The 72,089-nt window shown below is 37.5% G+C and overlaps 4 protein-coding genes and 1 pseudogene across 5 annotated transcripts; 4 read left to right on the plus strand and 1 right to left on the minus strand.

Annotated features, from left to right (window-relative positions):
- Positions 1 to 16,727: 16,727 nt before the first annotated feature.
- Positions 16,728 to 20,084, plus strand: LOC142170461 (uncharacterized). Its single transcript, XM_075232378.1, has 2 exons — positions 16,728 to 16,911; positions 19,567 to 20,084. Exons 1-2 carry the CDS (start codon positions 16,728 to 16,730, stop codon positions 20,082 to 20,084), a joined length of 702 nt encoding a protein of 233 aa, XP_075088479.1.
- A 2,795-nt stretch (positions 20,085 to 22,879) lies between these two features.
- LOC142170589 (transcription factor SRM1-like) lies at positions 22,880 to 27,848 on the plus strand (annotated as a pseudogene).
- A 3,998-nt stretch (positions 27,849 to 31,846) lies between these two features.
- On the plus strand, positions 31,847 to 36,853 carry LOC107769379 (uncharacterized). 2 transcript variants are annotated; one of them, XM_016588588.2, is made up of 3 exons: positions 31,847 to 32,959; positions 33,910 to 34,013; positions 35,013 to 36,853. In XM_016588588.2, the coding sequence occupies exons 1-3, from the start codon at positions 32,111 to 32,113 to the stop codon at positions 35,620 to 35,622; spliced, it is 1,563 nt and encodes a 520-aa protein (XP_016444074.1). In that variant the 5' UTR covers positions 31,847 to 32,110; the 3' UTR covers positions 35,623 to 36,853. The 2 variants fall into 2 exon arrangements, with proteins under 2 accessions (XP_016444074.1, XP_016444075.1); XM_016588589.2 differs by having other exon boundaries at positions 31,963 to 32,959; positions 35,148 to 36,853.
- Positions 36,854 to 37,576: 723 nt separating this feature from the next.
- On the plus strand, positions 37,577 to 41,420 carry LOC107769380 (uncharacterized protein At4g14342). The gene is made up of 4 exons (XM_016588590.2): positions 37,577 to 37,735; positions 37,962 to 38,047; positions 38,227 to 38,350; positions 41,156 to 41,420. The coding sequence occupies exons 1-4, from the start codon at positions 37,730 to 37,732 to the stop codon at positions 41,201 to 41,203; spliced, it is 264 nt and encodes an 87-aa protein (XP_016444076.1). The 5' UTR covers positions 37,577 to 37,729; the 3' UTR covers positions 41,204 to 41,420.
- A 5,231-nt stretch (positions 41,421 to 46,651) lies between these two features.
- Positions 46,652 to 51,101, minus strand: LOC107769381 (UPF0481 protein At3g47200-like). Its single transcript, XM_016588591.2, has 2 exons — positions 51,015 to 51,101; positions 46,652 to 48,275 (listed from the first exon to the last, which is right to left on the minus strand). Exons 1-2 carry the CDS (start codon positions 51,099 to 51,101, stop codon positions 47,010 to 47,012), a joined length of 1,353 nt encoding a protein of 450 aa, XP_016444077.2. The 3' UTR covers positions 46,652 to 47,009.
- Positions 51,102 to 72,089: the final 20,988 nt, after the last annotated feature.

The following is a 72,089-nucleotide window of genomic DNA, read 5'->3' on the forward strand; positions in this document are numbered from 1 at the left end:
ACCTGATTCATTACATGGCACCATTTAATGACTCTTTCTTGGTTGATAACCGTGTTTCCATTATGTGATAAAGTAATTGATTTGTAAAGCATGCTAAATATCATGTTAGGGCTTCACGCCGATACTGTTGGGACCCTCGTAGTCGTTTCTTGCTGTCATTCACTGATTTCATTGTTATTTTGTACTCAATCATTGTCACACCTCCTTTTTGTGCGCCTACCCCGAAGGATAAATGCGCGAGGGAGTTTTTCCAATTTAAGTGACAATATTCGAAATGGGATTATTTATTTAATTCAGAGTCGCCACTTGGGAAAGGTTTGGCTTTTGGTGTCCCAAGTCACTGGTTTATCTTGAATCCCAAATCGAGGAAATTTTCGACTTTCCAAATGAAGTCTGCGAACCAGAAATTCTAAGTAAGGAATTCTGTTGACCCGAGGGAAGGTGTTAGGCACCCTCGAATCCCGTGGTTCTAGCACGGTCGCTTAAATTGTTATAATGGCTAAATATCTGATTTAAATACATGTTGTGACTTATGTGCTTTTATTAAGTTTAAACCGCTTTTATTATTATCATTTATTTTTATAGAATTACAACGTCGTGAAAATGCATCTCGAACCACGTCACAATCAATGCACCCGTAGTTGTTAACACATTTCGACTCCGTTGAGATTTGAATTTGGGTCACATAAATGCGCACCCGAATTTAAGAATGTAATTTAATTAAGTCGCACCTAAAGAGTCTAACGCGTTATTATCTTTGGGGAAGGCAGTGAAATTCACTAAACAGTCCATCCCAAATTCTAAGTATTTATTATGATCAATTATTGAGGGCCCCGCAATTTGCATTTTTATTTGGCAAGGCTCGTCTCATTATTTTTTTTTAAAAGGATAATCTTAGCACGACTACATTTTCTATTTTTTTTGTTTTCTAAAATAAATGAAGATAAGGTCCTACTTTATTTACATACTTTCGAGTTATTATGATTAAGTTTCAAAAGTGAGTTGTTTAAGGAGTTTGCATGGCAACGCATAGAACATTCTGCATACAGATAGTAAAAGAAGAAAAGGACTACATTAAATTACAACTTCAAATCTTTCTCATTTGTTTGCATTCATGCCTCGAGTGCCTTACAAGATGAACCAGTGTATCAGTTTGTGTACCTGGTATTTGGGAAAGCAAGGAAAGAAGATGAAGATCAGTAGAAGCAGCAGTAGGTAGTGTAAATACACAGCAACAACAGCAACCCAACAACAACAAATTTGAATCAGATTCAAGGCCCAGAAAACTTTGAGGAAAAACCGAACAACTCAATAGAATAAACCCAAAAGTTTGTAAGCAAACTAAACAGCAACAAACCACGCTTGTATTAAACCCGAGACTAAACTCGCTTCTCCCTTTGTTTTTTTTTTAACTCTCTAACACTCTTGGGATTTTCGAAATGTCTTCCTCTCTCAAATTAATACTCAAAAATCTTTCAAGTTCAGTCTAAGTTTTTTCTCTGAAGTCTTAGTCTTTTTGAATGTTCAAGTCCTTTCAAGAATGTGTCAAAATGACTCTATTTATAACAAGACTCTAGTCTTGAATCCTCAACCCTAAATATTCCCCAATGGTATGCTTTGTCCCCACTAATTAATGTTTTCTTTATTTTAAACCTTGTCCCCCATGCCTATATGCTTTTATCCCCCACTACATTAAATAAATATATCAACCCCAACCCATTACATCTTGTCCCTCATGCCTAACATAAACAATTACAATATTCCCCCCCACTACATTATGTCTTGTCCCCCATTATATTAAACAATTATATCAACCCCACCCCATTACATCTTGTCCCCCATGCTTAACATAAAGAATTATTCAAAATGTTCAATTCCAGAACTACCCCTCTGACCTTATTGCAATTACCATTTTACCCCTGAACGTACTGCAATTTACCAAACTACCCCATCAGCTATAACCAATTCACCTAATCATTCTCAACCAAAATATAGCCAATATGACCAATTTCTAAACAGATTCAACAATAAATCATATGAACACAGATGAATCATACAACTTCAAATTAATGGAAATAAGTTAATCCTGGTTAACTTAGACAAAAAATGAATGAGCAAAGAGACAACAATACCAACAACAAAATACATGATTCAAACTAAATCAACAAATCAAAAACCAAAACCAACTCAAATTAAATTACTGGATGAACTTCAAACAAAAAGTAAACATGCATTAAATCCATATTAAATAACAAACATGACGGATTCAAATGATTAAACCAACATATTTCCCTATTACAACTAAATTCTTTTAGACAAATAAAAAAACAAAACCGAAGAAGAAACAATTATGAATTTAAACTTGAATCTAACAACATTAACAATTCCTGAAAAATACATAAAACACATGAAACAAACTGAAAAAATAATTAATTAAATTTCAATTTGAATCTAACAAACATTAAACTAACAATTTCACATGAACAAACTGAAAAATTAACAAAACAATGAACACGAACAAAACAAAAATCAAACATTTACCGATTTTAGATTTGAGAATATCAAAAACAAAATACGGACAAAAGTGAAACTCAAAATCCACTAACCGGATCGAAACGACGAACAACGACTGACCAACGACGAACTCGAACTATGTATGGAATGTTTCGACAAACCTCGACCAAAGCTTGAATAAGCAAAATGGTGAGTCTCGTTTTTGGACTGGAGGCACCAGAAAAAGTGAAGCCGCGCGATTTGGTTTTAAGTTCAACTGCTTGACAAAGCAGCAGCATCGCAGCCCAAGCAGATGCTGAACGGGCTTGGCTTTGGGAGTAGCAGTGACAGCATCGATGAAGCTGGACGATGCAGCAGCGACAACATTCATGGCGGACAGTGAAAACATAGAAGATATGGAGAAGATGAAGCAGAAGGGTCGTTCATGGCGAGGCTGTGCGACGTGGTCGTTTGGTTTAGACGAGAATGTGGTCAGTTGGTATGTTGAAGACGAAGCAAAAGATGGTGGTGCTTGGACTGGTTGTCGTTTGGACGGGGCTAAGGCAGCGACAACTTAGCAGAAGCTCGGAGATGGCAGTGGAGGGCAGTCCATGGACGAGCCTGAGCTCGCCATGGAGAAGACTAAGACGCAGCAGTGGCAGCGCTAGCCATGACAGCCATGGACGTTGGTTATTTTGGATGTGAGGTCATCGATGGGTGTTGTGGTTGGTCGCCGGAGGGGCTGTGCGTGTGTGCGAAGGTGAGGAAGAGGGGGAAAGGGTAGCTGCCATGGTTGGGGAGCTCGGGGAGTTGGAGAAGAAGAAGAGAGGGTGGGGGGCGGATAGTTTAGTTTAGGGTTTGGTTTTGTTTTTTTTTGTTTTGTTTTGTTTTGGAAAAAATGAAAAATGAAGAGGGGTTAGGTATTGGGGTTATGGGGTGGACCGGGTCGACCCGTGTGGAGATGGACCGGGTCATGGGGAAGGTTGGGTATTCTTGGGCTTGTAGCTGGAATTAGAAGAAGAGCCCAATTCCGATTTTTTGTATTTTTGCTCTCTTTTCTTCTTTTATTTTTCTAAAACTAAATTCTAAAAATCCTTAAATTATTATTAAGAACTAAATTAAGTTATAAAAGCGCAAATTAACTCCCAATAATAATTAACGCACAATTAAGTAATAATTAAGCATAAAATTGTACAATTGGACATTAAATGCTAAAAATGCAAAAGATGCCTATTTTTGTAATTTTCAATTTTTGTAAAACAAACTTAATTACTAACAATAGTAGAATTAAATCCTACATGCAAAATGCGACATATTTTTGTATTTTTTATTAATTTAACAAATAAACATGCATAGACAAATACAAATAATTATCCAAAAAATGTCACAAAATTCTCAAAATTGCACACCAAGGAAAATCATTTTATTTTGAATTTTTTGGGAGTAATTCTTTCATAGGGAAAAAATCACGTGCTTACAGATGCCCCTCTTTGCCCGAAGACACGAAGGATTTTCGTGCAAAGATAAAGTGAGCGATTTTTGCCCATCCGAGTACTCCGTATGAAGCATTTTTTGAAAAAGATTTGACCGAACCTTTGCTTCAGAGGTTTCCTACATATCCTAGGCTAAACAGGAATCAGGTCAATGTAGTTCGGGAAATTTTGGTAGCTGGGACTACCATAGGATTGCAATGCTTGATGTTACTGTTGTTGTTGTTGCCACTACCGCTTTACTGACCTCCTTATTACAACCAAAGGAAATTGAAACTGAACTAACTACTTATGTCTGTCAACCGCTAGTTACAAGATTCCTATCTATAATCCTTTTGCAACTTGATCTTGGGTCTTAGCTGATTCTGCTTGTAGACTTCGATCCGAATCTTGATGCTCGCAAGTTGTAGGCGCTTGTTTATTTCTGCAGTATTGAGTGAAACGGGATTGGCGGAGCTCGGGAATTTGATTCAATTTTTGAGCGACCTGCCCTTTGTTTGTTCCAATATATGGGAACATCTTCTTCTTTTTTTGTTCTTTTCTTCTTTTCTTTATTCTGGATTGAGACTCATCCCGTAGGTCGTCTCGATCCATGCACCTCAGGGTCAGACCTGCTGAGACAACAAAACAAACGAACGAAATTTTCTGCCCCAGTTTCACTAAGAAAATTTCGTGAGTTAATTGTCATGAAAATTTACAGCACTGATGAGGGGATTGGAAAAACCGTAGTCTACAAAGCGCAACTCAGGGATTGGAGCCCTAATATCGCAAAAGGTAAAAATGCACAACTTAGGGATTGGAGCCCTAATGTCGGCTAAAGGAAGATTTCTCAAATCAGGGATTGGAGCCCTAATGCCGGCTAACAGAAAAAAAACGCTCAGTTCAGGGATTGGAGCCCTAATGCTGGCTAAATGGAAAAGCGCTCAACTCAGGGATTGGAGCCCTAATGCTGGCTAAATGGAAAAGTGCTCAACTCAGGGATTGGAGCCCTAATGTCGGCTAACAGAAAAATGCTCAGTTCAGGGATTGGAGCCCTAATGCTGGCTAAAACAAAAAAAGCTCAGTTTAGGGACTGGAGCCCTAATGTCGGCTAAAAGGAAAAACGCTCAGTTCAGGGATTGGAGCCCTAATGCTGGCTAAATGGAAAAGTGCTCAACTCAGGGATTGGAGCCCTAATGTCGGCTAACAGAAAAAACGCTCAGTTCAGGGATTGGAGCCCTAATGCTGGCTAACAGAAAAACGCTCAGTTCAGGGATTGGAGCCCTAATGATGGCTAAATGGAAAAGTGCTCAACTCAGGGATTGGAGCCCTAATATCGGCTAACAGAAAAAATGCTCAATTCAGGGATTGGAGCCCTAATGCTGGCTAACAGAAAAAACGTTCAGTTCAGGGATTGAAGCCCTAATGCTGGCTAAATGGAAAAGTGCTCAACTCTGGGATTAGAGCCCTAATGTCGGCTAAAGGAAAAACGCTCAGTTCAGGGATTAGAGCCCTAAAGCTGGCTAACAGAAAAACGCTCAGTTCAGGGATTGGAGCCCTAATGCTGGCTAAATGGAAAAGTGCTCAACTCAGGGATTGGAGCCCTAATGTCGGCTAACAGAAAAACGCTCAGTTCAGGAATTGGAGCCCTAATGCTGGCTAAATAAAAAAGTCCTCAACTTAGGGATTGGAGCCCTAATGTCAGCTAAAGGAAAAACGCTCAGTTCAGGGATTAGAGCCCTAATGCTGGCTAAATGGAAAAGTGCTCAACTCAGGGATTGGAGCCCTAATGTCGGCTAACAGAAAAAACGCTCAGTTCAGGGATTGGAGCCCTAATGCTGGCTAAATGGAAAAGTGCTCAACTCAGGGATTGGAGCCCTAATGTCGACTAAAGGAAAAATGCTCAGTTCAGGGATTGGAGCCCTAATGCTGGCTAACAGAAAAAACACTCAGTTCAGGAATTAGAACCCTAATACTGGCTAAATGGAAAAGTGCTCAACTCAGGGATTGGAGCCCTAATGTCGGCTAAGAGAAAAAATGCTCAGTTTAGGGATTGGAGCCCTAATGCTGGCTAACAGAAAAAACGCTCAGTTCAGGGATTGGAGCCCTAATGCTGGCTAAATGGAAAAGTGCTCAACTCAGGGATTGGAGCCCTAATGTCGGCTAACAGAAAAACGCTTAGTTCAGGGATTGGAGCCCTAATGCTGGCTAAATGGAAAAGTGCTCAACTCAGGGATTAGAGCCCTAATGTCGGCTAATAGAAAAAATGCTCAGTTCAGGGATTGGAGCCCTAATGTTGGCTAACAGAAAAACGCTCAGTTCAGGGATTGGAGCCCTAATGCTGGCTAAATGAAAAAGTGCTCAACTCAGGGATTGGAGCCCTAATGTCGGCTAAAGGAAAAACACTCAGTTCAGGGATTGGATCCCTAATGCTGGCTAACAGAAAAATGCTCAGTTCAGGGAATTGGAGCCCTAATGCTGGCTAACAGAAAAAATGCTCAGTTCAGGGATTGGAGACCTAATGCTGGCTAAATGAAAAAGTGCTCAACTCAGGGATTGGAGCCCTAATGTCGGCTAAAGGAAAAACGCTCAGTTCAGGGATTGGAGCCCTAATGCTGGCTAACAGAAAAAACGCTCAGTTCAGGGATTGGAACCCTAATGCTGGCTAAATGAAAAAGTGCTCAAACTCAGGGATTGGAGCCCTAATGTCGGCTAACAGAAAAAGTGCTCAGTTCAGGGGTTGGAGCCCTAATGTTGGCTAACAGAAAAACGCTTAGTTCAGGGATTGGAGCCCTAATGTTGGCTACAAAAAATGCTCAACTCAGGGATTGGAGCCCTAATATAGGCAAACAGAAAAATTGCTCAGTTCAGGGGTTGGAGCCCTAATGCTGGCTAACAGAAAAACGCTCAGTTCAGGGATTGGAGCCCTAATGCTGGCTACAAAAAATGCTCAACACAGGAATTGGAGCCCTAATGTCGGCTAACAGAAAAATGCTCAGTTCAGGGATTGGAGCCCTAATGCTGGCTAAATGGAAAATGCCGGGGATTCTAACTGACCCTTTTTTTGAGTTTTCTTCTTACTTCTTTTTTTTATTATTATTATTATTTTTGTTTAGTAAAATGTAAGAGACAATTTTGGGAAAACTTCCCTTTTGGGTAGATTCCTTATTGCCAAGTTGTTTCTTGCACTCATGTATTTTCTTTTCTTTTTGGGCGACACCTGCTTCTTGCACGGTTGCTTTGGATCACACCTATTTCAATTTTCCAAACAAAGAACAATTGTCAGTTTGGAAATGGTGGTTGGTTCGATGGCCTTGATTGTTCCAATTGCTTTGTCCCGTCCTTATTCCTGTTGAGAAACTCTGCCATTGGTTGGATTCAACAGGCAAAACCCTTTTTAAAACTGCTCAAACTTGCATTCCCGGATTTTGTGATGATTTGCCCGTGTAAGGCTTTGGTTCTTCCATCCCATTCTGCTTGGGGATTTTTACCGAGGCAGACTCAGTGGGGATTTTTATTGGGGAGACTCTGTGGGGATTTGTACAAGGCAGACTCGTGGGGATTTGCTGGGGCAGACTCTTTGGGGAATTTTTACAAAGGGAGGCTCTGTGGGGATTTTACAAAGGGAGACCCTGTTGGGATTTGTACAAAGGGAAACCCTGTGGGGTTTTTCTTTGTGGGTGGGTGTGTGTGGCTTTACTTCGAAGGCAAACAATATCGTGATCAATCGGGACTGGACAGACGTACCACTGAAGCGGGGTATTTACTTCTTACTAAACGGAGCTCCGTGAAACCGGTCTTGCCACCTATTCTTTCCAGTATATTTGGAACTTGGGGTTAAAAATGAGAGGGATTCAAAAAGTAAAACAAAGAACGGAGAAAACAAATTTAAAAGAGAAGTGTCCCTTTCGGGACAAGAAAGACTTATCTGAGGAAAACATGCTGACTTTAAATTGACATGACATGTTTTTTGGACTGGACGCCCGACCTTCAACGAACTTGCATTTCCTTTATGAACCAAAACGGATCTATGTTTCCAAACCAGTGGAACTTTGCCAAGACTTCCTGAGGTGGAATCATCCTTTCGGCCGACAGCGCCCTTTGCGGGTTTTCGCTAGTCGACCTCTCTCGTTTCTCTTCTGGTTGTCGCTTGATAACACTCTTTGCGAGTTTTTACTAAACAAGCTCTCTCATTTTTGATTTCTCTACTCGCCTCACGGTGCCCGAAGGTTTTCACCGATAAGACTCTCTCGTTTTATTTCTCTCAATTCTGAATGTACCGGCCTCCAATCATGATATCTCTTGGCTTCCCCTGCCTTTGGCAATTGATCCGAAGGACTTGTGCTTGGTAAAATAATGGTAGATGAAACTACAACTTCTAAGCCGTTTGGTGTGCCTCGGTTTCAATTTCAGGGTAAATTGGATTTTATTTTTGGTGTGACTGAACCCCAGAGAGAGGCTGCCTATGTATCCTTTCGGAATCAAGTCAGACGTAGTTCAGGCTCAATCAATGTTGGTTTTTTCCTTTTTTTTTCTTTTTTTTTCGGAGCATCAGGGATTTTTGATCCTCAAACCTAAATGCAATGGCTAATCGCGTGGGACTTAACCTTTCCAACTTTATTTTTTTTTATTATTATTTTTTTTTCTTTGTAGGCCTTTCTTTTCTGTCTTCTTTCTTCCAACTTCAATTTTAGAGCATTTGGGTGTACCTTGGTTTCTTCGACTTTGCTGAGGTGATTAGCCATGTGAAACTCAACCCTTTCAACTTCAATTGCCTTTATAGGTGCTTTAATTTTATCTTTTCCTTCCAAGAGTGTTGATTCCTGAGCATCGGCCGCCATGGCCAGTCAAGGTCGACTTGATGCACCTGCTGAGGCTGGGTGCCTTTTGCACATTAGCGTGTATCAAATGAAAGCCCTGTAAATCAGTCTTGCCATCCTTTCTTTGTCTTGGTTTTGGAAGAGTGTTAGACTAAAAGGATCCAAAAGAGAAACAAATAATTGAATGGAGAATGAGTTTAAAACTAGAAGTATCCCTTTCGGGGAAAGTAGAGAAGGACTTATCTGGAGTACATGCGGACTTCAATGAACATGACATACCTTTTGGACTGGATGCCTGATCTGTGTAAACCGTCCGACTCTCAAAAATTCATCACCACTTTGCCTTGAATACCGAGGAACCTTGCTAGGACTTTATTGATGCTAATGGCTGTGAGGATCTTATTTTCAATCATGGGCGCCCTTTGTGGGTTTTCACGAGCGGGCATTTTTCATCTCATTTCTTACCATCTCCTTATAGTATCCGTGTGGGTTTTCACTAAAAAGACTCTCATTTGATTTCCTCTGCTTACCGTCGCCTTACGGTGCCCGTGTGGATTTTCAGCAATAAGGCTCTCTCATTTTATTCCTCTCATTTTGTTGTATCAGACCCAAATAACTCAATCCTCCCATTTTGAACCGCTTTGCCGATTGATCAGAAGGACTTGAACAAGGTTTGGGGTGAAAAGAATTTGGATTGAACTACAACTTTGGAACCTTTTGGGTGGGATCATTGCCGAACCATTATAACTTCTGCCCCAGTTTCACTTTTGGGGGACTTCTTGGATTTTTGTTTTTTTTTTTGGATTTTTTGTTTTTCTGATTTGCTTTGTTTTTCACTTCCCTTCCCTTTTTTCATTTTTATTGTCTTTTCCTTTTTTGTATATATATTTTCTCATTTTTCCAATTCTTTCTTCTTCTTTTTTCTTTCTTTTTCACTTCAATTTCTTTCTTTTTTTTTATATTTTATTTTCAATAATACTTTCAGGTTCCAAAGAGAGTAATCAAAGAAGAGTAACCAACTCAAATGGGTTTCCAAAGGGTTGATAGTGTTTGGGTAGCGAGAATGAAAGCCTTCGTCATCTCAACCGGAAAATATTAGAACTATATGTAGGATCCAACATAGTACCTTTTGACCGCATTTGCATTGACAGTTATTTCAAGGGCATTTCCTTCGATGTGTCCCAAGTACAATGCACTCTTTTGGCAGTACTCTTGTTGCAATGTATGTACCTTTCCAATCTGGACCCTATTTTCTTTCAGCTTTTCCAAATCATTGTCTTGTTTCCTTAAGTTATTCTTCATTGCGACCCAATTCTTGATTCATTATTTAGAGTTTTAAGATCCGGGCATGAAGTCCGCAAGCATGTCATATTATTGAAATCTGCATTTAATAGAACTAAAAGAGAATGAGAAAATTGACAAGATTTAAGAAAAGAGACATTCCGGGAAAAATGAAATATCAATTTCATTTGATTTTTTGATTTTTTTTGTTTTTTTTTTTAATTTTTGAAGATAGAAGGGTTTACATCGGAAAGTAAGACAATAAAGTAAAACATCTGGATCACACCCTGAGACAAATCAGATGCAGAAAAGATAGCAAGACTGGCTACTGAGACTCCCGTCTGATGGGGAACTTTCAGGCTTGGCAATCATTTTTTGGCTTTTCTTCTGTCTCGGCAATGGCTGCAATAGCCTTCAGTGCCGGATCAAATTCCTCAGCTTCACAGATCATTCCGTCTATTGGCCCGTTTGTGAGAGTTGGCAGGGGAATGTTCATCATATTAGGAACCTTTTCGTCCCGGAGAACGATTCTTTCAGCTTCAATCAAGTCTTCAACTGCCATTTTGAGGGTCCAAATGACCAACAGTCCTTTGTACCGTGTCCCACTGCTCCAGAGTGGTATTTACATCTAGTATCAGCTCTATGCGGGGGGGACTCGGTGTTTGGCCTTTTTGGGTCCACCGGCTGCAGCAAACTTCACCTGACTAACTTTTGGAACAAGCCTGAGTATGATTCACCAATAGGGGTGAACTGATTCCTTTTGAAAGACTCTCTTGGGTGAGGATTGTACTGAGGAACATTTGATTGGGGACTATATGGAGCTTGGTAAGGATGGGCATTTCTGGGAGGTGGAGCTCAGTTTTGTGTATAATGTTGTGGCCGCGTGCAGGGCTGCATGTTCATCACCGCATACCAACAAAACCAATCACCTGAACAGAACCTGGCTAATTAACTCACACACACAACCTTGTTAGTTTTGAGGCATTTAACATATGGGAAATTGCACGTTAGGATGCAATGCACCTAAACAGTTAAACGATTTTACCATGTGTTTGAACGGGTTGCATGTTTCATCCCGGCCTTACACTAGCCCTCTTCATTATGTACCTCTTTTCTTTTATTCTTGCCTCTCTTTAACCACTCTTGATCTTGTTTTTGCCGTTCTTTTATTTTTTGCACCCTCTTTTTTTGTTTTTTTGTTTTTTGTCACTCTTTTCCTTTTTTTTCACTATTTTTTCTTTTCTCTTTTTCACTCAATTTTCTTTCTCCTTTTCTTTATTTTTTCACTTAATTTATTTTATAGCTATGATCGAATCCGATGGAGATTGCCTACGTATCATGACCCCGCATGAATCAGATCTTGCGTAGTTCGGGACTAACAAGTGCAAAAATAAAGAAACAAGTGTTCATTTTGCATTGTGCTCATCCTGCACATTTATTAAGGTGATTTAAGCAAAAATGATTTGACTCAAAAATGATTTGACTATATTTTAGAAAGAAAGATCCGATTTTCGAACACGGCCTTTCAGCACTTCGGGGATGAAGATTTTAAGGCTGTGAGGGTCAACCGATCAAAACTCTAAAAGATGATCGAAAGTGGCCGTTTATGCAAAGTCAGCCTTCCGCCGTCCCTTTCTGGAACATTTGGCTGTTTTTTACAAAAACAATCACTTGATTTATTTATGACTCTTTTTTTTTAGTAATGAACCAACATGGGGAACACGGACTCATAGAGCCTCGGGGACGAGGATCCTAAGGCCATTGGGCAATTTGGTCGGAAAAATGAAAATGACCAATAATAGCCGTTTGTGCAAAGTCAACCTTCCGGCGTCCCTTTTGGGAACATTCGGCTATCCTTGACAAAACGACATCACCCGACTCATTCATGACGAAATTAAAATTCTAACATTTTGGCTATTTATGAAAAAGGGGAGGTTGGACCCGATGAGGGTTGCCTATGTATCTCACACCCTATGAGAATCAAACCGGCGTAGTTCGGGCGATCGTGAATAGAGTAGTAAACTAACTCCTTTTTTTTGGATTTTGTTTTTTAAAAAAAACATGCTTTAAAAGAATAGAAGTTTTTTTTTGTTTTTGTTTCTTTTGGATTTTACTAAAAACAATGCTTTAAAAGAAGAAAAGGATATATATTTTTTTTGGGATTTTTGAATTTGACTCTATTTTTTATTTGAAAGAAAGACTTCTAAAAAACAATTCCTTTTCTTTTGATTGGAACTTTGAGCATTTTAAAAGTAAAAAAAAGAAAATATTTTTGTTTGAATTTTCATTTGTTCTCTCTTTTTCTAAATAATAAAGAAAATATTTTCTTTGGACTTTGGTTGTTGTCTCTTAATTTTTGAAAGAGGCACTTTTAGGAAAATATTTTGGATTTTCGAGTTTTTTTTTTTTAAATTTACAAAAGTACTTCTAAAGAAAAATGAAAATATTTTTGGACTTTAATTTTTTAATTCTATGACATTTACGAAAGAAAGACTTTTAAAGAAGGAAAGTCTTTAAAAGAACGAATATATATATATATATATATATTCTTTTTTTTTGATTTTTTTTTTGATTTTTTGGAAAAATACTTCAAAATAAAGGAAACCCGTATTTTGGATTTTGATTTTTTTATTTCTTTTATTATTATTTTTTTTCTTTTATTTCTTTTTCCATATGAAATACTTCAGAAAAAAGGAAACTACCCCTTTTTTTGAGTTTTAAAAACTTTTTTTTTTTTTGAATTTTCTAAGGAAAGATTTCTAAAGAAGGAACTAATGAAAAATATTTTTTTGGATTTTTTGAAAATTGGGGTCGGAACCGATGAGGTTTGCCTACGTATCTCACATCCGGTGAGAATCAGACCCGCGTAGTTCGGTCCGATCAGGCGTAGAGGAAATAAACTAACCCTTTTTTCTGAATAAAATACTTACAAAGAAAAGGAGAAAATATTTTTGGATTTCGATTTTTTTTTATTTGTTTTTTTTTATTATTATCTTTTGAAAAGAGACGGTGACTAAAGAAACATTTTGTCTTTGAATTTTAACTTCTTTTCACACTTTTTTTTTTGAAATTTCGAAAAATCTTCTAAGGAAGTATTTGGACTATTAATCAAAATTTATGAAAGAGATACTATAAAAGAAAAAATATTTTTTTTGAATTTTTAATTTTCCTTTTTTTAAAATTTTTTTTTAAACAAATACTTTTTTTTTGAAAGTGATTAAAAAGGGAAAAAAATTGTATTATATATGTTTTTTTTTAATAAATCAAACTAAAAGATAAATTTTGTTTTCATTTTTTTTTCTCTTTTTTTTTTAGAAAATTCCGGTGAGGTTTTGACACTACTTGGACATTGGTTTTATTTTTTCCAAAAATAAGTAATTATCTCCCTACGCTGCTATTTTTCTTTCCTTTTTTTTGAATTTTTTTTTAGAAACCGGTCAGCATGCAGATCTGAAGCAAATAAATGCGCCAAACAAATGGGATGCAGCAGGATGGTCTTTTCATTTCAGGTTACCTGTCCTAGACGGACTCAACCCCTGTGTTGAGTTCCCTATGTCAAATGCAACATGATGCAAATAAGCGTTCCTATTAGGGATCCGGCATGAGGTTTTGTTATACTAGGGTTATAACCTGGGTATATGTTCTAGACTGTGTACCCGAGCGGACAACTCGAGTCGAGGAGGGGGCTACGTACCGGGGACCCGCGAGATCGTCCGGTTTTGTAACTTGTCCGGCCTCTTTCTTATTTCAGGTATTGACACTAACAGAATAGGGAGTCTCGACCAGCGAGCTTTTCCTCGTAGGTAAGAAGAGAAGGTTTTCGGCACAATTTATATACAGTTCAGATAATATCAAAGCGGTAAAAGACAACATTTAGCACGTTACGCCAAAACATGTTATAAAGATCAGATAATAAATCCAAATATAACAATTATTCTAAGCTCAAATTCTTGAACCCTGAACCAAAGGTTCTGGGTTAATTCCCCAGCAGAGTCGCCAGAGCTGTCACACCTCCTTTTTGTGCGCCTACCCCGAAGGATAAATGCGCAAGGGAGTTTTTCCAATTTAAGTGACAATATTCGAAATGGGATTATTTATTTATTTCAGAGTCTCCACTTGGGAAAGGTTTGGCTTTGGTGTCCCAAGTCACCGGTTTATCTTGAATCCCAAATCGAGGAAATTTTCGACTTTCCAAATGAAGTCTGCGAACCAGAAATTCTAAGTAAGAAATTTTGTTGACCCGAGGGAAGGTGTTAGGCACCCTCGAATCCCGTGGTTCTACCACGGTCGCTTAAATTGTTATAATGGCTAAATATCTGATTTAAATACATGTTGTGACTTATGTGCTTTTATTAAGTTTAAATCGCTTTTATTATTATCATTTATTTTTATAGAATTACAACGTCGTGAAAATGCATCTCGAACCACGTTACAATCAATGCACTCGTAGTTGTTAACACATTTCGACTCCGTTGAGATTTGAATTTGGGTCACATAAATGCGCACCCGAATTTAAGAATGTAATTTAATTAAGTCACGCCTAAAGAGTCTAACACGTTATTATCTTTGGGGAAGGCAGTGAAATTCACTAAACAGTCCATCCCAAATTCTAAGTATTTATTATGATCAATTATTGAGGGCCCCGCAATTTGCATTTTTATTTGGCGAGGCTCATCCCATTATTTTTTTTTAAAAGGATAATCTTAGCACGACTACATTTTCTATTTTTTTTGTTTTCTAAAATAAATGAAGATAAGGTCCTACTTTATTTACATACTTTCGAGTTATTATGGTTAAGTTTCAAAAGTGAGTTGTTTAAGGAGTTTGCATGGCAACGCATAGAACATTCTACATACAGACAGTAAAAGAAGGAAAGGACTACATTAAATTACAACTTCAAATCTTTCTCATTTGTTTACATTCATGCCTCGAGTGGCTTACAAGATGAACCAGTGTATCAGTTTGTGTACCTGGTATTTGGGAAAGCAAGGAAAGAAGATGAAGATCAGTAGAAGCAGCAGTAGTGTAAATACACAGCAACAACAGCAACCCAACAGCAATAAATTCGAATCAGATTCAAGGCCCAGAAAACTTTGAGGAAAAACCGAACAACTCAATAGAATAAACCCAAAAGTTTGTAAGCAAACTAAACAGCAACAAACCACGCTTGTATTAAACTCGAGACTAAACTCGCTTCTCCCTTTGTTTTTTTTAACTCTCTAACTCTCTTGGGATTTTCGGAATGTCTTCCTCTCTCAAATTAATACTCAAAAATCTTTCAAGTTCAGTCTAAGTTTTTTCTCTGAAGTCTTAGTCTTTTTGAATGTTCAAGTCCTTTCAAGAATGTGTCAAAATGACTCTATTTATAACAAGACTCCAGTCTTGAATCCCCAACCCTAAATATTCCCCAATGGTATGCTTTGTCCCCACTAATTAATGTTTTCTTTATTTTAAACCTTGTCCCCCATGCCTATATGCTTTTATCCCCCACTACATTAAATAAATATATCAACCCCAACTCATTACATCTTGTCCCTCATGCCTAACATAAACAATTACAATATTCCCCCCCCCCCCCCACTACATTATGTCTTGTCCCTCATTATATTAAATAATTATATCAACCCCACTCCATTACATCTTGTCCCCCATGCTTAACATAAAGAATTATTCAAAATGTTCAATTCCAAAACTACCCCTACGACCTTATTGCAATTACCATTTTACCCCTGAACGTACTGCAATTTACCAAACTACCCCATCAGCTATAACCAATTCACCTAATCAATCTCAACCAAAATATAGCCAATATGACCAAATTCTAAACAGATTCAACAACAAATCATATGAACACAGATGAATCATACAACTTCAAATTAATGGAAATAAGTTAACCATATTGGGAACCAATCCTGGTTAACTTAGACCAAAAATGAATGAGCAAAGAGACAACAATACCAACAACAAAATACATGATTCAAACTAAATCAACAAATCAAAACTCAAATTAAATTACTGGTTGAACTTCAAACAAAAAATAAACATGCATTAAATCCATATTAAATAACAAACATGACGGATTCAAATGATTAACCCAACATATTTCCCTATTACAACTAAATTCTTTTAGACAAATAAAAAAACAAAACCGAAGAAGAAACAATTATGAATTTAAACTTGAATCTAACAACATTAACAATTCCTGAAAAATACATAAAACACCTGAAACAAAATGAAGAAATAATTAATTAAATTTCAATTTGAATCTAACAAACATTAAACTAACAATTTCACATGAACAAACTGAAAAATTAACAAAACAATGAACACGAACAAAACAAAAATCAAACATTTACCGATTTTAGATTTGAGAATATCAAAAACAAAATACGGACAAAAGTGAAACTCAAAATCCACTAACCGGATCGAAAAGACGAACAACGACTGACCAACGATGAACTCGAACTATGTATGGACTGTTTCGACAAACCTCGACCAAAGCTTGAATAAGCGAAATGGTGAGTCTCGTTTTTGGACTGGAGGCGCCGGAAAAAGTGAAGCCGCGCGATTTAGTTTTAAGTTCAGCTGCTTGACAAAGCAGCAGCATCGCAGCCCAAGCAGATGCTGAACGGGCTTGGCTTTGGGAGTAGCAGCGACAGCATCGATGAAGCTGGACGATGCAGCAACGACAACATCCATGGCGGACAGTGAAAACGCAGCAGCTATGGAGAAGATGAAGCAGAAGGGTCGTTCATGGCGAGGCTGTGCGACGTGGTCGTTTGGTTTCGACGAGAATGTGGTCAGTTGGTATGTTGAAGACGAAGCAAAAGATGGTGGTGCTTGGACTGGTTGTCGTTTGGACGGGGCTAAGGCAGCGACAACTTAGCAGAAGCTCGGAGATGGCAGTGGAGGGCAGTCCATGGATGAGCTTGAGCTCGCCATGGAGAAGACGAAGACGCAGCAGTGGCAGCGCTAGCCATGGCAGCCATGGACGTTTGTTATTTTGGATGTGAGGTCATCGATGGGTGCTGTAGTTGGTCGCCGGAGGGGCTGTGCGTGTGTGCGAATGTGAGGCAGAGGGGGAAAGGGTAGCTACCATGGTTGGGGAGCTCGGGGAGTTGGAGAAGAAGAAGAGAGGGTGAGGGGCGGATAGTTTAGTTTAGGGTTTGTTTTTTTTTTGTTTTGTTTTGGAAAAAATGAAAAATGAAGAGGGGTTAGGTATTGGGTTTATGGGGCGGACCGGGTCGACCCGTGTGGAGATGGACCGGGTCATGGGGAAGGTTGGGTATTCTTGGGCTTGTAGCTGGAATTAGAAGAAGAGCCCAATTCCGATTTTTTGTATTTTTGCTCTCTTTTCTTCTTTTATTTTTCTAAAACTAAATTCTAAAAATCCTTAAATTATTATTAAGAACTAAATTAAGTTATAAAAGCGCAAATTAACTCCCAATAACAATTAACGCACAATTAAGTAATAATTAAGCATAAAATTGTACAATTGGACATTAAATGCTAAAAATGTAAAAGATGTCTATTTTTGTAATTTTCAATTTTTGTAAAACAAACTTAATTACTAACAATTGTAGAATTAAATCCTACATGCAAAATGCGACATATTTTTGTATTTTTTATTAATTTAACAAATAAACGTGCATAGACAAATACAAATAATTATCCAAAAAATGTCACAAAATTCTCAAAATTGCACACCAAGGAAAATCATTTTATTTTGAATTTTTTTGGAGTAATTCTTTCATAGGGAAAAAATCACTTGCTTACAATCATATTAATGCATTTCATATTGTATCTCAGTCTCTGTTGTTATTATTGACATAGCATATCATTGTTTCCGGGCTAGTTTTCATGACATTGTGAGACCGTGGATGAGATTGGAGAGTGATGATTGAGTGAGGCCGAGAGCCTAATTGTGAGTGACAGTTATGGGTCAGGCTGCACGCCGCAGCAGATTTATTAATTTATGCCCTGATTGGCTTGTTATAGCGCTTAGGAGATAGGAGCCTCTCCGGAGTCTGCACACCCACAGTAGGCGTGGATGTTATTATTGAGGGATGGATTTCCCTGGACATGGACTTGTCCGAAGTATTGATATCTGGAGATGGATTTCTCCTCAGGGTTGGATTACCCTTGTTCCTTGGTATCGGGTGACTTATAGTCAGTGATGAGTATGTTCCGGTATAGATTTCCCTGGGAGATGGCCATATACGGTACTGAGTGGTTGAGAATTTATATATATACTTGGAGATGGATTTCTCCTTAGGGTTGGATTGCCCTTTTCCCTCAGTACTGAGGACTTACAGTCAATGTTGGATATATTCCGGTATGGATTTCCCTGGGCCAGATGGCTATATTCAGTACGGAGTGGTGGAGCACTTGAGAGTGGGTGTACACTGCGCATTTCATGCAGTCAGTGCATTGGCATGTAGAGGCAGTTGAGTTATATATTTTAAACTGTTCAGAATTGCATTTGCCTTATTACTTTGAGCTATCTATTTAACTGAAAGCATGGCTATGTTTTCTGTACGTCGTTTCTATTATATCTATCAAGGTTGAGTTCGTCACTACCATTCAGTCCATAGTTTGGGATCGTTACTTACTGAGTTGGTATACTCACGTTATCCCCTGCACCTTGTGTGTAGATCCAGGTATCTCTGGGCATGGTAGCGGTTGGTGATGTTTTCTGTTGCTGATCATTGGAGTTAGTAATGTAGCTGTCTGGCGATTGCAGCCCTATTGTCTTCTTCTGTATCTTCCTCATAGTTGTTTTTTGGATTTTTCACCAACTATGTTAGTCTTGTCATTATCAGAACAGTTTGTAATAATTGCTCATGACTCAGTGACACCCCAATGTTTGGGACTTATTTTCCGCAGTTCTATTTTGAGTTCAACTCTTGTTTTCTTTTATGAAATTCTACCAAATATGATGTCTTTTGTCATAGGTTTTAATGAATTATCGTAGTATTGTGGAAGTCAGCTGGCCTAGTACTATAATTTATTTGACTTGAAAATTTATATGTTTCGGTTTGGAGAATTTAAAGTTTACTATTGGCATAGTTGTATATATTTTGAGATAAATAAAGTCGAAACTTGATGTTGCCAAAGTGACTTCTCTTCTGAAGATTTATTTATTTTGGAATATAAAAGGTTGTGTATGTGTAACCTATGTGAATATTGATCGGGACAAAGGAAAGTCATTGTTTATCAGAATTATATGTGCATATTGTGGTAATAAATGCATGATAATTATTTAGTTTTACGTGTGAATAATAAATTGGCCTAAAGGAAGATTTAATATTCGACATGTTCTTTATTATCAGTGTTTGGTTACTACACCAAGATACCACTTACAAATTAATATTTTATCCAAAGATGAAATATTAATGGAGTATCTGATACCTTAGATGAGGTCTACCTTTATTCAAATTTATATTCATTTTGGTTTCAAGTATATGTGAGCTTATTTTGTTATTTATTGTTCTCTGATTCAGCAGAAATTACTCCTTCTAATATTATTGCCAACATCAATTCAATCCCTATGTTGAATGGCACTAACTTCAAGTCATGGCAAGAGAATCTCAACATAGTTCTCGGAGTCGTGGATCTCGACCTTGCGTTAAGGGTTGATTCTCCACCACCTCTTACAGATAAGAGTACCTCTAATGAAAAGAGGGAAATGAAAAGGTGGAAGAGATCAGATTGCATGTGTATTATGATCATGAAAAAGGCCATTCCAGAAATATCTAGGGGCAATATGTCTGACAAAGATAAGACGGCTAAAGAATTTATGGCTGAAATTGACAAAGTATTTGTCAAGAGTGAAAAGGCTAAGATTGGTATACTCTTGACAAGTCTGGTTTCAATGAGGTATCAAGGCAAAGGTAACATCAGGGAGTACATCATGCAAATGTCTCATCTTGCTTCTAAGTTGAAAGAACTTAAGTTGGACATCTCTGAGGACTTTCTAGAGCATTTGGTTTTGATATCCCTTCCACCACAGTTTATCTAGTTTAAGGTGAGTTATAATTGTCAAAAAGAGACTTGGTCTCTAGATGAGCTCATCTTACATTATGTTCAGCAAGGGATACACTGAAGCATGAAAAGATAGAAAGTGCTCACTTAGCCTCTGTGCCTAAGGACAAAAGAAAGGAACACCTCTTAATTTTGTTTGTTGTAAGGTTAATTTGACTTCGGTACCATGATACGGATGGTGGATAGATTCCGGTATAACAATTCACATTACTGTGTCTATGCAGGATTGCCTAAACTATTGAAAGCCTGATGATGGTGAAAGATACATCTACGATGTTGACGGCAAGTCGGTGGAATTTGAAGCAATTGAAATTTTTAGATTATTATTAAAGACTGATTTTATTTGAATTTGAACGAGACTTATGGTGCACCATTTCTTTGATGGGATTTCATTTTTGTTTCTTTAAGTTTGGTTATTTTTATTTATTTGGAAATTAAAAAAAAATTAGTCTCTTTCATAATTCAAAGTTGGTTGGTCCCGATTCTTTATCAGGTTACAATAATCTATACTTACTTGATATGATTGTTTCGTTCAATGAACCTTGCATGTTAATATAATTGGTAATAAGAGTAAATTAACCATCCAGTAGATAGCTTCTTTATGGCACGAGAGATTAGATCATATCTCTAAAGGAGAATTAAGATACTTCTGTCCAATAATATTTTCTATCTCCTCAATTTTTCAGAATTTTTATCCCACTACTAAGGCTAATTTTTTCAACAATATGAGATTCTTTGAGGATGTTGAGTTTGCGGGGGAGGGGAGGGGGAGGGGGTTAAGGACTTTGTCTTTGAAGAGGAACATAATTATATTCCTCTAATTGCTATTGTCAATGCTGAGGAACAGGTTTCTATACCTGACATTATTCAAGAAGCAAATCATTCAACCCGTCCTTCAAGAAGTAGTTCCCAAAGAACAAACTCTACAACCTCAAGAATAAATTTATATATTAAAAAAATCATCTATGGACTTGAAAAAGTGTCTCATTAATAGTATTACTAATTTCTTCAAGTTATTATCCCATTTGATTTCGAGATAAATCTTGTTAATTATTGTGTATACTACAATTTTAGCGGGGGTAAGTATAATTTTTTAATTGTGTGATGTATGGTCAACTTTGTATACATATGAATATTTCATTTAATTTAGGGATGTTGGGAAAATATTTAAATAATTTATAAACTTATCTTTTGAAAGCAACTTAAAGATTCAAAAGATAATTACAGAGAACAAATATTTTATGCTCCCATAAAGGAAGTCGAAAAAGTTAAAGATAATTAGGTATTCAGATATCGACTTCATTAGATGTTGATATAATATGACATACTTGGTTGATGAGCTATATAAGGAAGGGTGTTAAACAAACACTCATAGCTCTTTTCTCCATGATAGTTAATTTATAACCTATTATGTAGCATCTGATTATGGAACATGACTGCAGAATTTTGTCACTGGCTGCAAGTTTATGGATAAAGTTGGAAAGCACACTTGAGTTACTTTGTGACAATAAGTTAGTAGTCTTGTATTCCAGTAACAATAGAAGTTCGGTGAAAGTCAAAGCACGTTGACATAAAGTTCCAGGTTATTAAAGAAAGAGTTCAGATTGATTAGGTGATTATAGAACATATTGTTATAGTGGATCCACTTACAAAGTGACTACCACCCAAGGTTTTTATGAGCATATTGCTCATATAGGTATCATGGCATTTAAGGATATTCAGTTTTAGTGGGAGTTTGTAACCTCTTAAATGTTCTTTATGGACACAATTTAGTTTCAGTTTAAGGTTTCAAGTAATGAATTTCAATTTAAGGATATTTGAGGTTATTTCTACAGAAATAAAGTATCAAGTTTATTTTTCACTCTGACTTATTTTTCAGTTGGACCAGTTAAAAATAGGCATGCTTAGATCACATTGCATGTAATTTTCATGCTATACATCCATACTTGATCTATGTCATTTGATTATATTGGTATTTGTGATTAAGGAAGGTTTAGTTATGATAAATATAACAAAAGCCGCCTTGGTCCAATATTGGCATGATTGATGGACGAGATTGTTTGAAGGTACTTTGGTTTATGATAGCAAATATGTTTGAGCTCATAAGGTGGCAAACAATTATAAAGTTATATGTACATACATATGTGTCGTCCAAGCGAGAGATTCTAAGAGTTTATGGACTTCCACATATATTTTGTATTAAGAATAATTACATGTTGGTTGTTATCGATAAAAGGTTGACCCAAATTAAAAGTGATCTACTAAGGTTTAAAGTTAAATGGGTCTATAAAGCACCTCCTAATGTATGGGGTCTAATGTGTAGATACCCGAATATTATTTCTAATTTAATAATGGGCTAAATTAGAATTACGTAAACTGTGTGCATCTATAAATAGGGTTATGGTTCCCAAATCAGGCGTAGAGTTCTTTTCTAATATCCCATCATTGGATGTTGTTCCAATAGATGGTTTCTAAAAGTTCTAAACATGAAGGTTTATATAATAACAAGGGCATAATAGACTTTTCAAGTAAAAATATGACTTTTGTGATAACTAGAGCAAACTAAAATGATTTTTGTGTAACAAAAGAAAGAAAAGTGACTTTTATGTAATGAACACAAAGTTGAATGATTTTTACGAAACCTAAAAAAGAAAAGTGACTTTTGGGTAACAACACAAAAGTTCAATGACCATGGATAAAATTAACTCTGTGTATATATATATGTGTGTGGGGGGTGGTCTAGATTTCTAAGGTAGTACCTCAGATGTAGTTGCTCTAGCTATCCTGCAAAATTCTAACTTCTATGTTGATGAATTTTCAAGCTTTTCCGTGGGACTGCTGAGCAATCGTTTGATTCATTTTCTGTTTCATTTTAGTGTGTAAAAGCTTTGAAAGTGAATTGAAGAAGGCATAGATGACAATATCTAAATCAAGTAGCTCAATAAGGAATAAAGAGCAAGATATAGTATTTAAGAATGCCTTGACAACTTATTCTGAGGATTTTGCAGATAGGTGGGGGAAAATTGCAGCTTATGTTCCAGGGAAAACCTTATAAGAGGTTACAAATCATTATGGCCTTTTACTCGATAATGTTAGCTGAATAGAGTCTGGTTGTGTGCCTTTTGCCTTGCTACAACTCTTTTTCTGAGCCATGGTGGTGGTGAAAGAACAAGCAAGATGGCTGATTTCAGGGAGGTTAAACGGTGAACCAAATGATGGGGGTAAATCTACAAGGTTGGAGCAGGAGCGTCGCAAAGGAAATGCTTGGACGGAGGATGAGCACACGTCAGTAAATGGTAACACTTTTTGGTTATGGAATACAAGCTACATTTATTATATTTGGTGAGAACTCATATGTGTTATGTATGGAGAAAATAATTGATGATGCATATTCTTACCGACATCTTCTGCATTTCAGATAGTTTAACATCCTTTCAATTTTGTATTGATAGAAATTATTTCTTCATTTGCTTTATCTTTGTTTTTTTTCTAAACCCCTCCCAAATTAGAAGAATCTATAGTATTCTCACTCTTCTCCTCCAGTGTGACTCGAACCTAGAACCTAATGGTTGTGGGTGAGTGTGCTTTTACCAACTGAGCAAGTCTCACTTGTCTTTGCTTTATATTTGTTGGTATACAGATTGTTCCTTCTTGGTTTGGAAAGACATGGAAAAGCTGATTGGAGAAGTATTTCTCGGAACTTTGTTATGACAAGAACTCCTACACAAGTGGCCAGCCATGCACAAAAATATTTCATACGTTTGAACTCTACGAAAAAGGATGGAAGACGATCAAGTATACATGACATGTTATAAATTCAAAAGAGCAGAAGGGTGTAACTCAAAGAAGCAGAAAATAGTACCACAACTGTTGATTGATTAAACTGAAACTCATTTACAAAGACAAAGTCGGATGAAATCTCTAAAGCAGAAATTACAATGAAATACTGGAACTAGCAGTAACTAATGATAAAAGAAGTAGAAGGAGGTGATGAATACATAAGAACTGGGAAGAGAAATAGAATCATTCATAACAACTAAATTGACTCCTCGCAATGCCGATTTCATGGTGCCTTATATTGCTGCCCAATCAATTTTACCCCTTGTCACGTGCATTTCCCCCTTTCCAGACATAGTCCTCAAGTCGTTTAGGCGGAATGATCATTTTAGAAGTCTTCCATGGCATTCCCACGTGCTCTGCTTGCGTGGCTTCCACGTCATCTCTATTTTCATTCACAACAATACTCCCCTCCTGAAAAGCAACCTTGTCCTCAAGGTTTAGATCAACTGGATCCACCATGTCAGTGGCATCTCCAAAAAGCAAAGGATTGACCTGATGATTAGGATGTTCCAACACATCGTTTCAACATAGAAACATGAAAGACCAAGTGGATCTTAGCAGACTCGGGCAGCGCTAGGCGGTAGGCAACATTGCCAACGCGTTTCAACACCTAGTAAGGACCAAACTATCGTCTGTCAATCTTGTGATCTCGCTGCAAGCGCAGAGAAGTCTGCCTAAATGGTTTAACTTGACGTACACCCAATCACCAATATCAAAGGCCGTATCAGTGCGGGACTTATCTGCCAGTAGCTTCATACGGTTCTGAGACTTTAACAAATTGTGCTTGAGAATTTGCAGAACTTCATCATGTTGCAACAGGTAGGACTAAACTAATTCGCTCGCAGTGCTGCCCAAAATACAGTGAGCGATGGTTGGAGGTTCACGACCATAGAGTGCTTGAAAAGGAGTCATGCCAGCTGCAGCTTGATAAGAGGTGTTATACCAATATTCTTCCATGGTATCATGGCAACCCAGTGGAAAGGAACCTCAGCAACGAAGCATCACAAATACTATTCCGCACACTTGTTAAGTGCCTCTGATTGCCCATCCGTCTGAGGATGATATGCAATACTCATGTCAAGAGTATACCCTTGTAAACGATGAATTTCTTGCCAAAACAAGTGTAGGAACCTGGGGTCACTATCAGTCACAATAGTTCGAGGAGGGCCATGGAGCCTGATTATACCTACCACGAAAGCCTCTACCATAGTTTGAGTAGAAAAAGTAGAAGTCAGTGGTATGAAATGCCCATATTTCGTGAGATGATCTACTACAGTCATGATTGTAGTCTTCCCTTTCGAACTTGGAAGACATGTGATAAAGTCCATCGCAATGTCCTCAAATACTTGATCAGGGATGGGCAATGGCGGCAATAAGCCCGCAAGGTGAAGGTGAGAGTCCTTCATCTGTTGGCATATATGACCGGCTGCCACAAAAATTTGTATGTCGCCATGCATATGCCTCCAAAAGAAATTTGATGCCAAACAATGGAAGGTGTGAGCAACCCCAACATGACCTCCAGTAGGAGTGGCATGGAACTCAAAAATTAGTTTCAGGTGTAAGGAAGAATCGGAAGGAATAACTATCCTTCCTTTATAAAAGAGTAACCCATCTTTGAACAGATAGTCTTCATAGCCGACATCCCCACGACTCTTTCTACCAACTCCGGATTGGAGTAGTTCAATTGCTTCAACTCAACCTCAATAGCAAAAGAATTGACTGATAGAATCATAAAGGTCGCTTCTCAAGTTCGAGAAAGAGCATCTGCGACAGAGTTTTGTTTACCAGGCCGATACAAAATGTGAAAGTCATATCCCACAAGTTTAGTGAGTCACTTCTATTACTTAGGTGTTTGTATGGTCTGCGTAGTCAAGTTCCTCAACGATTTCTGATCAATAAAGATTGTGAACTAACATCCCAAAAGGTACTGTCGTCATTTACTCACAGCCTGAGTAATGGCAAACATCTCTCTGTGATAGGTGGAGGCCTTCTCCATACGAGAGCTTAACTTCTGGCCAAAGTAAGAAATGGGGTGGCCTCATTGTGATAAAATAACCCTGATACCTTGCCCAGACGCATCAGTTTTTACCTGAAATTCCTGACTAAAATCTGGTAGAGCCAAAACAGGGGTGGATCCCAACTTGGCCTTCAAAGCGTCAAAGGCACTTTGTTCAGATATCTACCCACTTGAAAGAGTCCTTGCGCAAAAGATCAGTCAAAGGACCAGCTATAGCAGCATAATGATGGATAAACCTACAGTTATAACCTATAAGGCCAAGAAAACTACGAACGTCCTTTAAAGAATGAGGGATGGACATTATGGATAGCCATGATCTTTTCAGGGTCTACGGACAGTCCTTGGGCAGAGATGATGTGGCCTAAATAGTACACAGATGGTTGGCCAAATAAACATTTGGATCGCTTGGCGACTAACTGATGGTCGCGTAACAACTGCAGGACCACATGTAAATGTTCCATGTGTTCACTCCAAGATGAACTATAGACCAATATACCGTCAAAGAATACCAAGACGAAATGACGTAAATAGGGCCGAAAAACCTCATTCATAGTTGCCTGAAAGGTGGAAGGGGTATTCGTCAAGCTAAACGACATTACCAAGAATTTGTACTGCCCATCATGTGTACAAAAAGCAGTCTTGGCCAAATCTTCAGGCCTGACCTTGATCTGATGATATCCGGATAACAAGTCCAGCTTGGAAAATAATAAACTCCGTGCAATTTATCAAACAATTCATCGATGGTGGGAATTGGAAATCGATCACGAACTGCGATAGCATTTAGTGCCTTCTAATTAACGTAAAACCTCTATGTACCATCCGTCTTGCGCACTAACAATACCGGGGACGAAAATGGGCTTGCGTCGGGCCGTATTACTCCCTCCTTGAGCATACCTGTCACAAGTTGCTCCATAGCTTGTTTCTAGAAATAGGGGTACCTATATGGTTTTACATTTACAGGTGGTGCCCCCGGGGTGAGGTGTATCGAGTGATCCTGGGCACGAGAAGGAGGCAAACCGGCTGGCTTCTGAAATATCGTCATAAGACTCCAATAGGCTGCACAAGTCAAGGGCCATCTTGCTTGCCATTTCTCTCTCGTCAATGATCATCTCTAGGCAAAAGAAAGAGGAAATAGCATCAGTTGTTGCCCTGTGCCTCAAACTATGCAACTGAATTTGGTGAGCGTCGGTGGGAGAATCTCCATGCCATAGCACTTTGGACCCCTTCAAAGTAAATTCAAACTCCCGTATTGCATAATCAGTGACAGTGCATCCCAAAGTTTCCAACCATGCTACCCCGAGTACTACATTAGCGTAGTGAAAGGTAGGATATTCAGGTCCTCAACCAGCATAGTTCCTTGAATCAACAAGGCGACTTGGCGCACTACTCCTTCACAACGAAGTCTTGGTCACTGCTCACAATTACGGCAAAAGTGGGAATGACCTCAATTTAGAGTGTTTAGCTACTCGTGGTTGAACAAAGTTGTGAATACTTCCGCCATCTACCAATACTTAGACCGGCGATCTACTCACTTTCCCAGTGAATCACAAAGTTGATGGTGATATTCCATCAATTAAAACATGGTAAAAAATAGCTGATTGCTCCTGTAATTCCAAACGTTGCAACTTCTCAGTTATGAAATCATCAGTAACAAAGGATTCCAGCAGGCCAGGGTCTACATCGGACCCATCCGTAAGCAATAAAAGTTGAGGAGGCATCTTACATATATGACAAGCAGTATATTTCTCTTTACAATAGTAGCACAATCCACGTTCATGACGACTCTGTAATTCGGCATGAGATAGGCGTTTGAGGGGTGGACGATTTGGTGGGTAAGAGCTAGATGCGGCTGGAATGAGAGGACTCGAGGATTTTATGGTGTGGGGTGACGGTGCAAAATTAGGTGTGGGTAACAGTGGTGGAGTTTTGGTAAAGGCAGGTCGGATGGGCCCTTTTTCAGCCTGGATCTATTTTTAGTGAATATGGGCCAAATCTAACGTCTCCTCATAAGTTTTTGGCCTAGGGACAAGCACTGAATTCTTAATGGGATTTTTTCCTAACTATACCATATATGAAACCTTATTACCAATTATGTGCATACTATGTAAATTACCCGCCTAGTCCACAGTTTTCCTACAATTTTTGTACCATTTGTTTAATACACGATTAATTGGGTAGAATCTTCCATAATTAACGTGCTAAAAATCAGGAAAAAATCTTGCGATTGATTGAGTCTACATTAAATTCAAGTTTTGAAATGGAAAGGAGATTTCTGTTCTTCATCTTCATCTGTTCTTCCAGATATTTTCCACCATTGATAGTCATTAAAAAGCTTGAAAGCTTTGAATTCAAATTTGAGTTTTCAAAAATCATTATTTGTTTGGATTGGGTGTTGTTGAAAATAATCGGGAATATGGTTTGGAGTTTATATCTCAATTTTGATGGGTTTTGGTGAAGATTAGACTTGGTTTTGACTGAATTTCAGATTGAAACTCGAAGAAGAAGAAGAAGACATATTGCAGAAATTGTAGATAAATTGTAATTAAATTGTAGTTAAATTGTAGATTATTTGTATTCTGATTGTAGATGCTTTATTTTCTGTTTTCACAAATAAAAAACTGCTAAAACTTCTACAAATCTTCTAAAAAAATCCATTTATGTCAAAAATCACAATTATGCTACAATTGGATGGGAATTGGGATATAAAAATTTAATGTACCCAGTTTGTAGATATTTTGTAGATAAATTGTAGATTATTTATATTCTAATTATAGGTGCTTTGTTTTCTATTTTCACACATAAAAATGACTAAAACTTCTACAAATCTTCTGCAAAAAACATAATTATGTCGAAAATCCCAATTAAACTACAATCGAATGGGAATTGGGATATTAAAATTCAATATATCTAGTTTGTAGATATTTTGTAGATGAATTGTAGATTATTTGTATTCTGATTGTAGATGCATTATTTTCTGTAGATGAATTGTAGATTAATGTGGTCAGCAGGTATAATCACAACAGCAGCAGCAGAATCCTTGGAAACTTACAACTGTGACCAATGTAGAAGAATTGAAGCTAGTTATCAACACGATTCCCATTTGGCTAACCACTATACCATTTGGTATATGTGTAGCACAAGCTACAACATTTTTCATCAAACAAGGCGTGACACTGAACCGAAAGATTGTTCACAATTTTGAGATTCCCCCTGCCTCAATTTTGCCTTAGTAGCTGTTGGAAAGGAGATTTCTGTTCTTCATCTTCATCTTCATCTGTTCTTCCAGATAGTTTTCACCATTGATAGCCTAAAAAGCTTGAAAGCTTTGAATTCAAATTTGAGTTTTCAAAAATCATTATTTGTTTGGATTGAGTGTTGTTAAAATTCAAAAATCAATGGGTCTCATCTCTATATTTTTTTAGAAGAAGAAGGAATGGAGAAGAGAAAGAAATGGGAGGGGGAAAACGATTGCTGGTTAGATCTTAGGAATTAAGGGGAGACAGAAACGTGGGATATATGGATACCTTTAATTAAGGAGTAAAAACTGCCCATTAATTAGATCCTTAATTAAGTATGGTATATGATTGATAATTTGGTATACGGGTTTGTAATTAAATCAAACCTTAAACATTGAGGGTAATAAGGTTTCCTATGTGGTATAGGAAAGTAAAAATTCCATTCTTTCTTAATATCTTTTGTGAGACCAGAAATAAAGAGACGTACCATACGACCATCCGTCATGTCGTCTATTATGTTGGCAATATTCTCAAACTGACTCTGAAAATCTGATACGGTGATGGACTGTCTGAGTTTTGCCAAGCGTCCCTCAGCTGGTTCTAACCCTTTCTGACGGAAACGAATCTGCACCTTTGCTGCAAAATGATCCTAATCCACCAGTTGTTTATTCTGAAAAAGCCAACGATACCATTCGAGAGCTGCTCCGTCCAAGTAGAAGGAGGCAATTGAGACCCTTTGATCCTCTGCTATGTGGTAAAAATCGAAGTAGCGATCTGCTTGAAAAATCCAGGCCTCCGGATTTTCACCACAAAACTGCCCTATCTCCACCGGACCTCTATGGCGAAGAATCGATGCTGCCGGAGGTTGGTCATCGTGTGGGTCTCTCCCATGGCGATGGCGAGTGACTTCCATTGTTGGGTCTCGATGTTGATTTCCCACCACTTCCAGTAACAATGAACAAATATCAGTAAGGATTGAATCCTTCACTCCCTGAACTGATTCTTCTACGAGAGACTTGAGTTTTTGGTCATCCATTTTAGACCTCTGGATGAAAGCACCAATGCTACAAATTCAAAATAGCAGAAGGGTGCAACTCAAAGAAGCAGAAAGTAGTACCACAACTGATTAAACTGAAAGTCGTTTACAAAGACAAAGCCGGATGAAATCTCTAAAGTAGAAATTACAATGAATACTGGAACTAGCAGTAACTATGATAAAGGAAGTAGAAGGAGGTGAGGAATACAGAAGAACTGGGAAGAGAAATAGAATCATTCATAACAACTAAATTTACTCCTCGCAATGCCGATTTCCTGGTGCTTTATACGGCTGCCCAATCAATTTTACACCTTGTCACGTGCATTTCCCTCTTTCCAGACATAGTCCTCAAGTCGTTTAGGTGGAATGATCATTTTAGAAGTCTTGCGTGGCATTCCCATGTGCTCTGCTTGCGTGGCTTCCACGTCATCTCTATTTTCATTCACAACAGGAGAAGTTTCAGTACCTGAATCTCCAATCCCTGGCCAAACAATTGGTGCTGGCTTTGGAGTTGGCTTATATGGAGCGACAACCATTGAACAACCTGTAACAGGACCACTTTTTCTGCCATTGTCAGACCAGTGAATATTTCTGCACCAACGTACATGTCATAAATATCATGCAACACACATCTGCGAATAGGTGACACGTCGTTTAGAAATGTAAGGGGTCGTTTGGTATGTGTATAAGAAGGTATAGGGGTGATATAAAAATTTAATATTACCTTAATACCCTATTTGGTTAGCAAACCACTTATAGAGGATGGGTAATTAGCACCGGTATAACTTATACCTTCTTCTTAGAAATTATGCAATTGTCATTTTTAATACAATATACCAAACAATGAATAAACAATAATCCCAACATAACTTATCCCAACATAACTTATACCGGCATAAGCCGTATTCCAACCAAACGACCCCTAAGAGTACAAAGACGACTGTAGAGGATTGCGCTTATTCATGCTTAGTTGCAAACTTGCAATCTTCTCCGGGTGTGCTTGAATAATTTTTTTTAATGTCACATAAGTACTCTTTTGTGGCTTTCATTTCTGTTTATTTATAAAGTCAGAATAGATCATTGGGAGAGACTTGTCAGTACAAGAAAGCAGTTTGTAATGCAGCAGCGCTGCAACACTTAGTTTAGGATCACTTTCTTATTCCTTTTACACAGCTAGCCATTTTCTCATGAGATTACAAGTTTAACAGGCATTGAAACTATTTGAGAGCTCCTGTATGATATAAAGTTGCAAAGAGTGCCATGGGTTCGAACTTATTATATTGTTAAGGCTAAGGGTTCATATATGCTATTTGTTCTTATTTTAGATAGTTTTTACATATAAATTTATGCTCCATCGAAAGTAATGGGTTCAAATGAACCTAGCATGGTTACGCTGGATCTGCTCCTGGTGCCCAGTGGCGGATTCAGGGGGCGGAAGAGGGTTCACCCGAACCCCCTTCGCCGAAAAATTACACAGTATATATAAGGCAAGATTTGTTTTTAACTTTATATATTAAGTTTTGAATCTCCTTAACACAACTCAAAAGTGAAGTTTAAAGTCAAGGAGGTTCAAAACTTTTATAAGGTCGTCGGTTTAATTCTCACTAGGTATAAATTTTCTTTTTTTTAACCCCCTTCTAAGATCCTTCCTCCGCCACAGCTGGTGCCATCGGTTTGTTGGACCAAATGTGAAAGACCGAAGTCTGATTTTGTCCCAAAAGCCAAAAGCAAAGCATTCACTAGAATTTTTATCAGTTCAAAGTACAACAATACTAACACACGGTACAACATTCTGGAAACTTATACTTTTCTGACAAAGAAAGTCAATTTGTCAAGAAAACATTTTTCTCTACTTGCTCATTTCCATTGCTCCAATGAGTTCTCTGACCATTTTACTTCATCCTTCTCCATTCTTATTTACCAATCCATCAAACTCAAAAACCACCATTTTCACTTTACACAACAGACCAAGAATCTTGATTCCTCAAGCTTCATTTTCGACTTCACCAAATTCTCCTCTTTGGACGATTTCAGAGATAGTCAAGGCTGTTAATGGCAGAATCATTAGGTGGGGTCCACCTGGAACAATCTGTACGGACACCAGAACACTTGAACCAGGACAATGGTTCCTCCCACTTGTTGGCCAAAACTTTGATGCCCACAATTTCATTACCCCTGAATTAGCCACTAAAGGCTGTGTTGGAGTGATTGGGAACTGGGTTTGTGAGGACTGGAACAATGGGTTTGTAAAAGTGGAGGATGATACTGTAAGTTCTTTAAAAAGTTTGGGTTTTTATGCAAGAAACAGGTTTACTGGTTGTTTAATTGGGTTAACAGGAAGTGTGGGAAAGACCACTACAAAGACTATGATAGCATTGGCTCTGAAGAGTGTTGGAAATGTTTATTACAGCCCAGGGAACTGGAACAATGAGATTGGGGTCGCGTTATCGCTTATTGGGATGCCGAGGGATGTGGGGTTTGGCGTTTTGGAGATGGGGATGAGCAAGAAAGGTGAGATCTTGGAACTGTCTAGGATGTGTAGGCCAAATGTAAGGGTGATTCTGAATGTGAGTGCTGCACATTTAGAGAATTTCGCCAACTTGGAGGAGGTTTCCATGGCGAAAGGGGAGATTTTAAGAGAAGCAATGCCGGGGGATGTGTGTGTATTGAATGGTGATGATCCTCTTGTCATGAGCCTCCCAGTTTCGGCTGGAGTTAAGAAGGTGAGTGTAGTTCTTTTTATCTTTTTATTTTATATCTTGTTCTTTATATTGATTCTTCCTTAATGTATCGTATTGATACTTTAAATATGATATTTGTTTTGATTATAACTTAAATTTTACTGTATTGTATTGTTAAATATATCGTTACATAACGAGGAAAAGTGCCACTTTATGTAAAGACGGATCTGGTGTGGTCGTGTCGTAACTTTATTTTTTTCTCTCATCTAGTTCTTCCTTATTATTAATAATCCTTTTTTATTATTTATCGTACCTTTTTATGTATTAATTCTACCTCGTATTCTTCTTTTTCTATGTAATATTGTAAGTTTATTCTTCATATTGCTGGCGACAATATAATCTATCCAAATGTTGAAATAATATAGTACGATACAATACAATACGATACATTATGAAACGATATGTAACAAATATCCAAACAAGTTGTAAGGTGCTATTTGTCATATTGCTCATCTGGAAATGAAGACCTGTTGTAGTTCTTCAACTTAGCATCCCACAGGACCCTAAATAAGTGTTTTTAATTCTAAATGCATATTAACAGCTCTTATCGGAATAGTAATAAAGCACTTGAATTCGAATAGCATGTTTTTACACAATTACATTAGGACATTTGACTTGGTAGTTGTCAAATGTAAACATGAAATGCCACCATTTTCTACCTGCTTGACACCTCAAGGAGACCATTCTAATAATGTTATAAAGGGCAAATGGACCCTATTGTATCTGTCCAACTCTTCCGTCATCTCAAGCACACATATCCACCTCACTCATCACATCCCTGTTATTTGCTAGATACAGTTCTAGATTAGTAGATAAGAGCCAAAGAAACAAGGATCTGTTGCTTCTAATCTTTACGTATTGTGAAATTATTGTGGCTTGAAGTGTATTTTTTGTTATATTTCTTGATTGCTTTTTCTCTTTTCTTGCTGAAGGTGGTATTTGGTCGAAAGTTAGGTTGTGATGTTCGTTTAGTTTCTTCAGAAATCAAACATGGAGGTCGCAGTATACAAGTTGTTTTAGAGGCGTTCAACGAGATGTAAGTTCATCAGCACTTTTCTCTGAGCATTCTGTAGAGCTTGCTATTTGGCGTTGGCATGAAATTGGAATTATTACACATCTAGGTTTGACAGAGTACTAAACTTTTAAGCATTTTCCCCTTATATTTTTCTCTTTTCTAAATTGTGGTAAAATATGGTTTTCTGCTATTGATGTTGATCGAATACATTTGGTGTTCCTTATCCAGAAGGGCTTCTTTGGTGTAACTTAGATGTTGTTAGTTACATGGAAAGCATGACAGATATCATTATCCCCTCCATTCATAGCTAATAGAGAAGATACTTTTGTATTTTTCACATCTGTTGTTAATGCTGCACTCTTGACACTATTCTTGAACAAAATCAACTTGACTTTCTTTAAAAAATGTGTTCTGTAATTTAATGTGCAAGTTCAGTACTACCATAATTTAAAGAACATAGGCTGATGAAAATATGAAATATGGTGAGAAATTGTCTTATCAAGGAAATGCCTTTCTTCTTTTAGGTTATCTTAATCTGAAACATAATATAACTTGACTTTTTTATTGAAACAATTGATCCACTTGAAGGCTCTCTCTTCTCTCTCTCTCATTTCTTACAAGATAGCCTCTCTTTTCTCCTTTTGGTTTTAGTTTTTCTAGGATTTCATTTCTTTGGTGTGTGTGTGGGGGGGGGGGGGGCATAGTGTTTTTAAATGTAACTATACCGGCATGTTACATTCTGGTAATTCAAAGAGAAGATAGTAATTTATTCAGGAAAAAGTTATGAACTTTAAGTTGATATTCTGTGAATAAATGATGAGAAACCCTTCAAAAGCCAAGGCCATCATTGAAGTGCAAAACTATGTATATTTCTAAAATTTCTCTGCATTATTTTAGGTTATTTGGAGTTCATCTGTATGTTCCTTCAACTGCAACTAACTACCTTTATATTCTTGTAAAAGTGTCATTGTTATTTAGTATTTACAGTTCTATCTATTTGACACGGCGGTGAATATTCAGGGTTAAATTCGTAATCTCCTGTCCTGGCCTGCATCTGGCCATAAATGCATGTGCAGCTGCTGCTGTGGCTACTGCACTTGGTGTTCCTCTTGCTCTAGCAGGAAAATCCTTATCCAGATTTACACCTGTTCACAGGAGATCAGAACTTGAAGTAGCTGAAAATGGGATTACAATAATAAATGATGTTTACAATGCAAGTCCAGCTAGTACTCAAGCTGCCATTGACTTGTTAAGAAACATGGACTGCAAAGGTAAACGAGTTGCTATACTTGGAGACATGCTTGAACTTGGTCCAATGGAAATCAACTTCCATGAGTTGATGCTACAGAGTTGCTGTGATGCGCACTTTGATGTAATTGCACTTGTTGGAACAAGGTTTATACGTGCAGCTGAGAGTATTGACTGTGCTCGGGAGATAAAAGTGGTATGCACCACTGATGCTCGCCAGATGGCTCCTAAAATTATCAATTTTTTAAATAGTGGTGATGTCATCCTTGTCAAAGGCAGTTGTCACATAGGAATGGAAGTGATTGTAGATGCACTCAAGTCTATCCACTTTGGTGTCCCACGTGGGCCGGCTGAAGATGCTTTCTTCAGTTTAGTGTTGTGACGAATGAATCTAAAGATTGCAAAGCTTACAGGTGGTCCAGATGAACTGCCTCTTTGTGGATACTTTCTGCAACGTTAGCGCCAGAGGGTGTCAATAAAACCATACTTACTCCAGGAATGACACACCAGAAATCAGCTTATTGTTCAAGAAGTCACTTAAGGTAATGAGGCTTTTGAAAATACACTCCGTGAGTACTTTACTCACTTTGACTTCCTTAGGAGACTCGGGAAAATGTTCCAAGAGGAGACATAAGATTTATGTCTGTGAACCTGTGAAGCAAATGACAAATTTACCATTACGAGTATCAGAAGCACGTTGATTGAAATCCCAACGAAAATAAACGAGTAACTGAGTAAGAAGCGAAATAGAACGACGGAGATCAAGTTGCAGTTCAAACTATGAACTTGAAAGGCCATCCATTGCAAGATCTACCTCATTAATCTTATTCAACATCATCAACAAGGTTAAACCTCATTTTGGAAATTTGGTTTTTGGTGATTGCAAGCTTTTCGATCACACACTCTATGAGGTATCCATCATCATTGTCAAATGGATCAGACCACCAATTATTTTTGTTAAACTCAAATAGTTTAAGGAGCTAAGGATCGTGGTGATTAACCATGGCATCATCACGAGGCATGGTTTCAGAGAGGCAAACAAGGTAGCCGATAAATTGGCTACTCTGAGACATTCAACTGATGAAGTGTACATATACCACAGCTTTTGATATTCTGCGACGCCAGATTAGAGGCTCATTGAATGCCGATAGATGGCAACTTCCATCATTTCGAGTCAAAGGCTCATTGAATGCCGATAGATGGCAACTTCCATCATTTCGAGTCAAGAGGAGAAGCCATCACTTTTTTGTTTTTTGAAGGAAAGTTAGTTGAGCTAATGCCTCTAACTGGATTTATCTCGCTCACATCTTGTAAAGAAGGTTTTTGGTTATATCCCCCTTCTTCATTGTACTCATTTCAACGTGGCAATAAAATCGTGACTTGATTAAGGGGAAAAAAAGAAGAAAAAATTACAGTTAGGCTATGTATATGGCTCATGATCATATACATTACATTTTATTTTATAGGATCGTATTATCATTTCCTTGTATGGGATAACTGGGTTTGTTGTTGTTGTTGTTATTGTATTATGATTTCCTTTCTAAGAATCATATTGTACTTGAAGACTCATTAGTTTATTACTTGGGAGTATTAGTTTTAAGTCATTTTCCTTACACGCTTGCTCAAAATATAATAATATAAACTTCAATACTTTGATAAATAAAACACCAGTAATTATAAGATGTAAATTCTGAAAGTTCTCAACTCTCTTGAAGGCATTTTCTCAAATTTACACTCATGTATTGTTCTATGTTAGTTCCAACGTGAAACATACTTTTATCCACTAGTAGCATAAAATATTCTTTAAATTTGAGTAGTAATAGTATTGCTACTAATAAAAGTAAAATAAATTGACTCTAACAGCTGACGTGGTAATTTCGAGATATAACATGTGATAATTCCCCACTTGTGGGATTATACTAGATTTATTTGTGTAATAAAAGTAAACTAAATTGATTGACCGATATTTGTCACGTTCATATCTTTGTTTATTTATTTGTTTAAATCAGCTTGTGCATACCTGGACTATTCCATTGAGTACCTGTTATTACCTACCAGTATGATGCCCAATAACTCTGCCCACAAAGTCTTAAACATATCCTTGTTTATTAACTAGTGCATCGGTGACTACTATTTTATTTAACCTGTTATATCATATTGTTATTTTATCTTTCAAATCGTTTAAATTTGAATTATTATACACAATTATCTGTAATTAGTTTTTAAATGATTTGATATTAAAAAAAGTACTACCGCCTACCAAAATAATAGCTGATAAATATATATTTTTGTATAATAATGTATAAAATAATATATTTAATATATTTGGCTAGGGAATGTAATTATTTTCGACCAAGTTGCCAAATGTGTTAAAAGCCTAACAAAGAAAAGGGTTATATACCGGAGAGCGTCTCTTCCCCTTTCGGTCCCCTACACTACACATCTCTGTTTTTTAACCTCTTCTCTTTTGATCTTCGCGGTGTACAAAAATGCAGGTAAGTTTCATAAAAATGCGTAAATCCTACTCCATATATTCAATTTCGATTATCATCTTTTTTGCTTCAAATTTCATTAATTAGTACCACGATTAAGCCCCGAAATTGTCTTACAAAACCCTAGTTTAGTTTTCTGTTCAGTATACGACTTTGGAATTTTCTTCTGTTCGCGAGTTCGTTGATTTTACAGTTAATTAACGAATTAATCCCTTTTTTCATAGTACAGGCTAGTGACAGGTTCAATATCAACTCCCAGCTTGAGCATTTACAAGCTAAATACGTTGGAACTGGACATGCCGACTTGACTAGATTGTAAGTTCCCTATGCATTTTTTGAAATAGATATTTATATCTGGTTTTGTCGAATATGGTTCCCTAGGTGTATTATTTATCATCTTTGTTTGACATTAATTGACTGTGTTTAGAGTTTATTATTTTCATTCTAATAGCTGTGGAGGATCTGATGTTTTGGATATTCTTTGTTCGGTTTAGTGAATGGGCAGTAAACATTCAGCGTGACAGCTATGCCTCTTATGTTGGACACTACCCAATGTTGGCGTATTTTGCCATTGCAGAAAATGAATCAATTGGAAGAGAACGCTACAATTTTATGCAGGTTTGTGCTTGTTAAAAATTCTTATCTTGTTTTCTTCAGTTCTTAATTAGCCTGCTTGCACAATGAATTGTTTCCTTAGTTTTATTGTTGACTTGCATAATGAGTGAATTAAGTGCTTTTAGCATACTGTTGTATGTTCTTTTACCAACTAGTTAATAGGACTCGCTGCTTTGTTGTTAAGATTATAGGTTGCGCAAGAGCAATCTTTTGTTGAAAAGACGATTTAGTTGCAGAATAAGTTGTAGCACCTTCTTGGTGCCCCCCCCCCCCCCTTTTTTTTTCGAATGAGGTGTGTGGTTAGATAGCAATTTATTTACAGAATAAGTTGTAGCACTTTCTTGGTCTAATGGTAAGAGTGTAGGGCTCTTCTGCATGATAGTTGCACATCACGAGTTTGAATCCTGCCACAAAAAAAGCATGGTAGTTAAGTGGAGAAGGGTAGAGGAGCAGCCATTACCCATCGAGTTTTGAACCGTGCGCCACTGGCGCTCGGGGTATCTCGGTTATCAAAAAAAGTTGTACTATTTCCAAACTCAATTTCAATATGATGAATGCATTCTTTGGCATAAATCTGATTAGTGCTTTCCATATATAATGCTAAGATTTTTGGTAAATTACTTCGTCTGTCCTAATTTATGGGCGGGTGTTTCCTTTTTAGTCTGTGAAATAAAAAAGATACTTTTCTATATTTAGAAACAATTTAACTTTATACTTTACATTTTACCCTTAATTAGATGATTTATAGACTTGTTTCATACCACAAGTTTTGGAAGTTTTATTTTTTAACTCCATGCCCAGTTCATAAACTGGGATGCCAGGGAGTAGCTTGTAAGAAGGTGGGAGGGAGAATTGTCAATCTTTGTGTCTTTGCATGTGTAATGTGTGTGTTTTTCCTATTCATTATTCTTTTCATTGGGGTGGGGGAGGGTTAGAAACTTGGATTTCGTGCTGTTGGATCAAATTCGAACTATTATCATGTTTATTTAAAGCTCCAAAAAAAAGTATCAAGGATCTGATCTACCACAAAATTGGAGACTTGGAAGTAGATGCTAGACCCATAAAGTTGGAATCGACGTGGGTTTTGGGGGAGCTTTTGGTGGTAAATCTGGGGGGTTATGCTAATATGCTGGATTTAGATAATGTAGAGAAAATATTTCAAGATGTTTGTAATCATTAGGGAGAGTATGTCAAAATGTGTACCTATAGTTTGAGGGTATGTCGAGGAATTAATGTCGCTCATGAGGTTTGCCACCTTTTGGAAGTATTCTTTATCCTTTGCTATATGCTTGCTAGACCCGAGTGAATTGGCTCTAATTAAACTAGTTTGTCCTTTTGCTGATTAATCCTGCCACTTGAAGCCATTCAGTTTCATTCGCTAGAAGATGTGCTTGCTAGACTTGAGTAAATTGGCTCTACCTAAAGCTAGTGTCTTTTTGCTGAGTAAACGCTGCAACTTGAAAGCATTCAACTTCATCTGCTAGAAGAAGATGCATATGGCATCTTATTCCATTGCAGAATGCCCTCTGTTTTTTAGTGCTAAAGTTTTTGAGTGTATGCCATTAAATTTTGAATTGCATAGAGCTAGAGGAGCTGTTTGGGTGCTAGTTCACTGTTGAGCTCCATTTGGCCCTTTATATAAAGTTGCACCTGTATTAGAATGATTCTATCTGGATTCTGGAGAGACTAGTCTTTGAGGATTCCAACATTTTCCTATTGGAGGCTCTTGCTGGTTCAAATCATTTCAGGTCAAGCTCTACTGAAAAGATTAAAAGGGAAGATGTGTTTCTTGAACCTTCCTGTAGGGACTGCACGTAATCATAACTTCTTTCCAACATACCAAGGACATCCCAACCTTAATAGGACTTCCTTACCACAGAGGGTAAGTATACGGAAGCAAACATTTTTGAAAAGGGAGGATAACATGTAGTTCTTTTGACTGAAACATTAAACAATGGACTTTTTGTGGCTTCCTCGAATAGAAAGTTCCAAAACAATGCTCCCTCTGTCTCATATTATTTGGCGGTGTTTGATTGAGCACGGAATTTGAGAAAGAAAGACTTTCGAGACTTGTGGTTCAAAACAAGCCATAGAAATTTGTGTGGCTTTAAATCATCTCATTAATGGTAAAATTATAAGTTTAAAGTTAAACTATTTCTAAAAATGGAAGTATGACATTCTTTTTGGGACATGCTAAAAAGGAAAGTACTCCACACTAATTGATCGGAAGGAGTAACTATTTTTGTGAACTTAGAAGTCTTAAAGTCTGTGATGTAGAGCTCCGGTTAGACTAACTGTGTCTCCTGTTGTTATTCTTAGTGGTTAAACCTTGTTAAGCCCAATATCCATTGCTATGTTGCCACTTAAAATTGTTTTATTGGCTAGAGGTTAGTCAGATAACATAAAGAAAGGAGACTTATGTCCAATGTGTACGCCTTTTGGAAAGGCTATATTAGATATCAGTTAGTTGTCATCTCAACATGACCCTACTTGTGAATGTTTGTAGGAACACCTGTTCAATGCAGTAAATTTTAGGCTAATCTGGAGAGCCAACCAATTCCTGAGTGAAATCAGTGTTGATGAAAGTGTTGGCTGTTTCACGTAGAAGACAGAATGTTCAAGTTTGTTTGTCACCCGCCCACGGAATGATTACAACTTGCTAATATTCTTGCCATTTTGTAACATAGGACGAGCAAAAGTATTGCATTTCCATAGAGTTTGATGTAGATATGACAGACTAAGAATATGCATACTTGATTTTGGTCTTATACTATTACTGACAATGCATAGTTGCTTTTGCTTGTGCAGAAAATGCTTTTGCCTTGTGGTCTTCCACCTGAAAGAGAAGATGATTAAGAATGCAATAAATAGAGGCAAGCTGCAAGATGTAACGACCATATACCATAGCTTTTCTTGATTACCATCTTCCTTGCATTCGTTTGTATGTTTTGTCAAGCTTTACATTGATCTCAATTTGGAAGTGTAAATGGTCGGTTTGGTAGGCCATTTGTGGATGCTGTTCAACCCTTGGAAACAAAAAGCTTTTACATTTGATCTTTCTATATATCCACAATATCTCTTTGATGTATCAATTCCACTTCATCAGTTATTTTTCTTCTCTTGATCGTGTATCAAAATCACATATACTAATCGATCAATGGATAAGTTTAGCAGGATTTGGCATGCATTAACGGGTTAAACTGGAATAGATGGTAATGGTAATTGATTGTATTTTTTATAGAGAAGGAGAGCGGTGTGGGGGTTGATAATTCAAAATCTGCTTCTTCTATGAAGACACTACCTGAAAAGAGAGAACTTTCATTATGCATGCTTCTCTTAACCTATAATCAATTAATTCACAATCATTGGCACAATATTAAGCTCATGGTCAACACACAAATTGCATCCATGGAATAGTGAGAATACAGTAGACTGGAGACATTCAGTCAACCTTTGTATGTATTTACTACGACGACTACTTAACCTCACCTGTGAAAGCTAGAACTGTCTGTATAACTGTGAGTATGAGAAGTGTGATGGCTGCCACAGTTGAAGCTCCAGCCCAAGGACTCTGAAAATAATTGTGCCTCAAACTTGCCATCATTTGACTCCATGGCTTTTCACAATGTTGGATCAATTTGCTGCATTCTTCTATGTAATAGACTTTCACCCCACTTGAAAGTTTTTTGAATATGCTGGCCACTTCTTTGTCATCTCCTTGATGTTGAATTATGTCAAATTTCCATCCCATATCGGTGGGTTAAGGAGTTGGTGGGAAACTTTTCCCCTATAAAAGAAGGCTTAATGTTTAGGATTTAAACACACCTCTCATTTGCCTTCTCATCTGTTTAAGGCATTTGTATCTTCTCTCTTTAGTATTATTTCACTTGTATTTTTGGAGTGGAATAAAATATTGGTTGTGTCCGAGGAGTAGGCAAAATTAGCCGAACCTCGTAAATTCTGGTGTTCCCTTTATTGTTGCTTTATTGTCTTATTTATTATTTGGTGGCTGTCATAATTTTTGGTATAGTAGTTGTGACTTATTCACACTATATACATTTGGCTTCCGCAACAATTGGTATCAGAGCCAAGGTACTGTCTTAGTATACTCTGTGGTTGCAGCATAGTCTGATCTTCCACATCAGAAAAGATTTATCTTGGTAACTGTGTCAAGATTCTGTCTTAGTATGCTCTGTGGTTGCAGCTTAGTCTGATCTTCCACACCAGAAAGGAAATAATCTTGATTTGTGTCGTCAGCTATTAAATAATATTTGTGTCAAAGATGGGAGACAATAAACAAGAAGAATCTACATCAAGTGTCAACAATACGTCATCATTGGCATCTTCGCTTATGACAAGAATTGTGTCAAATGCGAAATTTGCGGTCGAAATATTTGACGGGTCCGGACATTTTGGGATGTGGCAAGGCGAGGTTCTAGATGTCCTTTTTCAACAAGGGCTAGATCTTGCTATTGAAGAAAAGAGACCAGATGCTATTGGAGAAGAAGATTGGAGAATTATCAATCGTGTTGCTTGCGGTACCATTCGATCTTACCTTGCTAGAGAGCAGAAATATCCATACACAAAGGAAACTTCTGCAAGTAGATTATGGAAAGCACTGGAGGATAAATTTTTGAAGAAAAACAGTCAAAATAAATTGTACATGAAGAAGAGACTGTTTCACTTCACCTATGTTCCTGGTACCACGATGAATGAACATATCACCAGTTTCAATAAGTTGGTCACAGATTTGCAAAATATGGATACAACTTATGATGATGGTGACTTGGCCTTGATGTTGTTGGCGTCACTTCCTGATGAGTACGAGCACCTTGAAACTACTCTACTCCATGGAAATGACAAAGTTTCTCTCAGAGAAGTTTGTTCGGCTTTGTACAGCTATGAACAAAGAAAGCGAGAAAAACATAAGGGCGGATAAGGAGTAGCACTATTTGTGAGGGGTCGTCCTCAAAATCAAACGAGGACAAAGAAGGGAAGATCCAAGTCAAAATCCAGACCCAGCAAAGATGAATGTGCCTTTTGTCGAGAAAAAGGGCACTGGAAGAAAGACTGTCCGAAGTTGAAGAATAAGGCCAAATATAATAATGGAAAGGCCATTATGGATTCAAATGTAGCTGATTGTGATGATTCAGACTTCTCATTAGTTACAACAAAGTCATCAACATCATCAGACATATGGTTGATGGACTCGGCTTGTAGCCATCATATGTGTCCCAACATGGACTGGTTTGTGGAATTTCAAGAAGGAGAATATGGAGTCATCCACACAGCGGATAACAGCCCTCTTACCTCATATGGCATTGGTTCAATACGATTAAGGAACCATGACGGAATGATCAGAACATTAATAAATGTTCGATATGTACCGGATTTGAAGAAGAATCTCATCTCTGTGGGAGCCCTAGAATCAAAAGGGTTCAAAATCATTGCAGAAAATGGAGTGATGAGAGTATGCTCCGGTGCACTAGTGGTAATGAAGGCTAATCGGAAGAATAATAATATGTACCGCTATCGTGGCAGTACAGTTATTGGGACAGCGACAGTGACATCCAATGACGACAAAGAGGCAGAAGCAACCAAGCTATGGCACATGCGCTTGGGACATGCTGGAGGAAAATCCTTGAAAACTCTATCAGATCAAGGATTGTTAAAAGGAGTAAAGGCTTGCAACTTGGAGTTTTGTGAGCATTGTGTTAAAAGGGAAACAGACAAGGGTTAAATTTGGTACAGCGATCCATAATACTAAAGGCATTTTGGATTATGTACACTCTGATGTTTGGGGTCCTTCCAAAACACCTTCATTGGGTGGGAAGCACTATTTTGTAACCTTTTTTGATGATTTTTCTCAAAGAGTGTGGGTGTATACAATGAAAAACAAAGATGAAGTGTTGGGAATTTTTCTCAAATGGAAGACGATGGTGGAGAATCAAACAGGCAAGAGGATTAAGTATATTCGCACAGACAATGGAGGTGAATACAAAAATGATCATTTCAATAAGGTCTGTGAAAATGATGGCATCGTCCGACACTTCACTGTTAGACATACACCACAACAAAATGGAGTGGCAGAACGTATGAACCGGACCTTGCTGGAGAAGGTACGGTGTATGTTGTCCAATGCTGGCTTGGGCAAAGAATTTTGGGCTGAGGCAATTACATATGCATGCCACCTCATTAATCGTCTATCATCTGCTGCTATTGATGGCAAGACACCATTTGAAAAATGGTATGGAAAACCTGCTGTAGATTATAACTCTTTGCACGTGTTTGGCTCAACAGCATATTATCATGTGACGGAGTCAAAATTGGATCCAAAGGCAAAGAAGGCTATTTTTATGGGAATTACTTCTGGAGTCAAAGGATATCGCTTATGGTGTCCTATGACAAAGAAAGTAATATTCAGCAGGGATGTTACCTTTGATGAATCTGCTATGGTAAATAAGGTAACAGAAGATACCAAACAAAATGAAGGTGCTTCTAAGCAGGTGGAGTTTGAGGGAAAATTTATTTTTCCTACACAAGAAGCAGAGGAGGAAACAAATGAAGATTATCCTCTAGAAGGAGAGCCAGTAGAGGAGATTCCAACTCAGGAACCTCAACAACAACTTGAATCAATAGCAACCAGCAGGCCAAAAAGAACAATAACGAAACCTGTTCGTCTCATAGAGACGGTTGCTTGTGCAACCTCAATTGTAGTTGATGATGTTCCTACTACTTATAAAGACGTTGTCCAAAGTTCAGAAGAAGATAAGTGGAGGATTGCCATGAATGATGAAAAACAGTCCCTTCATCAGAATCATACATGGAGATTGGCCAATCTCCCGAAGGGAAAGAAAGCAATTGGGTGCAAATGGGTATTTGCAAAGAAGGAAGGATTTCCTAACCAAGTAGATGTTCGCTACAAAGCAAGATTGGTGGCCAAAGGATATGCTCAAAAGGAGGGAATTGATTACAATGAAGTATTTTCTCCAGTTGTAAAACATTCCTCCATTAGAATTATGTTGGCTTTGGTAGCACAATTGGATTTGGAACTAGTTCAGATGGATGTAAAAACTGCGTTTTTACATGGAAACTTGGAGGAGGAAATCTACATGACTCAGCCAGAAGGATTCAAAGTTGCTGGAAAAGAAAATATGGTGTGCAAACTTGAAAAATCGTTGTACGGATTGAAACAATCTTCTAGACAATGGTACAAGCGATTTGACGAGTTTATGTTGCGGCAAGGGTACAAGAGAAGCAAATACGATCATTGTGTGTATTTGCACAAGCTTAAAGATGGTTCATTTGTATATCTTCTCCTATATGTTGATGATATGTTGATAGCTTCCAAGAATTTGGAAGAAATTGATAAGTTGAAGATTCAACTGAAGAAGGAGTTCGAGATGAAGGATTTGGGTGAGGCAAAGAAAATTCTTGGCATGGAGATAATTAGAGATAGACATTCAAAGAAACTCTGTTTATCTCAAAAGGAATATTTGAAGAGAGTACTTCAACGTTTTGGCATAGATGACAAGACTAAGCCAGTTAGTACTCCACTTGCTTCCCATTTTAAGCTAAGTACTACTATGTCGCCAATGGATGAAGTTGAACGAAAGTATATGTCAAAGGTACCATACGCAAATGTTGTTGGTAGCTTGATGTATGCAATGGTTTGCACAAGGCCTGACATTTCACAAGCTGTTGGAGTTATTAGCAGATATATGCACAATCCAGGGAAGGAGCATTGGCAAGCTGTGAAGTGGATTCTACGGTATATTCATAATACTGTAGATGTCGGGTTAGTTTTTGAGCAGGAAGACAATCAGTCTGTAGTTGGATATTGTGACTCAGATTTTGCGGGTGATCTGGACAAACGAAGATCAACTACTGGTTATGTGTTTACTTTTGCAAAGGCACCAGTTAGTTGGAAGTCTACTTTGCAGTCAACAGTTGCTTTGTCTACAACAGAGGCAGAGTACATGGCTATTACAGAGGCTGTGAAGGAGGCAATTTGGCTTCAAGGATTGCTAAAGGAGCTTGGTGTTGAACAAAAAGGTATCACAATTTTTTGTGATAGTCAAAGTGCTATTCAATTAGCGAAGAACCAAGTTTATCATGCAAGGACGAAGCACATTGATGTTCGGTATCATTTTGTACGAGAAATCATAGAAGAAGGTGGAGTCACAGTGAAGAAAATTCATACTACGGAGAATCCTGCTGATATGCTGACAAAGGTGGTGACTGCGGTTAAGTTTCAACGTTGTTTGGATTTGATCAACATTGTTAAACACTGAAGATTGAAGATGAAGACACAACCAAAATTTGTTACCGAGAGAAAATTGAAGATGTGGAATTTTGCCAAGGTGGAGATTTGTTGAATTATGTCAAATTTCCATCCCACATCGGTGGGTTAAGGAGTTGGTGGGAAACTTTTCCCCTATAAAAGAAGGCTTAATGTTTAGGATTTAAACACACCTCTCATTTGCCTTCTCATCTGTTTAAGGCATTTGTATCTTCTCTCTTTAGTATTATTTCACTTGTATTTTTGGAGTGGAATAAAATATTGGTTGTGTCCGAGGAGTAGGCAAAATTAGCCGAACCTCGTAAATTCTGGTGTTCCCTTTATTGTTGCTTTATTGTCTTATTTATTATTTGGTGGCTGTCATAATTTTTGGTATAGTAGTTGTGACTTATTCACACTATATACATTTGACTTCCGCAACACTTGATCTTTAAGGATGATTTTATTTTGGCGAAGGAGATTAACATCTCTATGTGAGCCAATAAGTTGAGTCATTATATGAGCATAATTCGAAAAATAAGGATATACATCAGAACAGTGTTGCTCATAAGCTATTAAATTTCGCATGAAGGTTTCCATAGTATCCTCGATTGTGAAACAGGGGATTTTCATTATCCCCTTTTTGAACTTGATATCGAATAAGGTTGTTTTATCCTTATAATCTTCATCCACTGTTCCTATTTTTTTGAAGCTAACTCCAGCATCATAAAGCTCTGTTACACTTGGAATATGATAGCAATCCCATAAATCAAGGACATTGGGTATTTCTTTTGACCTGGTTAATTGCAAAATGTTCCCGCAGAAACTTATCTTGCAACATTCGTTTCCCCTGCTGCTAGCATTCTTGCTTTCTCTAGTTTTCTGATCATGTGATGGGCGACAAAACATGTGTACTGCATCTAGTAAATGGTCGATTCCTTCTGCATTAAAATCGTCGATTTCTGATGTGGGTTTAAATGTCACTTTTGGGAAAATATCAAGTAATGCCCTTCTCGCCATATTCAAGAAGCTTTGTTCTGTAGGTTGCTTTGTCGTGTCATATAGCATGGTGAGAACAAAGAAAGGCAGTTGGTTTTCTAGTAACACCATGTCTCGACATACTTGATTTATCATCCATTCCAAGTTGATAATTTGGTTTGATTCTTCTCTTGGCTCAACTTCACAACGCTCTCGAATAAACTCAACCACAAAACAACCATCAAGCAACATCATTTGTGAAAATTTGACAACACTATCACTGTCAAGGTTATCATCATAACACTTTAGTGCTTCATCTTTTAGTTTCTCAATTTCACTAATGCAACTTTCCACATCAATCCCTTCTTTCCGTTGGAGAAACCGTTGTAGGTACAACAGTTTGTACTTTTCCATGGTGTCGAGTTCAGGATTCTTTTTATGGTAAGGACCAATGCAGATCAACAATGGTGTATAAGCATCTGGATTTGATTTTCGTAGCCCCATATTTACTTTGAATATTGTAGTGGATTTGATAGATGTATTGTCCAAATCCTTAAATCTTTCATCAAAGATTTGATTTGCAGATTTTTTAGTTTGTAACGCCAGTTGATCTTGACCACTTGTTTCCTTTATCTCGATTAAATGGTCCACTTTCCTTCCTTCTTGTATCTGTAATTAGTTGTAAAAAGGTCATAATAATTCTCATTTTCACATTTTCATGAGTAGAGAAAATAGTTAGTCAATTTATCAAAAGAATCGGAAAAAAGTTTGTCTAAAGAAGAGTGACACGGAGAAAGACGAACAACAAAGACTAAAGAAAAGAAGCGACTGGTATCTTTTAGTTTTGATTGATCGTCTGTTTGTTTCTTTTTCTTTTGATTAGTTTCATTTGAGAACGAACAGAAGGAACTTCCGAGGTAAATTCCACAAGTTCGAGTGTAAAAACTGCTTAGAAAAGAAGTATACGAGGGAAGTCACTGTAAGAAAAAGGTTGATTTCGAGTACTACGGTTATACATGGATCGGATTGATTCGTTTTTTATCAAAACCAAACCAAACCAATTATATCCAGGAGCGGCCCTACCCTAAAGTAGGTAAAGCAACTGCTTTAGGCCCCACATTTGTGGGGGGGCCCATTTTTTGTTACACCTAATATATTATATACTCTATATATTTCAATTTAGACGAGTTTGTTTGCCTCGCAACAGAGCTTAAGAAAAAAAAAACTTTTAAAACTTGTGGTTTTAAAAGCTTAAGGGGTAAAAAGATTTGCAACTAGTATGATTTCTACCAAGAAAATTGCATTTGAAATGAAAATCAAACTCGAACATCGTAAGAAACGTGTGATAAAGAAAAAAAATAATTTGACGAGAATATTGATATTGAAATCTCAAAATCTGTTGAAGAGTCCTTTTGAGTTAAATTATTTTTTATACATAGTAGACAAGACAATTTTTTTTCACTTCAAAATAAATTTGAACAATTCGAAGCATATGAAAATATTTTTTTTGTTTTCTATTTAGCGTAAAAAACTGAGATCAATAAATGATGGAAATTTAAAAAAATATTGCCTTAATCTTGAGTGTTCCTTGAAGCATAATAATCAATCTGATATTGATGATGGTTTAGATTTATTTTCTAAATTAAAAGTGTTATAGAAAATAGTACAACTAGAAGATAACAGTTTAATTGATACACTCAATCAAATAAAAAGATTTGATTCTTTTTCAAATGCTTATATTGCTTATAGAATAATGTTAATAACTCATGTTACCGTTAAAATTGATAAAATCTTAATTAAGCTCAATAATATTTGAAGAGAGGTTAAATGGATTAAATATAATGTCAATTGAGAAAGAATTATTAGAAAAAAATGATTATAAAAAAGTTATTAACAACTTTGCATCTAAAAAAAATTAGAAAAATGGATTTCAAATTAAAAAAGTAATAATTAAAAAAAAATTAAGACCCCTTGTAAAATTTGGCTTTAGGACACAAAATTCGTCGGGCCGCCCCTGACTATATCGGTTTGGATTGGTTCGATTTTGTTGGATTTTTCGGGTTTTTCTGCTACATAAATATTATTTCAATCTTACTTTGTTGAATATTTTACAAGTAAATACATGTTTATTAAAAATAAAGAAAATGACAAATATATGATCTATTAACATATTTTTATGGGAGAATTTTCTTAGTAATATATGATAGTTATTTTTTTAGACGTCTGACAATAATGTTTTTGTTGATGTACACTTTTAAGGTTCTGAATTGAATAATTAAAAATAAAAAATAATATGATACCTACATCATGATATGTTCAATTTAATTTTAAATTATCAAAACACCACTTCAAATTCGAAAAGAATATGAAAATTTAATAGATCTTGACATAAGAATATGGAAGAACAAAGAGAACCCATTATTTATTGATGCATAAATTAAATTGACGCATTTCACTAGCACTTGATAAGAAAGTGATCATATAACCCATTATTTAAAGTTAATAAATAAAGCATTTCATATTTAACTAAATATTACATTCCATAAGAGAACCGCAAATATTTCTAGATATTTTTTAAAGAAATTTTTTATGAAAAGTCTTAAAAGTATATATAAAAATGATATATTTATATGTCAGTTTGATTCAGATTTTTTACTCAATACCAAATTTAATCGGAGTTTTTAATTGATTTGATTTGACTTTTCGTTTTGTGCGATTTCCTGTTCGGTTTGTACACCTCTAACAAGACTATGCAATAACCATGTAAATAATTTAAATGTTGATTGCAAGTACTATGAGAACCAGTCATTACTCCCTCCGTCCAAAAAAGATGATACTTTTTTGGATTGCAACAGTCAAATGAGTTATTTTTTAATCACAATAACTCTTTCATATACCTTTTAAAATATTTTTAATTGTTAATTACTGACACTTAATAGTACTTGTTATATGTAGTTTTGAAATATATATATTTTATTTAATAAACTTAAAAACTTTATGTCCGAATTTATGGACAAAGTTAACAAGTTTTGATTATTGAAATCCGAAGTGTATATTTTTTGGGACAGAGGGAGTACATTTTTTCAAACTACTCATGATAACTATTTTGGTCCCATCAATTAATGTAATTCTTAAAGAAGTAGAAAGTTTAAAAAAAAGTAACTTTAAAATAAATAATTACTCCTAATGGATAAAGAGACACTGAAAGAAAAAGATGCCGGAACAAAAACCTGTCATACCTTTTCTTACTTTTTAAAGTTCTTTACTTCTTTATCATTTATCCCGACATAATAAAGAACAAAATAATCACAGTTATTAAAGATATATATCCACATGAAACTAATCTTTTGTCATCACTTTAAGTATTTGTTTTGTGAGTGACAAATATATGTATAGAAAGAGATATACCTCATCTTTTGTAGCTTCTCTTAGAGAATTTTGATCAGGTAGTGCAATTTGATGATCTAGTGGAACAATCTCAGTATTGTTTGCCATCCCTGATTTTGGATAACTTTCTTGACACTATAATTCTACTAAAAAGAGAGATAGAGATGGTTAGTAAACAGTATTATATTAATTTTCTTAGTGTTGGTCTGGAAGCTAACAAAAAAAGAAAAAAACCCATGCATATCTAAAAATTATAGACCGTATAAAATGGAGTATTTAAAATCGTAATGGCACAACACTTCAATGAAACACAACAATTAATATACCTATTTTTTTTTCAACAGTTAATATACATATTGAAAGACTTCTTTTTATGCAAAAATTTCATCGTAATAAGAATGATATTTTGCGTGCACACATACATATACGAACATATATATGCCCGCGGATGCACATACATACATATGCATATATATATATATATATATATATATATATATATATATATATATATATATATATATATATATATATATATGTACGTATATACATACATACGTACATATATACAGTAACTTGATGTAACAAATTAATTAAGAATATAATTAGTTTCTTGTATTAAGCATATAGAATGGGAAATGCAGAGAGTTACCACTTTAATTTGGATGATTCTCCTTTCTTTGTTCCTCTTGTTTTGAAAGATGAGAGATTGAGAGGGTGGTAGCATATATATATATAAGAAGAATGACACAACTATATTAACACAATCGAAAGTTTCTTTTTTTTTGGAAAAGACAATCAAAAGTCTTACTAGTAATTTATTATTCCTCATAAGAGTAGAATCAAAATTAATCAATGAAAAGATGGTGAAGAGCATATTAATTCTTTTTATTTTTATTCTGATACTACCAAAAACCTTCCACTTTAGCTAGCCAGCTATAATATTCATGTGTATGAGTCAGTGACTGTCACTTTTGAGTAATAGTTCATAAATTAAGGAAGAATTTTAAACTTTGAATGTATTATCATAGAGTAAAGCATAGGTACAAAGTTTATAGTATAAAATACATGGCAATTGGAAAAGGAATTGAAACGTGTGGTTTGCGAAATTTTGTGATGCTGTGCAAAACATACTCTAATATCTGATAATATTTTTCTTTTTCCAACAACGCGGGTGCGTTGGTCGTGAAGTAACTGCAAAGCACGCGACATGATTCCATATGTAGCTTTTATGTTATGGGTTGAACTGAATCTATAACTTTCGATACAAAATATAAATTTATACGTAAAAATCTACTAAATTTTAACAAATATTAGATCTGAACCTAAAAATTTTAACAGTATAATGAATTCAATGCTGAGAATCTTAAAAATTGAAACCAATTAATCTTAAATCCTGGATACCCCTCGCTCGTTCATATTTATGGCTCTCTGGTTGGAAATAATTTGAACTGGCAAAAGTGAGAAATTTGCTTACCTATTTTCTTGACAGATATGGAGAGAAGAAAAGGATTCTTCACATTCTAGCCAGCCATAGGAGTACTTGGAGCTCACATGCCTGAGGATGTAGACATGTTTGGAGCTTTCCACCTGTATTTGCTTATTTCTATTTTTTTGCCCAGAGTATTTGGAGGCTAAGGGGCTTCCTCATTGACAATGTAAGCTCTCAAAAAGGACGTTAAACAAACGATGAATCAATTCCTTTTTTCTTCCTTCTAATTCTGAAATTAGCCATCCCTCTTTTGTCATGTCTGAAAGCTAGCTCCCTTGGCAGTTGTGGCTAAGTTGCTCCGACACGGCAGTTTATGTGTCACATCCATGTTGACACGACATTAGTATGAATGTGGTATGGAATCCATACCGGATATGGTCAAATAATTTTGAATACTTTGACCATGACAGACGAAAAATTCGAGACGGGATACAATTTGATTTCTGAAATCAGAACCAAAACTAGGGAAGAAAATAACATATCTTATCTAGGAAATCTATCCTTTACTTATCTACAGGTTGAGAATAAAAAGAAATCCATACTTTACAAGCTATACATAAGTATTCCTCAAAATTCTCATAATTTAGAGATATTTTTATATTTTTGAATTAGCCGGATCCCCACCCGTATCCTTATGCCCGAATCTTAGAATTTATATCTCGAATGATCCGACCTCTAGATCCGCATCCGTGTCTGAGCAACTTAGGGTGTGGGGAGGCACTGGAAATCATAAAAAAAATCTGGTTTGGCCCTGAATGGTTCCCTGCTTTCATAGTATTGAAAATAATCAGAGGAATAACTCTAAATATAGGAGTTTGAGTTTGGCCATACCTGATAAGAGGGGTTGCTCTGATGGTAAGCAACCTCTACTTCCAACCAATAGACTGTGAGTTCGAGTCTCCCCAAGAGCAAGGTGGGAAGTTCTTGGAGGGAAGGATGTCGGAGGTCTATTTGGAAACAGCCTCTCTACCCTAGGGTAGGGGTAAGGTCTGCGTACATACTACCCTCCCCAGACCCCACTAAGTGGGATTATACTGGGTTGTTGTTGTTGTTGTTATTGTTGTTGAGTTTGGCCATACCTGATAGCACACCTTCTCTTCCATAGTTCCCAGGTAATAACATCGCATACGGTACATAGCCTGCATAGAATTGTTGTGTTGATTCCGGCCACCAGCTCCGAAAGAGAGTTTTAAGCTATCTTGATGTCCATAGTATGAGCAAAGTGTTATGAATCAACCCCAATCCAATATTGGGCTGAGAAGAGCTATTGGGCTGAGAAAAAGCCAAAGGGCCAGAAGGCCTTCAAAAAGGTTAATTTGGAATCCAAGCCCACAAAGTATAATTATGAGCTGTTAAAAAGGACTAGGTGCTAGCAAGAAAGGGTTATGGGAATTGTTATCTGGAAAACTCCACTCTCATGGTCTCTCTTCCTCCTCTATTTCTCTCTGTGGCTCTGTCTCCTCATCTCCTTTCTTTCTATTGCTATTTCCTTAGTTCTATGACTATATCCTTTGCATTTCTATTGTAATCAGTTTATTTGGAAGTTTAATAAAGGTATCGTTTTGTTGAGTTCATAACATTGGTGCTTTCATTGAGAGGACTCCAATCCTCTATGGCTCTCTACTCTTATACTATTATCAATTATCATCTCGACGCCATCCAGGGACTGATGATGGCGATGATGGATAATAACACTCGTATGCTCAACCTGCTCGACAACATAGAGAACAAGTTGTCTGCCTCTTCCAAGACGATCCCTGAAGCTCCCGAGCATATAGATATGGCTGTGTGTTTGGATGATAAGAGCGAATCAGAGGAGTTCTCAGGAGCAGAGATTGATTCTGATTTGGATAAAGGACGGTCCAGCCCTGCGGATAATTTTGAATTTCTTATTGAGATGGTGGAAACTGAAAGTGATGATGGGGAAAATTCAAAAGGCTATGACTACAAGGTATTCGCTGAAATACCCAACAAGAAAATTGACGTAAAAGTCGAAGATTCATTGAAGACTTATTCAGTAAAGCCTGAAACCCAAGTGTTCGACGAAATGTTTCAAATAACTTCCCCAGTTAAGTGTTATTTCCACGACCTTGTCATGTTTGATAATCCACTAGCACTGCCTTGTATGCTTTCAGTTTGCGGTCACAATCTACTTATCAGCAGAGGTACATTTGATTACTTAAGTGACCTTGGTCATGTTATACTTGTGAGCACGTGATTTTTGCCTTATGAAAACTACTCCAAAATAAATCAAAAAATAAAATAAATTTCTTTTACTGTGTAATTCTTGAATTTGCGTGGAGTTAAATATTTGTGTTATGTCCGTAAATGTTTACTTTGTCATAATAAATTGAAAATTAAAATAAAATACATGTTGCATGCATATAGGATTTAATTATGTATTTAAAAGATAATTTAAACAAAATCACAAAAAATATGCAATAGTTCTATTTTAAATATTCCACTATGTGATTGATGTTTTGTCTATGTGTTAAATAATTGTTATAGAATAATTAATATATTTTTGTGAAGTTAAAATTGTTTTATAATTAAAATTAGAAATTTAAATTAGAAAAAATGAAAAAAATAAAAATAAATAAATTAGAAAAAAAAATATATATATATATACAAAATTGGACCTGGATTAAAATCCAGGCCCAAATCAAATTAACTCCCCCCACAGCCCAATCCAAACAAGCCTGTCCGATCCAATTCGGCTACGTCAAACGACGACGTTTCATCATCCTTCATCAAGGGCCGTTGGATTAAGTCCATCCAACGGCCAAGATTTCATCACCCTAACCCGAGACCCTTACCCGATCTAATACCCGGTTCAACCCGTCCCCCTAACTTAAACCAAACGACATCGTTTGGTTAAGTGAATAGATCTCAGCCGTCCATCCTGCCTAATCCAACGGACAATATCAATCCACCCCACCCCTATATAAGTCCCAAGCCCCTACCCCGGCCCCAAACTAAACACCCCCCTCATCTCACTGTTCATCATCGTCCCCAAACCCCCACTCCTAACCCTAGCCGCCCTAGAATCCCACCGCCTGAAACCCGGCGGCATCAACGCCGCCGGTCACCAAAATAACACCCTAGAATCCCCTGAACATCCTCTACACCGATCTGACCTTAGTTTCCTTCAAATCAGACCCCAACTCTTCGAATATTAAATCGAAGGTGGGTCTGAAAACTTAAACCTTTCCAATGGCTCTCAAATTAACACCACAGCTTCTCCTAAATTCCCTCACCAAGGATCTGTTAGTTGCATGGTTCGAATCATACTGGAACTACTCGAATCTTCATTTGAAGATTCGAGTACAACCTGACCTTATCCCAACCTACTTCAAACTCACACCAGTTACCCCCTGACCTCCCTCGTGCCTAGAACATCTTTGGTTTCCCTTGAATCTAACCAGAAATGAGTAAATCCCAAATCGAACCTTCAGGAACCCTAGAAATATCAAACATCTGGATTTTGTCCAAATTGATTAAAAGATTGAGGTTTAATCGACCTTAGTCGAAGCATTTTCAGTGGAAAATACTTCAACTAAGGTCTGTTTGATTTCAAACAAAGTCCGAATCCAAGTTGAGTCCAAGTCGGAATAAAATTGAAGGATTCAAAGGTATTTTTTCTGTTTCTTATGAGTATTCTACATGTATTCTTGTTTGTTTAATAACCTGTTAATTTTTCATGTTTTTATTTTGATTAATTCTATCATCTTTGTCTCCTACCCGCCTACTTAATCCAAACACGAATTATTTCTGTTGGTTGTGATTGTTTACAATGTGTGTAATCGACTCGATTAAGTTCGTCAATTAGTTATATTACGAATTTTCATTTCTGAAAATGCTGACTGAAACAGTCTGCTTCTATTGTTTTAGACTGATTATGGACAAATGTTGTAAATAGTCAACTGATTAATACTTGTCAATTAAATCATGTTTGTTTGCAAATCAGTGAAGCAAAAATGAATGTTGTGTATATGTTGATTTCTGAAATCAGTGAGTTTCAGGGCATTGTCAGTATATTGACAATGCTCCTGTGTTTGTTTGATTTTGGTTCAAATTTGAAGTTCAGTTTGAATTATCATGCTGAACTCAGTGTAATATTGTTGTAATGTCAAGTTTGAATTCAAGTTTACAAAAGTTGGTCAAATACAATTGTGTTAGGAGGTTAATAGGATTGGTTATAGCTGTAAATCAGAAGGATAATTAAGTTTATACAGATTATAGAATCTGTTTTGCAGTAGGTTCTGATTTTTCAGTAATAACATTAGGATTTCAGGGGGTACTATTGGGATTGAAATAATGTGATAGTGTGCTGATAATGGAGTGTTAATGGCTATTAGTTAATGATACTAATGGGGAACAAGGGATAATGAGCTGCTGGAAATCAGGAAAAAGTTAACTTAATGGGATTTAAAGTAGTAAAAGCAGATTTTAATGGAATTTTTCTGTTTTTAAAAGATAAAAGGGGTCCAGGCAGCACTTAAAAAAAGAGGGGGCAGACCTGTATAAAAGGGGGAATGGGGACTGACTTGGGGAGACAGATTTTGAAAGAGGAAAAATCAGATTTTTAGAACAGATTTTGAAAGAGAATTTAAGAAAAATACACCTAGAGTGAGATAAAAGAGAAAATCAAGAAGAAAAATCAGATTCCTCTTGGAATCTGAAGAAGAAGAAGAAACAGAAAAGAAACCAAAAGAGAGTATTCTCACACACACAACACAATGAATCTGAAACAGATATAGAAAAAGGAAAGAAAAACCCGAAACATATTTTTTCTGGAATCTGTCCGTGTTTGTTTATTAATACTGTGTGGTTTAAATCTGAAATTTTTTCTCAAATATCTGTTACTATTGGTCTGGTTTCACGGGACTCGTTGATTGTGCTCAAAATCAGCTGCGTTATTTGGCATTTTCTGCCTATTTTTGTTGCTGCCATTACTGCTGAAATTCATTTCTTATTCCCTCGTCTCCAGGTACATATTCTTAAAACTTATGTTGTGAAGAGCCTTGAGTATAACAAAGATGAAGCTCGAATTGTAATTCTGTCTTCTACTCGCTCAAGTTCATTAATTTAAATTTCAGCTTTGTTTCGCGTTGGTTTAATAGTAGTATATTTTGACGTAACGGCTGTAAATTAAATGTCATTTCTTAAAGTTGCTTGAAATGTTGTAATAAGGTTAATTTCTAAATTTTCATTAGCGGAAGATATAATTAAATTGTCAAAGTAGGAAATATGGCATGAATGTTGGTCATTATTTAATTTTTGTTGTTAGCTAAGTAAGAAGTGATGTAGAAGTACCAAGAAAACTACAGTAGTGATATCTATTGTTAAATAAGGTAAAAATGGTGTTGGTATTATTTTCATGTATAAGATAACAGGTATATATATAACCATTAAGGGATGATGAATTGATGTATCTCATTATGATATTAAGAATATTATGAATGTTTAAGCGTACAATTATGTCGTATGTAATACAATTCGAATTGAATCAATTTGCATAATAACTCTATTCTCATCAATTTGATCATTTATCGTTATAAATAAGCGGAGTAATTATAATTCTGGATCAAAAATAAGCGTGTGAGAATGAGGTGATATGTATAAGAACAAATCACAACACTTTATATCAATGGTAAATAAAAGTAGAATTTGCATTAATTAAAATAAAAAAAAAATTGTTCAAAAATACTTCTTCCCTTCATAAATTATTTTTGTGAGTTTCATATGGCATTCATCCTTTGGTATATGTATATGTTGTATTTGTGAAGGATAATATTAATCATGTTCTTATTTTACTTTGAATTTGAATAGTCTTGGGATGAACATAATTAATACTCGGAAATTATAGTCAACGGGCAATATTTAATAAATTGTGAATTCTTTTAAAAGAATTTAAAGACATCCCTTGAACATGAATTTCTCAGTATTTTATATAAAATGTGTAGATACAACAAACAATTTGTGGAAAAATTCATAATACCATTAAGAATATTTGGTGTGATTAGAGATACGTTCGCGTAATCTGATTATACCAATAAAAGCAATTCGAATTATGCGTACGCACAATTTCGAATGAATATTTAATATAAGGGATTTCTTCGAGGACGTTAAATTAATTTCATAAAAACCCGAGATGTGCGGGTCACTATTTAAGAAAAACAAATATTCTTGATTCGACACAATTTCGAAAAAATGATTGCTTAATAAATATATTATCAAAAGTTATGGTGTACACGTACGCGTGACACAATTCCGCATTTTTTTAAATTTATAACACGAATATACGTACGCGTAATTCGATTCAAAGAAGGGTCCTTAGTAAAAGCGGTAGAAAAATCATGTAACAAAATGTATTTAATAAAATCAAGATAATTAAGCCAATAATAAAAACAGTTAAACGACCGTGCTAGAACCACGGAATTCGGAAATGCCTAACACCTTCTTCCGGATTAACAGAATTCCTTACTCAGGATTTCTGGTTCGCAGAATAATAAACAGAGTCATATTCTCCTCGATTCAGGGATTAAAATTGGTGACTTGGGACGCCTTAAAATTCCCAGGTGGCGACTCTGAAATAATTAAATAAATCCCGTTTCGATTGTCCTTCAATTGGAGAAAACTCCCCACGTGCCCCGCGAGCGCGGTAAAAAGGAGGTGTGACAGCTCTGGCGACTCTGCTGGGGACCAAAGTGTTACTGTAACCTAGAACCATTGGTTCAGGGTTTAAAGAATTCGAGCTTAAAATATCTGTGTTAATTGGCTTTATTTACTATATGATTTTCAACTGTTTATATGCTAATATGCTAAATGTTGCTTTTTATCGCTTTAATATTATTTGAATTGTGAATATATACAACTGCTACGAAACCCCCTTCTTTCTGAGTCTTCTAAATTTATGGTGTACACGTGCGCGTGACCCACCTTTCTGTTAAAGTCATACCAAATAAGACGGAGTTGGGACAAGTAACTAGGCCGGGCAGACTTTCGTGCTCCCGGTACGTTGCCCCCACTTCGGCTCAAACTGTCCGTTTGGGTAAGCCAGGTTTAGAACAATCAACCTCAGGTTTTTCACTTAGAATAACTCAGTCATGTACCGGATCCCTAATAGGAACATATATTTGCATCATGTACATTTGGCCTTGGAGACTCAACACAGGGGTTGGGTCTGTCTAGGACAGGTGAACCCGAAATAAAAAGACCATCATGATGCATCCTACTTGCTACTTGTGCATTCATTTTGCCCCGAACATGCTTGTTGACCAGCTTAAATGAAATCATGGTGAGAAGAGAGGAATAAAATGGGTTGTTTTAAAAAATTTCAAAAAAATTTCAAAAAAAGAAAAATAGTTTTAAATCTTGAAATAAAGGTATTTAATAAATAAAAAATTTTCGAAAATGATTTTTTAGTATAAATTTTCAAAATGAATTTTGACTTTATTAAAATTAAATTTCAGATACAAAATGAGCACCACACAAAGCCCCTCGTCCACGAGTACAGAAGAATTTCTATTTCAACTTCAAATGTGGTGGTATGATTTAGGCGAAGATGGTCAAAAATGGGTCGTCAAGCATTTGGGAAATCTCACGGACATTATGAAAGTTAAACCCCGTGATGATCTGATTGCAGCGTTAGTAACTTTTTGGGACCCTGCTCACAATGTCTTTCGTTTCTCTGACTTCGAGCTTACTCCTACATTAGAGGAGATAGCTGGATATGCTGGTTTTGACGGAAGTCTAAGAAATCAAAGCTTGATATTCACAAAGGCTCCTTCGGTACATCGATTCTTCGGTCTTCTGAACATCAGCAGTCAAATCAGGAAAAGCAATGTCATCAATGGATGTTGTTCCTTCAACTTTTTGTATTCAAGGTTCGGAAAGTCAGATGGGTTCGAAATTCATGAGAAAGGCCTTACCAATAAGCAAAACAAAGACACTTGGCAGATTCACCGTCGCTTTGCTTTCATGGTGGCTTTTCTAGGAGTCATGGTCTTTCCAAACAAAGAGCGAACAATTGATATTCGCACCGCAAAAATTGTGCAAATCCTCACCACCAAAGAAAATCACACCTTTGTCCCCATCATTCTATCAGACATTTATCGGGCTTTGACTTTATGTAAAGCAGGAGCAAAGGTCTTCGAAGGATGCAAAATTTTGTTGCAAATGTGGTTGATGGAGCATCTCCAACAACCGCCCAAGATCATACAGTATGGGTCAAACAATGATAATTGCATCGAGAGCTATGAGGAAAGAACAAAAAATTATCAGGCTCCAGAAGGGATAGAAGCATGGGTATCTCATCTAAAGGCTTTAACGGCAAATCAAATTGAATGGACTCTGGGATGGCTCCCGATGAGGGAAGTAATACACATGTCAACCTCAAATAGTTATCTACTACTATTGGGATTGAGAAGCATTCAGCCGTATGCACCACTGAGAGTCCTAAGGCAATTAGGGAGATATCAAATAGTTCCTGATGATGAAGATTTGAGTGTGCAAGTAATCGAATTACACCCAGAAGCCACTATTCCCGAGGCTCTACTTCAGCAGATGTGGAATGGGTGCCGATACTTGAAAAGTGATACTCAAGTCCCAGACGCTACAAAGGGTGAGATAAATCCTGGATATGCAAGGTGGTTTGAAAAACGGTCTCGCGTGGATGATGTACCAGAGCCTGAGCTAAGAAGGCCAACAAAAAGACCCCATGTTCAAAACTTCAATGATAAAATCCAAGAACAGTTGATCTGGGGAGAAAAGGAAAAAGGGTACAAAGCAACTATCCATGCCCTAAAAGAAAATCTAAGAAGCCTCAGTTTGGAGAAAGATTTGCAAGCACAAGAAGCCGAAGGCGAGAAAAAGAGTCTAGCTTGTGAGAATGAAAATCTTCATGCTCGATTCCAAAAAATGAAAAGAGTTTCTGAAACGCCAAAGAGGAGCTGGAAGGATCAAAAAACCATCGCCAATCTCTTTGAAAGAATGCAAGATTATGATTCCATTCTTGCGGAAAACGAAAGGGCATTGAGCAAAGCAAAAGAAAGGATCCAACAATTAAACGAAGAAGCCAGATCTAACAAGGAACGCCAAGATAGGCAATCCGAAAAAGACAAGGCACAATTCAAGAAGGAAAAAGACTATTGGATGCGATCAGAAGACCAGCTTCGTGCACAACTAGAAAAGCCAAGAAGATGCAACAGAGAATATCAACAACCAGACCTCGACAGGGAAAGATCACAAGCAAGATTAGAGCAGGCCAGACTCCGAGCTCTGTTAGAATCTGCTCTAGATCGTGAAAACCATGTCAAAGATATAGCCACCACTCGTCAGCAGCAATTGCAAGACCAAGACCAACGTCTCCAAGGTTTCAGGGCACAAATCCACGACCTGGCAGTCTTCACATCTCAAAGTTATGTAAACTGCCAAGGAATGGATTATGAAAGGTTTACAGAGCATGCGCCCACTTTTGCTCGTCATCTAGCAATGGAGTTGGAAAGGATGTATCGTACACTGGGAGGCCATCCAGGTCAAGCCCCACATTGAGCAGATAATCCAATATTTGACAACAAAAGTGGAAAGTGGGGCATATTGTGAGATGTTAAGAATTGTATCTTTTATTTTGATTTAAGTGTGTGTGTTTCAAGCCATTTTCTTAAAGTTTTCAAATGTAATTCCATCTTTGTGTAATGAATAAAAGTGATTGCCTTTAGTCCGAACTACGCAAGGTCTGATTCATGTAAGGCATGATACGTAGGCAATCTCTAAGATTCGACCACCACGATAAAAGATATATATAATAAATAAAAGTGAATGAGAATAAAAATTTCAAGAAAGCTGGGACGACACAAGCAGCCGAGCAAATGCATAATAGAAAGGGATTATTTGTCTAGGAGCATTGCATCTCAACGTGTGATTATATATGTGTTAAACTCTCAAAACTAACAAGTTTGTTCATTTCCAGAATTCAAGCAGTTAGTTTCTCTAAAGAGTATACTGGCATATTATCACTATCACACAAGATCAAAAGGACCAATACCCGAAAGTATGTCTATCCCAGATGTTGACACAGGTATGGAGATAGAGGAGATGGATGTCGGGAAAATGAAAGAAGAGATGTTTAAGCTCAAGCAGCAAATGGCTGAGATGTACCAAGCCTGGTCTACAGGACAGTTACCCCCATCTTACCCAAATAACCCCGCTCCATCAATGACCCAAACTCAGGATAATATTACCACTGAATTATCCCCAAACTTCCCCATTTACCAGCACTACCGAGGCACCACCTCTCAGACACCGCAGTCTCCACCTCCGAAACCCGTTCCATATTTTCCTCCACCTATGACTCCTGTTTTCGTAGCACCTCCCCTTGCCACATTCCACAAATCTCCTAGTGAGCCTACATTCCAGGCCCAGGACAACCAATATTGCCCCCCAGAGCCCACCCTCAAAGCTTCCGAAATTCATTCAACTACTCCTCGTTTTGATCTCCCAACCGAAATTGACAAGCCAATTAAAAATGTTGAACAAGAAGAGATGTTCAGGAAGGTCAAGAGTCTAGAACAATCGTTCAGAGACATGCGAGGATTAGGCGGGCAAGTCAGTGTAGCATACAAAGATTTATGCTTATTCCCCAATGTACAATTGCCAGTTGGTTTCAAGATGCCCAAATTTGACCTATACAGCGGGCACGACGACCCAGTAGCTCACTTAAGGGGTTTCTGTAGCAAGATGCGAGGAGCTGGGGGAAAGGATGAATTATTGATGGCTTACTTCAGTCAAAGTTTAAGCGGATCAGCTTTGGAGTGGTATACACGCCAGGACCATGGGAGATGGTACACCTGGGATGACCTGGCACAGGCATTCGCATACCATTTCCAATACAATCTGGAAATTATCCCAGATCGATTATCTTTGACAAAATTTGAGAAGAAACACAATGAAAGTTTCAGAGAGTATGGTTTTCGGTGGAGAGAACAGGCAGCAAGAGTGGATCCTCCTATGAAGGAGAGCGAAATGGTAGACTACTTCCTCCAAGCCTTGGAACCGACTTACTATGCCCATTTGGTTTCAGCGGTTGGGAAATCATTCAACGAAGTAGTGAAGATGGGAGGTATGGTGGAAGAAGGCCTCAAGACAAATAAAATCATGAGCTATTCAGCAATTAAGGCAACTACTCAAGCTATTCAAGGCGGGGTAGGAGGAATCGGAAGAAAGAAGAGGGAGGAAGCAGCAGTAGTTGATTCAGGAATTTGGCCGGGACCCAGAGGTTCACCGCTTTACTATAATCAACAACGACCTCGCCAATCAGCTTACCACCATGATTCATCCCAACACTACTATCACCCTTCAGAGCCTCATTTTTTCATTAACCATGCTCAAGCATACAATCAACCACCTGTTCACACCAATTGGCGTGCTCCTGTCACACCAAATACTTACCCACGAGCCTATCCCGGACCAGGTTTCAGGCCTAGGCCAGCATTCAGGGGAGAAAGGGAACAGAAAAAGAAAACTTACACTCCATTGGGAGAGTCTTACACTAGTCTATTCCACAGGCTGAGACAGCTAGACATGCTGAGACCAATACAATCCAAACTACCCAATCCTCCTCCAAAGAATCTGGATTACACCATTAGCTGTGAATATTGCTCTGGTGCACCAGGCCATGATACGGAGAAATGCTGGCATTTGAAAAATGCAATACAAGAGCTGATTGATACTAATAAAATCAAGGTTCAAACCCCCGAAGCCCCAAATATCAATAGAAATCCAATGCCAGCCCATCAAGAGGCTAATATGATAGAAATCATACAAGCTGATGGGGAGACAAAGAAGCCGTCACAAACTGTCATGATGATCAAGTCTCATGAAACCAAGCCAGATAAGCAGTTAATAGAGGAGAAGCCGGTGTCTAAGCAGAACAAAAATGGTGATGAACCATCTATGATAGTCGATGAGGGATCATCGAGCAAAGTTGCTGCAAAACAAGAAAGGCCAAAAGTGATAGTACCAGGGGTTGCTAACAAACCCATTGTATTCGTGGAAGGAGCCCGTACAGATCGGGTTATTATTGCACCTGTAATCCAGCTGCCGGTCATCAACAACAAAGCCATCCCATGGAACTATGAACGGGTGACTGTAATGTACAAGGGCAAAGAAATCAAGGAAGAAGTGTGTGAGGTGCAAGGCTTGACTCGTTCGGGAAGATGTTTTACTCCCGAAGAGTTAAGAAAAACTAAAAACAATCCAACGCCAACAAAGAGAGCTGTGACGGAAGAAGAGGCGGAAGATTTTTTAAGAAAAATGAAACTCCATGATTATTCTGTTGTGGATCAATTAAAGAAGACCCCCGCTCAAATTTCATTATTGTCATTACTGATCCATTCAGAGGAGCACCGTCTGGCTTTAATGAAAATCCTGAATGAGGCTCATGTTCCTGAAAAGATCTCTGTAAATCATTTGGGAGAAATAGCCAACAGAATCTTTGAGACAAACAGAATTACATTTGCTGATGACGAATTACCTGTGGAAGGTACTGAGCACAACAGAGCTCTTCACCTCACCGTGAAATGTGAAAACTCCGTAGTAACCCGAGTATTGGTTGACAATGGGTCAAGTGCAAATATCTGCCCTCTCTCCACTTTAAGCAAATTAAAAATTAAAGAGGAGAGGATCCAGAAGAATAGTATTTGCATACGGGGATTTGACGGTGGAAGCAGAGATTCATTTGGCGACATAGTGTTGGAACTAATAATAGGGCCAGTTGAATTCACAATGGAATTCCAAGTGTTGGACATAACTGTTTCTTACAACTTGTTGTTGGGTCGACCATGGATCCATGCTGCTAAAGCAGTCCCGTCAACACTACATCAGGATGTCAAGTTTGAATGGGATCATCAAGAAGTAGTCGTGCATGGAGAAGAAAGTTTAAATGCTCACAGCAGTACCATTGTACTGGTCGAGGGAACAGAAAATGACCAGGGACCATGGGTATACCAAGTGACCGACACAGTGTCGATAGAGAAAATTCCAGAGGGGAAATACCTTCCAAATCCAAAGATATCCTCTGCATCAATCATGGTAGCTTATGAAATGTTAAAGAATGGCTTTATACCCGGCAAAGGTCTGGGTTTATCTTTGCAAGGAATTATACAACCAGTATCTCTCCCCGAGAACTGGGGAACATTTGGTTTGGGATTCATACCCACTGCCAATGACGTGATAAGGGCTAGGAAGCTAAAACACCAAGCATGGGTTCTTCCAAAACCAGTCCCACATCTGTCAAAGTCTTTTTTCAAGACCGGTGCTAAAAATCGCCCGATAACAACAATTCCTAAATCCCAGGGCAATCCTGAGGAGGAATTAATTGAAAGATTCGAGAAATTGTTTAGTGATGTGAATATGTTGGAAAGCGGAGAAGGGTGTAGCAACGCAGAAGTTCAATTCGTTGGGCCAGAAACAAAGTTCAGTAATTGGAAAGCCACTCCTCTCCCAATTCGAAAGGAGTCTTGGTAGTTTATTTTGATTTTCTTTCAGTTTGTTTGGGTTACTTCAGGGTTGTAATCCCAAAGCTTATCTTACAGTTTGTTTGAAGTGTGCAAAACCTTGTTATCTTTCATCATCCAATAAAAAGCAGTTCCCCTTTTATTATCATTCCTAATAGTTTTCTTTCTTTTTCTTCTTTCCTATACAGTTCTTTTTACGCTGGCTCTAGTGATATGGCATGCATGAGGAATCCTCAGCCCAGTCTTAAAAATCAATCTGGTTTCGAAGTAATAATTCAAGAAATATATTGTGATTATGAATCAGAATATGATGAAGATGAGGTTTTTGAAGAGATTAGTAAAGAGTTAATTCACTTTGAGGAAAAAGTCAAACCTAACTTAAGTGATACCGAGGACATCAATATAGGGGACACGAGTAATATCCGAGAAACTAAAATAAGTGTCCATCTGGAACCAAAGATCCGAGGGGAGTTAATTAAAGCACTCATAGAATTCAAAGATGTTTTTGCATGGTCGTATGACGACATGCCGGGCCTGAGCACTGATTTAGTGGTTCACAAATTGCCCACCGATCCAACGGTGCCTCCTATCAAGCAGAGGCTGAGAAAATTCAAGCCTGACATGAGTGTGAGAATTAAGGAAGAAATCACCAAACAATTGGAAGCAAAGGTCATTCGAGTCACTCGATATCCTGTTTGGTTGGCTAATATCGTTCCTGTACCAAAGAAAGACGACAAAATTAGAGTATGCGTCGACTATCGCAATCTCAACAAAGCAAGTCCAAAGGATAATTTCCCATTACCCAATATCCATATTTTGATCGACAATTGTGCCAAGCATGATATAGGGTCTTTCGTGGATTGTTATGTCGGGTATCATCAAATTCTAATGGATGAAGAAGATGCAGAAAAGACGGCATTCATCACACCATGGGGAACTTATTGCTACCGGGTAATGCCATTCGTTTTAAAGAACGCCGGAGCAACCTATATGAGAGCAATGACCACAGTGTTTCATGATATGATACACAAGGAGATTGAGGTATACGTGGATGATGTGATCATAAAATCAAAGCATCAGGCCAACCACGTTGGGGATTTGAGGAAGTTGTTCTTAAGACTTCGCAGGTACAACCTCAAGCTTAACCCTGCCAAGTGTGAATTTGGAGTTCCATCTGGAAAGTTGCTGGGATTCATAGTCAGTCGACGAGGCATCGAGCTAGACCCATCAAAGATCAAAGCCATCCAAGAACTGCCACCTCCAAGAAACAAAACTGAAGTAATGAGTTTGTTGGGAAGGTTAAATTACATCAGCAGGTTTATTGCTCAGCTCACAACAACATGTGAGCCAATTTTCAAATTGTTAAAAAAGGATGCTGCGGTCAAATGGACCGATGAGTGTCAAGAAGCGTTCGATAAAATAAAAGGGTACTTGTCAAACCCACCCGCGTTGGTCCCGCCAGAGCCAGGAAGACCTTTGATTCTTTACTTGACGGTTTTGGAAAATTCATTTGGTTGTGTATTGGGACAACATGACCTCACTGGCAGAAAAGAACAGGCCATCTACTACCTTAGCAAGAAGTTCACAGCTTATAAGGTTAAGTATACTCATCTGGAAAAGACATGTTACGCCCTAACATGGGTAGCTCAAAAATTGAAACACTATTTGTCATCCTACACTACTTACCTCATTTCTCGGTTGGATCCATTGAAATACATTTTTCAAAAGCCTATGCCAACGGGAAGGCTTGCAAAGTGGTAGATATTGCTCACAGAATTCGACATCATCTATGTGACTCGAACTGCAATGAAGGCTCAAGCACTGGTCGATCATTTAGCCGAAAACCCGGTCGATGAGGAATATGAGCCGTTGAAAACTTATTTTCCTGACGAAGAAACAATGCATATCGACGAGGTGGAGCGAATTGAAAAGCCTGGCTGGAAACTTTTCTTTGATGGAGCCGCTAACATGAAAGGAGTCGGGATAGGAGCTGTAATCATTTCTGAAATAGGGCATCACTATCCTGTTACGGCTCAATTGCGATTTTATTGCACCAATAATATGGCTGAATATGAAGCTTGCATTTTGGGGTTAAGGCTAGCCGCAGACATGGGTATACGAGAAATCTTAGTCATGGGAGATTCGGATCTTTTGGTACATCAAATTCAAGGAGAATGGGAAACCCGAGACTTGAAGCTCATACCATACCGACAATGTCTACATGATCTTTGTCAGCGGTTTCAATCAGTGGAATTCCAACATATTCCAAGAATCCATAATGAGGTTGCCGATGCATTGGCTACCCTGGCATCAATGTTGCACCATCCGGACAAAGTTTATGTATATCCAATACATATTCAAGTCCACGATCAGCACGCTTATTGCAATATGGTTGAAGAAGAATTTGATGGTGAACCATGGTTCCACGACATCAAGGAGTATATCAGGATTGGGATATATCCCACACAAGCCACAGGAGATCAAAAGAGGACCATTAGGCGATTGGCAAATGGATTCTTCTTAAGCGGAGGAGTTTTGTATAAAAGAACACCAGATCTTGGATTATTAAGATGCATAGATGCCAGACAAGCTGCAGCTGTCATGTCTGAAGTACATTCAGGAGTTTGCGGACCCCACATGAGTGGATATGTGTTGGCAAAGAAAATCCTCCGAGCCGGTTACTATTGGCTTACCATGGAGCGATATTGTATCAGTTTTGTGCGCAAGTGTCATCAATGCCAAATACACGGAGATTTGATTCATTCTCCACCATCCAAGTTGCACACAATGTCGGCACCATGGCCCTTCGTTGCCTGGGGCATGGATGTGATTGGACCAACTGAGTCGGCAGCATCCAATGGACACAGGTTCATTCTGGTAGCTATCGATTATTTTACCAAATGGGTTGAGGCCAAGACATTCAAATCAGTGACCAAGAAAGCTGTGGTCGATTTTGTACACTCAAATATCATATGTCGATTCGGAATCCCGAAGGTGATCATCACAGATAACGGTGCTAATCTTAACAGCAACTTAATGAAGGAAGTATGTCAACAGTTTAAGATTACACATCGTAACTCTACCCCATATCGGCCCAAGGCGAATGGAGCAGTAGAAGCAGCCAACAAAAACATAAAGAAGATACTTCGGAAAATGATAGAAGGTTCAAAACAATGGCATGAAAAATTACCATTTGCATTATTGGGATACCGCACTACTGTTCGCACTTCAGTAGGAGCAACTCCTTATTTGTTGGTATATAGCACTGAAGCAGTAATTCCTGCAGAAGTTGAGATTCCTTCCCTTCGGATCATCGCCGAAGCAAAGATTGATGATGATGAATGAGTCAAAACCCGTCTGGAACAGTTAAACTTGATTGATGAAAAACGATTGGCCGCATTATGTCATGGTCAATTATATCAAAGAAGAATAGAAAGAGCATACAACAAAAAGGTGCGTCCCCAGAAGTTTGAAGTAGGTCAGCATGTGCTGAAACGTATTCTTCCACATCAGGCCGAGGCAAAAGGCAAATTTGCCCCGAATTGGCAAGGACCATTCATTGTGACCAGAGTATTATCGAATGGTGCACTATGTTTAAAAGATATTGAAGGCAAATGCATAGATATGGCGATCAATTCTGACGCGGTAAAGAGATATTATGCATAAAATTTTTGAATGTTTGTATTTAGCATTATTTCGAAGATTGGAATGACAAAGGCAATTTATTCTGCTATCCAAACACTATACCCTTTGTTATTCTGCTATCCGAAACACTATACCCTTTGTTTCCCCTTTGAGCCATACTTGTTTCTTTCCTACCCTCTCTTGGAATCAATATAAAATCAAGTATGAAATAATTAAAAAAAAACATCACTATTATTTAGTGAACTACGTTTGACCTGATTCCTCAAAGAAGGATACGTAGGCGCCTCACGGCTCGGTCATAGGATGCACAATATACATGATGTGCACAAAAAGTTATGTCAAGCGACTCCAATCAAAAACTGGGGCAGAAATTGTATTGGAAATAAGAAAAAGATTCCAAGAGTTGTAATTTTAAACCCATACCAGAACTGTTTAGCTTTTAATACCTTTTCCATTTCTAACCCCATACCAGAAAGACCTTTCGACCAATCTTAGAAAAATGCTGAGTCAAGTAAATGAAGATGGTTCGTAACACTCTGGTACAAACAAGAAAAGAAAGTAAAAATGAGAGAGTCTTATAGGTGAAAACCCACACGGGCACCATAAGGCGACGGAAGTTGAGAGAAAAGTAAAATGAGAGTTTTATTGGTGAAAACCTTCGTAGGCACCCTAAGGCGAAAAGGAAGTGAAAAAATGAGGAAAGTTTATCGATGAAAACTCTTTGAGACAATTGAAAGGAGATTGATTAAAAGACTGGGTTGATTAATCCGAAATGCATACCCTGATCATTGGTGCCAGTAATTCCAATCAGATAAGTCCTTTATTCCTTTTCCAACAGTCATCCAAATTTGGATTTTTCTTTTCATTCAATAATTGTCGAAATCAGCGTATTTCGTTACTAATAATCTTACTTTCTAAAAGCTTTGAGATAACTTTTATTCCAAACAAATAAAAAGGAATGTCAAGGTATACTACCAAGATTCAAGGTTACAAAATACAGCCACAAAAGGTGGGTGATAAAAGATATGGGTGTAAGAAAGGTGAAATCAAAAGTGGATCAGCAAAGTCAGAAGGGACATATGATTACAGTTAAAATGGTTTTGAAGGAAAACATACAAAGGGGAATCCTATAGTCAAGGATCAATTACAAGGACAAAACAGTCTTTTAAACCATTCCAAGGCAATAAAGAGAGACGAAGAGGAGCATCACAATCGGCAAGAATACCCCAGTCAACCACCTTGCTTTAAACTAACGAAGTTTTCTTTGATTTAAAACAGGGGCAAATACAATATTTATGTTAGGAAATACATGGTGAAGAATTAAAGATGTCAGGCGTCCACCTGGAGAATGAGGACGAAGAATTAAAGAAGTCAGGCGTCCACCTGGAGAATGAGGACAAAGAAAAAGAAGTCAGGCGTCCACCTGGAGAATGAGGACAAAGAAAAGAAGAAGTCAGGCGTCCACCTGGAGAATGAGGATGAAGAATTAAAGAAGTCAGGCGTCCACCTGGAGAATGAGGACGAAGAAAAGAAGAAGTCAGGCGTCCACCTGGAAAATGAGGATGACAATTGAAGAAGTCAGGTGTCCACCTGGAGAATGAGGATGAAGAATTAAAGAAGTCAGGCATCCACCTGGAGAATGAGGACGAAGAATTAAAGAAGTCAGGCGTCCTCCTGGAGAATGAGGACAAAGAAAAGAAGAAGTCAGGCGTCCACCTGGAGAATGAGGATGAAGAATTAAAGAAGTCAGGCGTCCACCTGGAGAATGAGGACGAAGAATTAAAGAAGTCAGGCGTCCACCTGGAGAATGAGGATGAGAATTAAATAAGTCAGGCGTCCACCTGGAGAATGAGGATGAGAATTAAAGAAGTCAGGCGTCCACCTGGAGAATGAGGATGAGAAAAGAAGAAGTCAGGCGTCCACCTGGAGAATGAGGATGAAGAAAAGAAGAAGTCAGGCGTCCACCTGGAGAATGAGGATGAGAATTAAAGAAGTCAGGCGTCCACCTGGAGAATGAGGATGAGAATTAAAGAAGTCAGGCGTCCACCTGGAGAATGAGGATGAGAATTAAAGAAGTCAGGCGTCCACCTGGAGAATGAGGATGAGAATTAAAGAAGTCAGGCGTCCACCTGGAGAATGAGGATGAGAATTAAAGAAATCAGGCAGGCGTCCACCTGGAGAATGAGGATGAAGAAGTTAAAAAGAAGTCAGGCGTCCACCTGGAGAATGAGGATGAAACAGTTAAAAAGAAGTCAGGCGTCCACCTGGAGAATGAGGATGAGAATTGAAGAAGTCAGGCGTCCACCTGGAGAATGAGGATGAGAATTAAAGAAGTCAGGCGTCCACCTGGAGAATGAGGATGAGAAAAGAAGAAGTCAGGCGTCCACCTAGAGAATGAGGATGAAGAATTAAAGAAGTCAGGCGTCCACCTGGAGAATGAGG

The sequence above is a fragment of the Nicotiana tabacum genome, chromosome 16 (assembly GCF_000715075.1).
Source record: "Nicotiana tabacum cultivar K326 chromosome 16, ASM71507v2, whole genome shotgun sequence".
NCBI classification, from domain to species: domain Eukaryota; kingdom Viridiplantae; phylum Streptophyta; class Magnoliopsida; order Solanales; family Solanaceae; genus Nicotiana; species Nicotiana tabacum.

Excerpts from the sequence above, each read along its gene's own strand:
- LOC107769380 (XM_016588590.2), top strand. Across the intron at positions 38,048-38,226 it reads CATGCCGACTTGACTAGATT|TGAATGGGCAGTAAACATTC; the intron begins GTAAGTTCCCTA and ends TGTTCGGTTTAG. Across the intron at positions 38,351-41,155 it reads AACGCTACAATTTTATGCAG|AAAATGCTTTTGCCTTGTGG; the intron begins GTTTGTGCTTGT and ends TTGCTTGTGCAG.
- LOC107769381 (XM_016588591.2), bottom strand. The coding sequence starts at position 51,101 with ATGGCAAACAATACTGAGATTGTTCCACTAGATCATCAAATTGCACTA. Across the intron at positions 48,276-51,014 it reads GAGAAGCTACAAAAGATGAG|ATACAAGAAGGAAGGAAAGT; the intron begins GTATATCTCTTT and ends AACTAATTACAG.
- LOC107769379 (XM_016588588.2), top strand. The coding sequence starts at position 32,111 with ATGAGTTCTCTGACCATTTTACTTCATCCTTCTCCATTCTTATTTACC. Across the intron at positions 32,960-33,909 it reads TTTCGGCTGGAGTTAAGAAG|GTGGTATTTGGTCGAAAGTT; the intron begins GTGAGTGTAGTT and ends TTCTTGCTGAAG. Across the intron at positions 34,014-35,012 it reads TTAGAGGCGTTCAACGAGAT|GGTTAAATTCGTAATCTCCT; the intron begins GTAAGTTCATCA and ends GTGAATATTCAG.
- LOC142170461 (XM_075232378.1), top strand. The coding sequence starts at position 16,728 with ATGAAGCTGGACGATGCAGCAACGACAACATCCATGGCGGACAGTGAA. Across the intron at positions 16,912-19,566 it reads AGATGGTGGTGCTTGGACTG|CAGAAATTACTCCTTCTAAT; the intron begins GTTGTCGTTTGG and ends TCTCTGATTCAG.